We start from the raw sequence: 72,089 nt of genomic DNA on the forward strand, positions 1-72,089 counted from the left end.
AACAGCTAAATTTCTAATTAAAAAAACATGGCAATCGTACGAACCATGAAATCGTACTAAGCAAATAAGCCTCTCCAACTGACATAAGTCTCTTTCAAAACAGAGAGACCTAAATAGAAATGAATAACATGATATGTCGCACAGAAGTAGCATCGAAACTTCTGTGACAAACTATCCACATTGGCATATTACTGGCCACTGTCAGTACAGAGCTGTTTTCTCCAAGCTATTACAAAACGTAATAAAAAAAAATTATTAATTAAAAAAAAAAACACACACACTTTATATATGGTAATATATTGACATTCTTAGCTACCATTCAAGAAGTAATATTTAGTCAGTAGCAAGTATACTGTATATATAGCCTTATATAGCAATTTGAAAATCAAAGCCATCAAAGAAAGAAATTAATCATTTGTGTCCAGCACCATCTGTGTCCAGCAGGATTGGTCGAGAGATACCTTGCAATGTTTGGGCTTGGGCAAAAGAATGTGACTGTAAAGTTCATTTTCCAATCAGCAGCCTGATGGTTCTTGACAACAGGGGTATGTGTCGTCTTTTTCTTCTGTTAGCTCCCCATTTACCCACTGATCTGTTTAGATTCCTCCACAAAAGAAAGAACAGAGACGACAATTTTGTAGTTTGTAATATCACAAGAATCCAAAGGAAAAATATATCAAACAGTATGCTGAAAAAATCCTTTGCTGTCATCTGTGCACAGGTATGCAACATTATGGTTTATGCTTTACTAGCATAACATGTTAGTACTGTATATTTCACTTATATTTCATGAAATTTAATACAACCGTGACTGCTCGTCACAGTTGACTGTCTGCGCTCTGATGTCCCGTTCACTGTAACTGTCCCTCTAAACCTCCAATTTGCGCTCCCAGTGTGCGCATAATTCTGGATGACTTGTGAGGTGTGCGCCAGGCAGCGCGGTCAACTCTGCTCTTAAACCAATCCCTGCGACAAACGAAAGGGTCTTAGGTGCGATTACACCAGTGGTGCGCACAGGAGGACCGGTGTGTGTGTAGGTTTGTGTTTCTCTGTGTTTCACACTGTCACATTGTGCTATTATGTTTTTTTAAAAAGTACTGTTTTACTAATTTTTGTAAAATATGGCAATATAAGCAGAATATTAAAATAGAACTGGTGGAATGACTGTAATGAAGTATTCAATGATGTTGCCAGTTTAAAGTGATGATCACTGTGGTGCATCGGTTAGAATGCATGAGGCTTGCTTATCATCAACAGTTTCTTCATTTCACACTTGCTTCATATAGGCAACAGGTGGATAGAGATGTGGTTTCTACAGAAAGATACAACAATAGCACTATTCTTAGTAAATTTCAATCAGTCATCCATCATTTAAATGCACAGTACTGTATGATTAATATGATCCATACACTTCAATAGTTATTAAATTTCGTCTGTAATGGATAACAGTATTTATACATTGGCAGCAATATACTCCAAGGAGTAAAACTATCGTCAACTATATGTTTAGGCCACAAACTGTGTCACACGTTGCATGAAATATAAACGATAGCAGCAAATAACCATTCGTAAAGACTGACGTAATATAAAGATGTAGATATTAAACAATATTCAGAATGCAAATGTAATATTTGCTACAATAACAGCATACATGTCAAACTAACGGTAAATGGAAAGTGCTGTGTCATCCTAGAATCACGGAGGTCACAGAGTAGTAACTTAGTAAACGGTAAATAACGTGAATAATATTACAACCCACTCTTTTCGTCTCAGTAAATTTATAACATGTCAACATTTATCTACTCACTGTTTGTTTCATGCACAAATCCACCAAAGCAACAACTAGCAACACTACACTCGTCCTACCCGTCACTTCGCTCAACTAAATAGTCCTCTAACGTGTTAGTCTTTGAGGTCGTATGTTATAGCAGTCCGTTAGCGACCTCTACTGGACTGGTTCATGCAATCCTTTGTAACAATGACATATATTATTATAAACATTTTTTTTTTTTTTTTAAATCTTGAAGGCGAAACTAAACTAGCTGTGGACTGTGAGAAAGACCACAAGGCTTTGGGGTGCAGTTTGGGACAGGGCACAAGGTTTCCACTAACATGCCTTTTGGGGACTGATGGAGCAATTGGACCCAGAAATGTTGACTTGCGATGTCAGACTTAATCTCCTAGATATAAAGGACTGGGTCTTAGTGCTTCAACTTAACGATGCAGGGGCATTGCTAGTGGGAGGAAAAGGGTAGCGGAGTGCAAAGGGTACAGAGATCTGTGGGGCCCACTTCATATTCAATGCAAATATTACAATAACATTATAAATTCTATTGAAATTCTATTGGTGAATTCTGTTCCTCCATCATACAGGATGTTTGCATGTTCATATAGCTCTTGCTTTTTTTCTCTGCAAACAGCTCATGAGGGAGATGTCTGCCTATTAAATTGTACTGTCTATCAAAATGGAGAGAAGTTTTTTCCGAGCTGTAAATATCACTGCAACTGTAAGGATGGACAGATTGGATGTGTGCCACGCTGTAACCTGGATGTAATGCTTCCAGGGCCTGATTGCCCCTTTCCACAAAAGATCCAAGTTCCAGGAGAATGTTGTGAAAAATGGGTCTGTGATCCTCAGACTGAGATCAGTGCACTCGGTGGATTTGCAATGGCTGGTGAGTAGCACAGTTAGACAAGTCACCCATATATATACACACTTAGAAACAAAGACGGCTGAGTAACGCGAGAATCAACGAGATCGGGTGCATAATCTAAGATGGCGGCTCACTGCTGCTAGACATTCAGTAAACAACTTTTTCTCATTTCTTTTTTTTTTTTTTTTTTGTATTTTGTATTTTTTTTTCTCTCTCTCCCGTTTTCAATACCGGTCTATATCGTATTTGCAACCCGTTTCAAAACCGGACCATAACGTTTTTGCAACCTGGATTACCTTGAGGAATTCATCGACACGCACTATAACAAACTTTACAGCACCATGAATAAGGATAACGCAGATGACAACAAAAAAAGTAAAGGCAACCTCACTCTGAACTACAAGAGACCTCGTCCCAGTTCACTTTCCAGCACAGGTACAACACCATCCACATCACCAAAACCACCGTGCTGTACTGAGGTAAGCAACATTTTACTCTCCATTGAAAATAAACTTTCCGGACTTGATGCAAGGATCGCGCTTATAGAAGTAATACACAAGGATTTTCAAGAACTACGGCACAGTCTAGAATTTAGTCAAGAACAGATAGACACTCTCACCAAGGAAAATAACTTTTTAAAGGACTCCGTTCACACTCTTACAGCCGAACTCACCTCCGTTGTTTCACAAAACAAAGCTATGAAAGAAAGCATTCTGGACTTACAATCACGTAGCATGAGGGACAATTTAGTTTTTACAGGCATCCCGGAACAATCCCCAGACGATCCCGAAAAATCAGTAAAGGACTTCATGATTAAACAACTCAAACTACCAGCCAATACTGTACAGAACATCACTTTTCACCGCGTGCATCGGATCAGATCTCAAAACAATAACAATCGCCCACGTCCAATCATCGCAAAATTCGAACATTATAAACAAAAAGAACGTCTCAAGGTTACGTATGTAACCTCAGTTCCCTGAGAATAGGGAACGAGACACTGCGTCCTCTAGAGGGCGCTTTGGGCAACGCTGCAGCGTGACTCGTGTCTGAAGAATACATAGAAAAACTACATGAAATGGCCGGCGACAGCGTATGACGTCACCGCGGCGCGCACGTCGCTGCCGCTGCGTCACTACCGGGCGACCATAACATAAAAGAGGCGCCCGTGCCACGCAATACATCTTCAATGTCTGAAGCTATCGTCCAAAGTATGGCGAAAAAGTCTAGAGGAAGCAGTGTCTCGTTCCCTATTCTCAGGGAACTGAGGTTACATACGTAACCTTGAGACGTTCCCTTTCGAAGGGAACTCTCACTGCGTCCTCTAGAGGGCGCTTTGGGGAACGGATATACCCACGCTACCATGCTGAGGGGAGTGCATGCTATTCCAGCGAGCACTAAGCAACAATTCTGAGAGGAATTGCCCCTACTAGGACGTGGTGATGGCTGTCAAAACGTTATCCCCCACGGCCAGAGGCCTGAACTGTTACCCACTTACCTGGACTGGGTTAGAACCCAGGGCACAGCTCTAGGCTTGGAATTAGAGTAATTCCTTCTGAGGGAAACGGCTAAGTTTCGAAGTAAACTTAGACTTGTCAGAACGAGGAACTACCGCAACATCGGGCCTAGTTCCCTCAGGAACTGGCTCCCATATGAGGGCAGTAAACCTGTCCTGGGTCCGTTCAAAGGGCCACTAGTAGTGGCACGCCTTGATAGTGGATGGTCAGCAGACATCAGCAGTGATATCTAAAGAGTTGAACCCAGGGAACCGGGGTTGTAAGCCAACTCCAATAAATGGGAACGAGGCAAGACGCGTAACCCATACCATAAAGGGTTTTTAAGGAGGAACCCAAAACTTGGTGGGAACCTACCAACACGTGGATTTATTAGAAGTGCCCCATGTGTATGTGCACTTACCACTCTTGTGGATTTTAAGAAAGACACCCAGGCATAGCGTGGGACGCTTACCGAGATGATCGGGTTTAAGGAGAGTGTTTTCCCAGGGGGTTTCACTATCAGCTCCATGCCGTCTGAAGAGATGAAAAAAAAGGGAATAACCCTCACGGTGAGGGGATTGCCATGCTACACCCTACTCTGGACAGAGGCTCACAAGCTATCTGTCAACAGAGATAAAACATGGAGCTGAGACCATCCTGTAGTAGTGGACGATAGTAGAGGACAAATTCCTAACCCTGATCCACAGGGAGGATCGTTCTCCAGAAGGGGCACTTCTCTCAGGGAACCCTTAATAAAAATGGGGGGGGCGTGCACAGCCCGGTCCACATGACCTTATAAAGGTCTGGCAATCTCACGAAGGTGGGTTGGCGCTCAAGGGGACCCTTCCAAAGAAGGGGAGCTGCGTAGCCCAACAGGAGTGAATGCTCTCACTGTTATCCTTCGTAGAGGGGAGCATTCATCCAGAATCCAAGGCTGAAGAGTAAAACCTGAAGTATGAAGGCCAAACTCCTTACCCTAACGCACAGGGAAGAAACTCGGCCACCAAGAAGTGGTGCTTCTGATTCAGTGAACCCTTAGGAAAAGGGGGGCACGCCAACATCCTTGTAGAAGGTAGTCACTCTCAGAGTCTACCCAGGGTAGATTCCCTCCCCAGGAAGGGAGGAAAACTTTCCACCCTGAGATGGTGCTCTGAAGGGAACCCTAAACTTAGGGGAGCTATAAGGTCAGTTCCAAAAACCCTGCGCACAGGGAGGAACGTGAGTTCTTAAGCTCTAAGAGACCCTTTCCTCAGAAAGGGGAGCACTGTTTGGTTTGCCTTAAAGAATTCTGGGTAGCTCCGGAATTAAATATAAGGACAGCTTCCTAACCCTGAGGTCAGGGGGAAAAACCATCCTATGGTTTAACACTTCGTAAAACCTTTCCTCGGAAAGGGAAGTGAAATGAGGCCTGAGGAGCGAGAATCGACCCTAAGGTGCCAGCTTTCTGAGGTGTTTTAACACCGAAAGATGCTCAAGCCCTTCCACAGAGAGGGAGGCATCCGTCAACCTGGGTGTAGATTCTACATCAAGCATTACCCTGGCCCTCAGGCTAGAATGAAGCTTGAGATGAGTCACAGAGTGACGCCACCAGGTGGTGCTCAATTTAAACCTTTTTCCGCAGAAAAGGGAGCATCCTTTAGTTGCTCGAGTCTGCAGCATACACTACCCCCGCCCTCAGGCGTATTGTAAAAAAGGGGAGTGGCCTGCCAGCACTCCTATTCAAGTGAACTCCTATCTCAACAGCTCTGTCTCCATGGAAACCAGATGCTAAAAGAGGAAGTTTCCTCTGGGTTACCTAAACAGGGTCCAACAGAATCCTGTAGTTCACTTAGGAGAGGACACGAAGGGGATTCTCGTACACAGGCTATCTGCAACAGAGTTAAACATGCTAGGGCAATCCTAAAATGAATTTTTAAGACGCTTACCTGGGTGAAGGGAAAAACTCCCACGTTTAACCACTGAAAGGGGGGAAACCTGTTCTGTAGGCTGTCCCTTCTGGATCGAAGTGTTGGAAGACAAGCACCACCATACGACCGGAGGGAGGGGTGCTTCGTTGAATTATAAATATTCCTTCCTAAGGAATAAACACAACACACAAAAACAGATCCAGAATAACATCTTGTAAGTCATGAGGACAAACTCCTAACCCTGAAGGCCAGGGAGGAACGCCCGTCCTGGCGAGGGGGCGCTCATTGGGGACCCTTTCCTCGGAAAGGGGAGAGCCCAGCTCGTGCGTGAGGCCTGAAGAGTGAGAATCAGCCTGGACAAGAAGGACAGGCCCTAAACCCAGATGAACCGGGAGGAAACCTGGCTCTGTTAGCGAGAAACGGTACTCTGAATAAACCCTTCCCGCGGAAAGGGGGGTACTACCTCGGTCGAACTGACCCTGCCTTCGTTTTTTTTTTTTAAACTAACAGGGGGATCGACAGACCCCCGTCCAGGTGGATTTATGTTCCTGCCTTAACGGGACATAAATTCCCCGGAGCAGGTTAGAGGGATTCTCAGAACAGGCCTGCAAAGGACAGCGTTAAACATGCCAAGGGCAATCCTAAGAAAGAAACTTAGGGAGCTTACCTTGAAGAGGACATAAGTCCTATGTCTAACATATGCTGTAAGGGTGGTTTACCGCACAGCCTGTGGCGTGGAGAGGATGAACACTGCCGTAACCATAATCCGTAGGATCAGAGGGGGAGCATCCACCGTAGACTTGTCATTTTTCTCTGAGAAGCAAAAACACAACACACAGGCCTGAGACAGTATGAAGTTCCTTTTTCTTTTGTTAAAAAGAAAAATGGATCGTACTCACCCAAAGTGACCTGCATTTAACTCTAACTTAAACAAACCCTGTTTAAGGAGTTAAAATCTGGCCTGGGCCTTCATGGAATGAAGGACTTAAAGGCAGTGATCTACCTAGTCCATAGCCACATAAATCCAGAAAGGCCAATGAGCCTGGAAAACTAACAGATCAGTGAAAGACCTCTGGTTAGTCCTTTTGAAAACAGCCTCCAAAGGGGAGCATTCAGAAAACCAACACACAGACATCCTCAGGTATCTGTGTGTAGGAAGGACCAACCAAGGTGAAAAACTGACCGAAAGCTTCCAATACCCTAAAGGGGGGAGCATTAACACACAGCTAGCCTCAGACAGCTGCAGTTAGTAAGACTGTTCTGCCATAATCATGGCTGAACTAGTCTCAGGAAATCCCCCATTTTTTTTTTTTTTTTTTGGCGGTAAATTAACTCCACAATCGCGACGCGCAGCACATATTCGGCTCCCGTGGGAACTAAACATAACTCCGCTTAGGCGCCAAATTCCCTCAGGAATAAGGCAAGCAAGGAGCCACTGATGACGCCGCGAATGCGTTTGTTAATGCCACGAGAGGCAGACACAATCATGCAAAATGAGGAACAGAGAAACTCACCTCCCTCCTTTGCGAATGCGTTTTCGCCATAAGCCCATTAGTTCCCTCGGGAGCTGAACGTGCTGAAATTTACCACACTCACGTAGCTGAGAGTCGTGCAAGTGGGTATGAGAGCGTGCCTCTCGTAAAACCAAGCAATGAATGCACCGATTGCATTCTACTCTCTCAAGAGCTAATGTTGCTTGCCTTATCCCCTCATAGTTCGGGTAGTGTGAAAGTGTGGGTATCAAATTACCACACACGTCACACGCAGGTCTCCAATGAGAGAATAGATGCACTCCTAGACAAAGAGATAGCTGAAGACAGCGAAGATGTATTGCGTTGCACGGGCGCCTCTTTTATGTTATGGTCGCCCGGTAGTGACGCAGCGGCAGCGACGTGCGCGCCGCGGTGACATCATACGCTGTCGCCGGCCATTTCATGTAGTTTTTCTATGTATTCTTCAGACACGAGTCACGCTGCAGCGTTCCCCAAAGCGCCCCTTAGAGGACGCAGTGAGAGTTCCCTTCGAATAGGAACTGGTTCAGAGGCAAGGAAAACAACTCAAAGGCACAAACTACGGACTTAATGATCAATACCAAAAGGACATACTGGAACGTCGCAAACACCTCTTCCCAATCAGAAAACAAATGATGAATGAAGGAAAAAAGGCAATCATCTCTGTGGACAGACTTTACATAAATGGACAGTTATATCGCGACAGAGGCATTACCTCCCTGGCTTTTCTGATTTTTTTTCTCTCCTTTTTTTTTCTCTTATCCCCATTCCAGAATTAGCAAATAACTTATGAACGTGAATTCACAAATAATCCATCCTTACCTTACTCCCCAATACCCCCCGAACCTATTTACCTTGTCATACACTATGTCTTTATTTAATGGTTTCTGTTTTGCTGTTGTTGTTGTTGTTGTTTTGCTACATACACACTGTCATTTGGGTTTTTTCAATTACATTAGCCTGTCAACAACATCAAAATGTTATGCACACACATGTACACATGGTCATGATTCCATAAATATATACACACACAGCTGCACACACCACTCATACATCTTTACAGTAATATACATTTCACTTTCATAACATGTCTTCTATCAATTTTCTAAACTGGAATATCCGTGGAATTGGCTCTCATGCAAAGAAGGTCAAAGTCTTGAATCATTTAAATAAACTACAAGCTGACATATGCCTTTTACAAGAAACACATCTATCAGAGTCAGATCAAGATAAAATTAAATCATCCGAATGCAATCAGTTATTCTCAGCTCACTACAATACAAAACAAAGAGGAGTATGCATTTTGATAAATAAGAAAATCCCATTTGTTCATAATACCACTGTTATAGACCCAGAGGGACGATTTATTATCATAAACATCTCAATCAATAATAGCCCAGTTACAATTGGCAATCTATATGGCCCAAACACAGACGACCCATCATTTTTTCAAAACTTCTTTTCCACCATTTCAAATCTTTCTAACTCTCCAGTCATAATAGCAGGGGATTTCAATACAGTTCTTAACCCAGCAATAGACCGCTCTAATAATTCAAGTAATAGACGCATTTGGCAATCAGCAGAAACCATAAAACAGTTCATGAGTGATTTTGGTCTTGGCGATAGTTGGCGTTTACAAAATCCAAATGCTAAAGAATATTCGTTTTTCTCACCAGTCCATCACTCATATTCCCGTATTGATTTTTTTCTCACTAGTAATTCTCTCATATCAAATATTTCGGAATCAAAGATCCATCCTATTGTTATTAGTGACCATGCCCCAGTAACATTAAAATGGAATAGAACTGCGCCTCATAACCCTATTACCAGATGGCGGTTTAACATATCTCTCCTGAAAGATCCAGATTTTGACAGCTATTTTAAAAGGGAGTGGGCATTCTTTCTAGAAATGAATGACATCTCTGAATCATCTCCCTCTCTTTTGTGGGAAACAGGAAAAGCAGTACTTAGAGGAAAAATTATTTCATATTCCGTTTACAAAAAAAAAAAAAAGGAAAAGAACAAGAAGCAGAATTGGAACAAAAAATCAAACAACTTCAAAATATCAATATAAATAATCCAACAGAAGAAACACAAAACAAATTAAGACAATACAAATTAAAACTAAATGCAATAATTAACAAACACACTCAATTCCTGATTCATAGGCTTAGACAAGAAGAATTTCATCATAGTAACAAATCTGGTAAATATTTGGCAAATCAACTTAAACGAAACAAGGAAAAAGCAACCATTTCAGTTATTACAGACTCAGCAGGGAAATCGTCTCAGGTTACGTATGTAACCCTGGTTCCCTGAGGGAACGAGACACTGCGTCATCAACGCTCTGGGGAATGCCATTGGCGAACCCGGCTCTGAATCAGTCTTCAACCAATAGGATGACGGGAGTGACGTCACCGGGGGCGGTGACGTAGGCGACCAGGAAGTATATAAGCATGTGCGTTTCAAACCGGCTTCAGCTTCCAGGAATGAAGCGATGCGCGGTAGGAATGCGGGAATTATGGCCCATGACGCAGTGTCTCGTTCCCTCAGGGAACCAGGGTTACATACGTAACCTTTCGGGAACTCTACACTGCGTCATCAACGCTCTGGGGAACGATATGCCCACGTCTCCAGAATTCCAAATTCCTGCCCAGTGGTGTTTGTCTGGGAAGAAAAAAGGGAAGCGCTGCTTCTGGTGGATCAAGCCAGGAAAAGCTCTCTGCCTGGGGTTACCAGGGCAAGAGAGGCAGTACACCTCTGTCCGGGGGACCAGCCCGGAATCAGAGGGCAGTGCTCGTTGATACTTACCTGCAGGAGCACTGACGGTTCTCCGCCTGGGAAACTGCCAGGACAGGAGAAGTATTACACCTCCGTCCGGGAATAGTGCCGGAGCGAGAGGGAAGTGGCATATACCTCGGCCCTCGGGCTCGCGAGGAAAGTGGTCGCTCTGTCTGGGGACACCAGCAAAAGAGGGACCAGAAGAACTCCGCCTGGAAAACTGCCAGGACGTGAGTGGGATGACATCTCTGCCTGGGGAGCACCCAGCGCGAGAGGGAACATAACAAGTACCTCGGCCCTCAGGCACTCGAGGAGAGTAGTCCAAACTCTGTCTGGGGAACAGCCAGCACGAGAGGGACTAAATTAGCTCCGCCTGGAAAACTGCCAGGACGCGAGCGGGATTACATCTCTGCCTGGGAGTACCCAGCGAAGAGGGATATGATCCGCCTCGGCCCTCGGGCTCACGAGGAAAGTGTCTACCTCCGTCTGGGGACCAGCCAGACGTAGAGGGACAGGTAGCGTCTGGGGAGTATGCCAGAACGCTAGGTTGCTTCGCCTGGGAAGAGTGCCAGGACGCAAGCGGGATTACATCTCTGCCTGGGACGTACCCAGCGAAGAGGGATTGAGTAAACCTCGGCTCTTGAGCCCACGAGGTTAGGTCATACACCCTAGTCTGGTCACCAGCCAGAGACGGGTCCTCCTTGGCCCTCGGGCACACAAGGAGAGGGCAATCCTTTGTCGGGGCGCACCCGGATCAAGAGGGATGCAATTAGTGCCTGGAAACTCTGGCCAGAGCACGGGAAATAGCTCCGCCTGGAAACAGCCAGGACGCGAGTAGAATTACATCTCTGCCTGGGGAGTGCCCAGCGCAAGAGGAATCATAGCAAGAACCTCGGCCCTCAGGCGCTCGAGGAAAGTAGTCCAAACTCTGTCTGGGGAACAGCCAGCACGAGAGGGACTGAATTAGCTCCGCCTGGAAAACTGCCAGGACGCGAGTGGGATTACATCTCTGCCTGGGAGTACCCAGCGAAGAGGGATATGATCTGCCTCGGCCCTCGGGCTCACGAGGAGAGTGTCTACCTCAGTCTGGGGACCAGCCAGACGTAGAGGGGCAGGTAGCGCCTGGGGAGTATGCCAGGACGCTCGGTTGCTTCGCCTGGGAAATTTGCCAGGACGCAAGCGGAATAACATCTCTGCCTGGGGAGCACCCAGCGAAGAGGGAGAGTTATCCACCTCGGCCCTCAGGCCCCGAGGTGATAGGCCTCCGTCTGGTGACCAGCCAGACTAAAAAGCATCCTCGGCCCTCAGGCACACGAGGAAGGGTAATCCCTTTGTCGGGGCGCACCCGGACAACAGGGACCCGAGAAGTGTCTGGAAACTCTGGCCAGAACACTAAATTAACTCCGCCTGGAAAACTGCCAGGACGCGAGTGGAATTACATCTCTGCCTGGGGAGCACCCAGCGCAAGAGGGAACATCTACCTTGGCCCTCGGGCTCACGAGGGATAGCGCCTTCGCTGTCAGCTCAGGACAGCCGAGCTCGTAGCTCTTAGGTCTAGTTCATAGAACTTTACAAAGGTCAAAGGGGTGGACCAACCCGCCGCACTGCAGATGTCCTGAATGGGGACACCTGCTAGCAGAGCTTTGGAGGCAGCCATGCCTCGAGTTGAGTGAGCCTTGACGCCCATCGGTGATGGGAGGCCAGAGGACTCATAAGCAGTAGTTATTGCATCTACAATCCATCTACTGATAGTATGCTTAGTTGCCGGGAGCCCCCTCTTAGGGGGACCGTAACAAACTAGCAATTGCTCTGACTTTCGCCACAGGGCTGTGGACGTATGTGTCCAGTGCTCGCACTGGACACATGCAGTTATACTTCCGATGGTCGTTCTCCACGAATGGAGGAGGATAAAAGGCCTGTAGGGTGACTGGCTGTGGTACTGCTGTTGGGACCTTCGGTACGTACCCTGGTCTAGGGTAGAGGAACGCTTTGGCCAAACCGGGCGCAAAGTCGATATATGAAGGGGCCACTGAGAGGGCCTGAAGGTCTCCTACTCTCCTCAGAGAAGTAAGAGCCAACAGCAGCGCCGTCTTAATTGTAAGGAAGCGATCTGAAATCTCCTCAATGGGCTCAAATGGAGGCCGAGAGAGGGCTTCAAGGACCACAGCGAGATTCCAAGAAGGAGTTCTGGGTATTACCCGAGGCCTTATCCTGAGTGCACCACGAAGGAAACGTATGACCAAGGGGTTCTCGCCCACTGACACGCCACCAAGAGGGGTGTGGAAGGCCGATAATGCCGCCACGTAAACCTTCAGGGTGGAGTGGGCTAGCCCTGTGGAGAGGCGAGACCACAAAAACTCCAGCACTGTACCAATCGGGCAGTGAACTGGGTCAGCGTGTCGCTCTTCACACCATGACGTGAAAACCTTCCACTTAAGGCCATAAAGTTTCCTTGTAGAGGGAGCTCTAGAGTGAAGGAGGGTCTCAACAACCTCAGCTGAGAGACCACTGTCTATGCGGTGTGCCCCCTCAGAGGCCACACCCACAGTTTCTACTTCTCTGGGTGGGGGTGGCAGATTGCGCCCCCAGCCTGAGAAAGAAGGTCCTTCCTGACCGGAATCTCCCACGGAGAGCCGTCGAGGAGGGAAATAATGTCCGAGAACCATACTCGGGCCGGCCAGTAAGGGGCTACTAGTAGTAGACTGACTCCGTACCGGCGCACTCTTTCTAGAACTCCTGGGAGCAGAGCGATCGGGGGAAAGCGTACAGACGAAGCCTCGGCCAGGTCTGTACCATAGCGTCCAGCCCCAGCGGAGCTGGAGGCACTAGAGAGAACCAGAGGGGACCTTGCGATATCTGATGAGTCGCAAAGAGGTCCACCTGAGCCTGGTCGAACGCTCTCCATATCTGCCTCACCCTACGGGGTGAAGTCCATACCCCGGGCCTCAGCCGGGCGTCTGCTCTTGATCAGGTGCACTGTTGGAGGAAAGCATATGACCCAGGGGACTCTAACCACTGACAAGCACCGAAAAGGGGTGTGGAAGGCCAATAATTCCACCACGAACACCTTTTGGGTGGAGTGGGTCAACCCTGCGGGAAGCGAGACTGCAGCGACTTCAGTACTGTACCAACTGGGCAGTAAGCTGAGTCATATTTGGTGCTGGTTACACCACGCAGTAAACCACTTTCCCTTAAGGCCATAGGACTTCCTCATAGAGGGAGCTCTGGAGTAAAAAGGATGGTCTCAGCAACCTCGGTTGAGAGACCGGTCTCCATGAGATGTGCCCCCTCAGGGGTCACCCTCAAAAACTCCAGGGAGTAGAACGATCGGGGGGAAGGGCGTACAGACGAGGCCTCGGCCATGTCTGTGCCATAGCATCCAGTCCCGCAGGAGCTGGAAGCAGTAGAGAGCACCAGAGGGGTCATTGCGATGTCTCATGAGTCGCAAATGAGTCCTCTGAATCTGGCCAGACACTCTCTAACTCTGCTTCACTCATTATGGGTGAAGCATACATCCCCGGGCCTTGGCCCCTGCCTCGACAGGACGTCTGCTCTCATAAAACACCAAGATTTCCTCCACATGTCCAGGGCACGTAGGCATTGCCGCGTGACCTTGAACTTGCGGAATGAATTTCCCCCTCGGGGGAAAATCCCTTGGTCTTGAGCCACCACTGTAGCGGCCTCATGTGCAGCAGGCCAAAAGGTATCACGTTGGCTGCTGCTGCCATAAGATCTAACAGTACTTGAAACTGTTTGACAGTGACTGACAGGCCTAGCTTGACCGCATTTGCTGCAGTAAGGATCGACTCGATCCGAGCAGGAGACAACCGTGCCTGCATCGTGGTCGAATCCCATACGACACCTAGATAAGTGGTTCTCTGTAATGGAGACAGCACACTTTCCTTGGCGTTGAGTCTCAACCCCAGTTCTTTCATGTGAGCGAGAGCAGCACCTCGATGCTGCCCGGCTTATAGTGGTCGAGTATATGGATGCTCTGGAATCATGGAGGAGCCAGAGCCGCATCCACACCCTCTGTGAGAGTTCGGGGGGGGGGGGGGGGGATCTATCGTGACAAATTCGTCCTCGGACCTGATTTATGACGTAACCGCCAGTCTGAACTTCAGTTACTCTGACTGAAAGATTCAACTGTCTGAGATCTAGGAAGGGCCGTAGCCCCCCATCCTTCATGAAGAGGGACCACCTCGATGGTCCCTGTCCAGAGCCTGCTCGGAGCCCACCTCGGTGGAAGCCCCGCGTTGAAGGAGGGTTCTTTAGATATAGTAACCCTTCTTCACAGTATGCAGGACCCACGTAGATACTGTCGGCAGTCGTAATAACGCTGCCAGAAGTTCTACTGAGGGTACCAGCCTCTCGAGACTGGCCTCTATTTTGCCCTGAGCTTACAGCTCGTTGCCCTGTAACGGTGAACCGGCAGGAGACACCTGCATTGCAGATGCAAGTGCGGGCGATTGAGGGAACGGAACGTCGGTGACGCTCTCCTTATCCACCTCCTCAGAGGAGGATAAACGGAGCACTGAGGGCCATTTGCTGGAGGAAGTACCGCCTAGCGGGCTTCCAAACCAGCAATTGGCTGCCAGTTGTCCCTCCATCGATAACCAGACCCTGCTCTGGGCAGTAGTAATAAAAACGCCCCATATGCAGGTCCCACGTAGATATATTCAGCAGTAGTTTTCATGCTGCTCGAAATCCTACTAAGGGAATCAGTCTCAGACTGGTTCTGGTACTACCTAGAGTTTTTAATTCAGAGCTCTGTAGCAGCTCACTGGCAGGAAGCATCTGAATTAATTCCTCTGAGGACCCCCATGGGGGTAGCGAACTCTCTAGCTCTGCTACGTTTTCCGGGCGGAACGACTAGAGAATAATGTTCGCGGGAGATTGCCGCGCCTTGCTACACTGGCAGGGTTGGCTGACAGATCTCACTGTCTTAGCCAAGGACCTCTCAGACTGAAGCACGACCCTCAGATCGGGCTTTAGTTCGAAGCCCCCGGTCAGGAGTGTTGCTAACCCCGTCCTCTAGGTATTACCGGAGGAATAAAGGACTGCAACGCTCCATTAAGAGCCTTTTATGTAAGGAGCTGATACACGACCGGTTACTGCTCCCGTACAGCATCCGGCACGTGTACTTTTGCACATCAGGCTTGTATTATATACATGTGGCCTGGAAAGCAAAGACGGAGCTTCCAGTGATGATGCCAGACTGGGTGACAGATAGCTGGTAAGCGTCTGTTCAACCCCCGGCACCATCTTATACCCGTGCTCATTCAGCCCGCATTATTAATAGCAAACTATTCAAAAAAATGGGTGAAGAGCGGGTAAAACTGGATTTTTCCGATCTAAACAGTGATTTTCTTTTTAACTGTGTAGATTGGGAAAAAACAAAAAGGCTCCTTTTTGGAAGTGCAGACTTAGTCCGAAGAAAACAAATAGTTTGCTTTCCTACGGCTCATCGCTTTATTCAGTACTTCCAAAGCTCCTAACATTGAGGCAATCGGGGGGCGGTTAAATACTTTTGACAACGTTCTCCACATCAACCTCCTCGGAGGAAGACAAGAGAAACGTTGAGACCTCTTTCTGGTAGGAAGAACCGCAACGCGGGCTTCCTCACCCAGTAGAAGATCATCCGATCTGCTATGCGAGGGAGGAGATAGGGGATTACCCGTCTCCATCCCTTTAACAGATCGAGCTGCGTAATCGCTCGAGTGCGGCTGCCGCTCCGCCCATTTTTTTGCGGAAGCGGGGCCAGACCCGCGAAGAACGCTGGTGAACACTCTCTCCTCAAAGAGAGTGTTCCGAGAATGGAGTACGTGCAGTGGAAAGCGCGCTTTCACACTGCAAACAGCCAGCCCCCTCAAGGGCTGACTGAGCGTGCTCCGCACCCACACAGCCACACACAGACTGCGTGTATCCCCACCAACAGACGCTTCTCTGCTTGGCAGGGAGGGACACGCTGTCTGTGAAGCTGCTAAACCGCTGAATTACTTTCCCCCTTTTTTTTTTTTTTTTTTTGGTTGGTAACATATCCACTCAAATAAAAGTTGTGCAAACTGGCACAGAAAAACAGTGGAATGAAACAGACAGACAGACACAGAGCGCTTCGCTGAATGACAAAAGCTGAAGCCGGTTTGAAACGCACATGCTTATATACTTCCTGGTCGCCTACGTCACCGCCCCCGGTGACGTCACTCCCGTCATCCTATTGGTTGAAGACTGATTCAGAGCCGGGTTCGCCAATGGCATTCCCCAGAGCGTTGATGACGCAGTGTAGAGTTCCCGAAAGGGAACTACCAACTCACCTGATGAAATCAATCATATCTTTCAAAATTTCTACAGCAAATTATACTCAGCAGAAAAAGACCCAAATCAGAATGACATCAACTCTTTTCTTAATAGTATCAACCTGCCACAACTGAATGAACACCAAAAAAACAGCCTTGAATCACCCATAACACAACATGAACTTTATACAGCATTACAACATATGCCTAATAATAAAGCACCAGGTCCTGATGGATTCCCTGCTGAATTTTACAAACACTTTTGGTCCACTTTATCACCACTCTTTTTCAGAATGTTAAAGAGTCACAACAAAAATTAAAACTACCAACAAGTATGAATACAGCTACAATTTCACTTCTCCTCAAACCAAATAAAGATCCCAAATTACCATCAAGCTATCGTCCCATCTCTCTGATCAATGCTGACATTAAAATCATCACCAAAGTATTAACCTACAGAATCGAAAAGGTCATGTCATCTATAATACATCCAGATCAAACCGGTTTCATTAAAGGAAGATTAGCATCCACCAATACACGCAGACTATTCAACTTAATGCATTATTCTTCAAGTCATAAAGAAAAAACCATCATAGTCACTTTGGAGGCAGAGAAGGCTTTTTATAGGGTAAACTGGAAGTTCTTGTTTTCCACATTAGAGAGGTTTGGTTTTGGGGAGTCATTCATTAATTGGATCAAAATTTTATATACTTCACCTTCAGCCACTGTTATCACCAATGGACTAACATCACGTAGCTTCACACTACACCGGGGTACTAGACAAGGATGCCCACTCTTCCCCTCATTATTCACCATTTTTATTGAACCTCTGGCAGCAGCCATCCGTCAAAACAGTAACATTAAAGGAATTCAAACATTAAACATACAGCACAAAGTCAGCCTTTACGCAGATGACACTACTATATTTACAAGATCCTCCATCATCATTACAAGAAACAATTAAGCTTATTGATTCATTCTCTCATATTTCTGAATACTCAGTGAACTGGAATAAATCATCTATTCTTTCTTTAAATCATAAAAGTTTGGATGTGACATCCCAAACATCACCTATCCCTCTCTGCACCAACCACATCACATATTTAGGTATTAATATTTCCCCTAGGCTGTCAGACCTAGTTAGTCTTAATTTCACCCCATTACTCAACAAAATAAATGACGATCTTCAACGCTGGATGAACTCACCACTATCCATTATGGGCAGAATATCAGCAATTAAAATGACTATACTCCCTAAACTAAACTACTTATTCTCAATGATTCCAATACAACCCACCCTCATCTGGTTTAAATCTCTGGACTCAATCATTACCAAATTTTACTGGAAAAATAAGACCCCAAGAGTTAAATTGACTACTCTACAGAAACCAAAAAACACAAGGAGGATTGGAAGCACCACATTTCTACCACTACTTTCTGGCTAATCAGTTTCAATATATATATAAATGGATTCACACAAACACATCAGATTACACATGGCTAGATATTGAGCAAACAATTTGTAAAGACATTAGCACTACAGATTTACCGTTTTTGAGTCAGACAATCAAAAAACACTCCTGTTTTAAATCACCAACTATTGCAACTGCTCTGACAGCCTGGTGGAAATTTCACCAGTTTACAAATACTCCACTTGCATCATCTAAATTCACCCCCATTTGGAATAACCCAGATTTTACAATTAATAAAAAGCCACTTAACATGCGCACATGGGCTGAGAAGGGCATCACACAACTTCAACACATCTTTCATAGTAATAATCTGGCTTCCTTTTCATACTTGGTCCAGAGATACGGCATCAGGAGTAATAGTTTTCTGGAATATCTTCAACTCAAATCATCTATCCAATCAAAAATCAATATTCGGACTGTTAATCTTGAACTTTCACTATCGATTTTGGAATTAATTAATATATCATCCTCAAAAAAGCTTCTCTCCAAAATATATAAAATAATAATAAAATCAGACAACACAATAAGTTTACCAAATACGAAATGGGAATCAGACCTATCTATCACTCCTGATGCCGATTTCTGGACACAGATTTGCAAAAATATCTATTTCATGACAAAAAATCCCAACTTGCAATTTATACAGTACAAGGTACTTCACAGATCTCACCTAACCGGACAAAAATTGTTTAAAATGGGATTCACCTCAGAAACATGTTCACATTGCACCCAAAACAACCCAGACACATATATACACGCCCTATGGTATTGTACTCCAATTAAAATTTTTTGGGAAAATGTCATTAAATCACTATCCATCACTATGGGATGTCACATCCCAATTTCTCCATCACTCTGTTTACTAGGCGATATATCTGTAATCAGTTTAAATAACATAAACAGTCAGTTACTCCTAGTGGCACTAGCTATCGCCAAGAAAACTATCCTCATGAACTGGAAATCTAGAAATTCCATACACATCGCATCCTGGAAAAATCTATTAATTGATTATATTTCAATAGAAAATCTATCTAGTTCATTTTACAGTAATACAGAAGAATTACACCCCTTTTGGTCATCTCTCCTTACCATCCAACAGTCATAAATCTGCTGACCTTCTTTGTCTGAGACCTACCACTACAAAGCATCATCACCTTTTTGTGTTAATTTGAATATTAATATTTGAGTGTTTTTGGGAAGGGTGGAGGACAACAGCAAGGTTAACCTATTTATAGTTATATGTATATGTGTGCAGGTATGTGTGTATGAATATGTATGTATGTATGTGTATACATATGCCCCCCCCCATTATTATTATTATTATTATTATTATTATTATTATTATTATTATTTGTGTGTGTATATGTGTATATATATAATTTTATTTTATTTATTTATTTTTTTTATTCTTGGCCTCTGGTCTCTGGAGGGCTACAGCATACAGGTCCATAACTGATGTGGTGAAGTTGAAATATGGGTGGGTGCGTGGGTGGGGGCTGGGGGCATGTGTCCCTCCACCTTTTCAACCTGAGCTTGCGCCTCAGGGACCTCTTTCCCTGGCTGGTTCTGGCCTGCATCTCTCACTATTTTAATGCATCACTTATTAGCTGAAATACATACACACCTATTAAAATGCTCAACTTAGAATTTATGTAAAAATGTGTAAATATATACACATACATAGGGTAGGTGGGCTGTGTGGGTGGGTCAGGTCTTTGGCCTGGGCTGCCTTAATGTCTCACCTTTTTAATGCATCACAAACCAGCTGAAACATAGAATCCTCTACACATCTACACACTTAATTAGAAAAGGGGGAAAAAAAATAAAATAAATAAAAATTAATGTATAGAAAATTACAAACATATAAGGAAGGTGAGGCATGTAGATGCTGACTAAGGATGGCTGGGGATTTGAGGGATGGGTGGGGGGGGCCTTTGGGCCCTGTTGCATTCTTCTCCAGCACTAATGATGAGACGTGGCATGTGGTGGCCATGGAGGGATCAGAGGCAAGCCTAAAAATTACTATTATTGTTATAATTATTATTATTAGTAGTAGTAGTATTATTTATTCTTTTTTTTCTTTTTCTTTTTTGTTATAATTCAATACAATTGTTAATTTTACTTGCCTTCCTCATTGTCCTCCACCCTTTCCAAATCTCTCTAAATCTTCAACTTGTTATTATTATTATTATTATTATTATTATTATTGACATTATTATTATTATTATTATTATTATTATTATTATTATAGGTATTATGGTTATTATTATTGCTAATAATATGTGATATCTCTAATGGCTTCTTTTTTTATTTTATTTTTTATATTGTTATTACTATTATTATTATTATATTTGTTAATAATCTGGTAGATATTATTTCAATTATGTGCTACCTCTCCCACCCCAAGATGCAATAACTGGCTCACATGCGCATACATTTGCATACACACATGATCATAATGTTCACAGACACATGAATACATACACTGTTATATGAATACACTTGTAATATTAGATATCAGTATATATGTTGAAATTGCTTCTTTATCTAAATATTGTCATTTTCCTTACTTGTTTTGTTTTTTGTTTGTTTGTTTGCTTTTTTGTTTTTGTTATGTGTTATATGCTTGGTATAATATTGTCACATTCACTACTAGCATAAAAAAAAAAAAAAAAAAAAAAAAAAAAACCTTGTATATAATACTACACACAAAAAAAGAAACAAAGACAAATTTATTTTTATTGTAGCAATAATTCACCTAGAAATGAAAATTGTCATTATTTACATACTATTTTGGTTCTCCCATGAAACAAAAAGGGCTATGCGATGTCTGAAGTCATATGATCGCTTTGTGTATTAAAAAAATGTATGACTTTAACCTTCTTTAATCCTGATAGTCTTTTCCTCTGCCGTAGCACTGATTGGCACTTGTGTTTAGTTCAAAAATAGGACATTTAGTCACCATTGGTTATTGCATGCCACTAATCGTAATGCAACAAGTTTGAAAAAAAATTTGTTAGTATGTAGTGCACAAGTTGTATGCACTACTTGAATATAATTTTGTTATACTACTGTTTTGTTCTTTTTGGAGTTTGGCAGTATAAATCACAACCCCCTTTTCTTTTAAGGTGGGAGGGTATGCAAATTCCACTTGGCAACTTTAATGGCTTTTTCTGAATATGTCAGAAGTGTTTACAACTCTAAAGAGAGACCCTGAAATCCTTTTTGTTTGACACACCATCTCAAATAAGAACTATTGCTTTTTACATTATGATAATTTGTACTTCTCAGACACATTTAATTTTCGTCTACTTTGTCATGACAGCCTACAGGCAAGAAGATACAGTGGGCTTTGACTCCAGAGTGAACTGTATTGAGCATACCACAGAATGGAGTGCCTGCTCAAAAAGCTGTGGTATGGGAATGTCCACCAGAGTGACTAATAAAAATCAGCACTGTCAGATGATCAAGCAGAGCAGACTTTGTATGATGAGACCCTGTGAAAACATGAACACGCAGAGAACCTGTCACGGATTGGCCAGGTTCTACTCCCTCACTCACTCAACGATCACAGTCACCTGATTACTAATCAGACGCACCTGAATCCAATCACCAGCACCACATATAAGCACACCACACACCTCACTCAGTGTCCGGGCTCGTTTGCACGAAGCGGACTCATTGTGTTTCTCTGTCGAGTTCACAAACCTCTAAGACATACTTACCTCGCTATTTACCTGTTGAAACTTACCTGTTGTCTCATCTGTTCCAGTACGAAGTCTGTTCTCTGTTCCAGTCAGCGGTGGTCAGCCATAAGCCTGTCTGGCTATCACCAACGGTGTGTGTGTGTGTGTGGGTCGGAGTCCTCCTCCCGTCGTTCCTGGAAAGGAAAGGATCTGTCTTCAGTATTCATCTCTAGTCATCGAATATCATACCTGGACTGTTTATACTTACCTGGTTCTGCACATCATCTTATCCACAACGCTCTGCTGATAATAAACATTGTTATACTTATCACTCACCTCTCTTGTTTGGTCTGCTTCCGTAACAGTTAGCCCGGACCAACACAGTATCAGCATGAGCAATCGGGACCCGTTTCAAGAGCTGGTGGATTCGCTCAGGAAGGTGTTGTTGGCTAGTCATGCCACCACTCCAACTTCAGCTCATCCCACCGCACCACCGGCACCCAGCACTTCTTCGGCTCCCGTGAACGTCCCTTCCAGTCCCATGGCCCGACCAGCGCCCTACTCTGGCGGGGCGGAGGAGTGCAGCGGATTCCTGTTACAATGTTCATTGATATTCACAATGCAACCTGCTCTCTATCCCACAGATTCTTCAAAAATAGCCTTCATCACGTCTCTGCTTACCGGACCAGCTCTCAAATGGGCGGACACGTTATATCAACAGGCCGGGCCGGCAACCCATTCGATCCAGGCTTTCGTCGCTCATTTTAAAGAGGTTTTCGGACGTTCTGATGCAGAAGTATCCGCAGGAGAGCAATTGTATCATCTAAAGCAGGGAAGTATGACGACACAAGATTACTCCCTGCGTTTCCGCACTTTGGCCGCTGCCAGCGGATGGAATGAGCGATCGTTACTGACCACGTACCGGCTCGGCCTAGAACCCAATCTCCGGATGCAGTTAGCTGCTTTGGACGATTCCATGGGATTGGAGAAGTTCATTCAGCAGTCACTTCGTTGTTCAGATCGTCTAAAATCCTACCAAGACCAGTCCGCCACTACTGCACTCCTCCGACCAGTTACATCCACCAGCCCTCCAGAACCAGAACCAATGATCCTGGAATCAGGAAAAATCTCTGCAGCTGAGCGACAGAGAAGGCTGACCCGGGGTCTTTGCATGTACTGTGGGGCTGCGGGACACGTACGACTCAACTGTCCTCTGCGTCCTATACGATCTTTGGTGAGTGTAATATGTTCTGAATTGGATAACATGCATCCTCTGACTACCAATGTTCAGTTAACCACCCACACTTCCTGTGTTACAGTCGCAGCCCTCATCGACTCCGGGTCAGCGGGAAACTTCATCTCTAACACCCTCTGTCGCCAGCTCCAGCTACGCACCCAAGCCTCAACCACCATCTACCAGATTCAACCGATAACTAACCGGATCAGCTCACGGACCCGTATTCACCGGAAAAGTGAACCCATCATCCTACAGATTGGAGTTTTGCACCGTGAGGAGATTCAGTTTCTGGTTCTGGAGGGAGCTACTATGGACATCATCTTGGGGCGCCCGTGGCTGGTGAAGCATGATCCCATCCTCTCTTGGGGCACAGGAGAGGTGATAAAATGGGGAAAAGAATGTACCAACCAATGTTTCCCAGATCTTCCACGTCCTAGACACAAGATACTACCTGTCAACGTCACCTCCGTCGAAAGTCCTGTTGAGAAGCAGTCAGTCCAGATTCCTGCCATTTACTCGTCGTTTCAAGACGTCTTCTGCCCCAAGAGAGCTTCCCAGCTACCTCCACATCGGCCATGGGACTGTGCCATTGACCTAGTTCCGGATGCTCCAATGCCCAGAGGTAAGATCTACCCGCTGTCGCTTCCGGAGACCAAGGCAATGGAGGAGTACATACAGGAGGCTCTCGATCAGGGTTACATCCGACCATCAACATCACCCGCAGCATCCAGTTTTTTCTTCGTGGCAAAGAAGGATGGAGGGCTGCGGCCATGCATCGATTACCGCATACTCAATCAAGGCACCATCAAGTTCCGGTATCCCCTTCCTCTCGTCCCTGCGGCCCTCGAACAACTACGCACTGCCAGGGTGTTTACGAAGTTGGACTTCCGCAGCGCGTACAACCTCGTGAGGATACGTGAGGGGGACGAGTGGAAGACTGCCTTCGTGACCCCTACTGGCCACTACGAGTATTTGGTCATGCCCTATGGTTTGGTCAACGCCCCCTCCGTATTTCAGAACTTCATTCACGAGGTACTCCGGGAGTTTCTGCACCACTTTGTCGTTGTCTACATAGACGATATCCTGATTTACTCCCGGAGTGAGGCCGAACATCGCCTCCACGTTGCGGAGGTCCTTCAAAGATTACGGGATCATCACCTGTATCTCAAGGCGGAAAAATGTTCATTTCACCTACCAGCAGTACACTTCCTTGGATACGTCATCGACCAGAAGGGGGTTCGTATGGACGAGAGGAAGGTATCTGCAGTTGTATCCTGGCCAGAACCCACCACTATCAAAGAGCTTCAACGTTTCTTAGGTTTCGCCAATTTCTACCGCCGGTTTATCAAGAACTACAGCATCATCACTGCTCCACTTACCAGTCTACTCAAAGGAAAACCACGAACCCTACTCTGGAACCCTGACTCGGCCGCAGCCTTCCATAACCTCAAGGAAGCATTTACACAGGCACCTCTTCTAACCCATCCTGACCCTGATCTCCCTTTCGTGGTAGAGGTAGACGCTTCTACTACCGGCGTGGGAGGTATTCTGTCACAACATCATGGTACTCCTCCATTGCTTCATCCCTGTGCCTACTATTCCCGGAAGCTCAGCCCTGCGGAGAGGAACTATGACATCGGCAACCGCGAGCTCCTTGCCATCAAGCTCGCTCTGGAGGAGTGGCGACATTGGTTAGAGGGATCCAACCACACGTTCCAGGTGATAACAGATCACAAGAACCTACAGTACCTCCGAGACGCCAAACGGCTCTGTCCCCGTCAGGCAAGATGGTCCCTGTTCTTTTCCCGATTCAACTTCACCATAACCTACCGGCCAGGATCCAAGAATACCCGAGCTGATGCTCTGTCTCGCATCCATGATTCTCACGACTTGCCTGACACACCCACGACCATAATCCCCGAAAACATCATCGTTCAACCCATTGAATGGACCAACCCGCCAGCTGTCGCCACTCCGGAACCCAGATCTCCGCCGGGCTGTCCACCTGGTCGCAGATTCATCCCTAGGACCCAGCGGGTAGATCTAATCCATTCAACACATACCTCTCTGGGCACTGGACATCCAGGGGCCAACAACACTCTCTCGCTGCTGACGGACCGCTTCTGGTGGCCGCACATGGCAAGGGATGTGAGGAGGTATGTCCAGGGATGTAAGGAGTGTGCAATGTCCAAGAGTCCACGTCATCTGCCTGCTGGGAAACTCCATCCCTTGCCTGTGCCGAACCGCCCCTGGTCACACCTGGGAGTTGACTTCATGACAGATCTCCCCTCATCTGACGGTAACACCTGCATCTTTGTTATAGTTGATCGATTTTCAAAATTCTGCCGACTGATACCTCTGAAAGGTCTTCCCACAGCCCTAGAGTCTGCCGAACTGCTCTTCAACAAAGTCTTTAGGTACTATGGCATTCCGGAAGACATTGTCTCAGACAGGGGTCCACAGTTTATTTCACGGGTGTGGAAGTCTTTTCTCAAACTCCTAGGTGTGACCGTTAGCCTCTCCTCTGGATACCACCCTGAGACCAACGGGCAGACGGAGAGGAAAATCCAGGAGGTGGGGCGGTTCCTCCGGACATTCTGTCATGGTCACCAGGACTCCTGGAACCAGTTCCTGGGTTGGGCAGAATACGCCCAAAATTCACTGCGGCAACCCACCACAGGACTCACGCCATTCCAGTGTGTGCTCGGCTTCCAACCACCTCTCTTCCCCTGGAATGGCGAACCATCACAGGTGCCCGCAGTGGATTACTGGTTCCGGGAGAGCGAGAGAGTCTGGGACGAGGCTCACCATCATCTTCAAAGGGCAGTGCGCAGAACCAAATCCACTGCTGATAAGAAGAGGATTCCCGGTCCCACATACACTCCTGGGCAGAAAGTCTGGCTCTCCACAAGAGACATCCGTCTGCGCCTGCCCTCGAAGAAATTGAGTCCCAGGTTTGTTGGCCCCTTCACCATCGTGGAACAGGTCAACCCCGTCACCTACAGACTCCAATTACCACCACAGTACCGTATCCACCCCACATTTCACGTCTCTTTACTAAAACCCTTTCACCCACCTGTAATTCCCTCCACAGAACCTGGTCAGGAAGAGGAACTCCCTCCCCCCTTGGTCCTGGAAGAGGGATCCATCTACTCGGTCTGAGAAATCCTTCTGTCCCGACGTCGTGGTGGTAGTCTGGAGTATCTCGTCGACTGGGAAGGCTACGGACCAGAGGAGAGGTTGTGGGTACCCAGAGTTGACATTCTAGATCCAGCCCTCATGGAGGAATTCCATCGTAACCATCCTGAATGTCCAGCCCCTCGAGGACGAGGTAGACCACCACGACGTCGGAGGCCTCGGCCCTCAGGAGCGGGCCCTGGGGAGGGGGGTAATGTCACGGATTGGCCAGGTTCTACTCCCTCACTCACTCAACGATCACAGTCACCTGATTACTAATCAGACGCACCTGAATCCAATCACCAGCACCACATATAAGCACACCACACACCTCACTCAGTGTCCGGGCTCGTTTGCACGAAGCGGACTCATTGTGTTTCTCTGTCGAGTTCACAAACCTCTAAGACATACTTACCTCGCTATTTACCTGTTGAAACTTACCTGTTGTCTCATCTGTTCCAGTACGAAGTCTGTTCTCTGTTCCAGTCAGCGGTGGTCAGCCATAAGCCTGTCTGGCTATCACCAACGGTGTGTGTGTGTGTGTGGGTCGGAGTCCTCCTCCCGTCGTTCCTGGAAAGGAAAGGATCTGTCTTCAGTATTCATCTCTAGTCATCGAATATCATACCTGGACTGTTTATACTTACCTGGTTCTGCACATCATCTTATCCACAACGCTCTGCTGATAATAAACATTGTTATACTTATCACTCACCTCTCTTGTTTGGTCTGCTTCCGTAACAGAACCACAACAGTATGTCAGCACTTGGATTTTTCCATAACACTGCTTACCAGCTTCAATACTGTCAATTACATGTTTGGTTCATGCTTCAAAATACTAACTAGATAAAAAAATAAGTAGTTTTGATAGCTTACGGTTTGAAGTTCTAAGATTTATGTAGGTTTAAGTTTGAAGTAGATAGAAAAAAAAGATTGCTACTTCAGTTTTATCACTACTTTAAAAATGTTGAAATTGTGACATCTGTATATACATAATAGTAGCATTTGTTGCACTGCCTTATGTTATGCTGATTTTACTTTAGAATTATCATTAGAAAATTTAGAAAGAAATACAAACAAACTCAAAAGTAAAACTGGACATATTTAAAGTATTAGGTTGATGGTGGGGCGGTGACAACAGACATAGGATTTATGGCAAACATCATTTTTAGTTTTTGATCTGAATGTGGGGTGTATTATGACTTGGTTATATTATGCTCAAAATTAACCATCCAATTTTTGCCTACAGTAAAAACTTTGTAATATAATGTTGCTATTGTATCTGTAGAGGGACGGCAGGTGTGCAACAACAAGGAGAAGCAGTCAAGTCTACTTCAGCTTCAAGAATTGCTCCAGTGTAGAGGCCTACAAACCCCGGTTTTGTGGGCTGTGCAGAGATGGACGGTGCTGCACCCCTCACAGCACTAAAACAGTTCAGGTGATGTTTCAGTGTTCTGAGGGCAAGATCATCAGGAGACCAGTGATGTTCATTAATACCTGTGTCTGTCATTACCACTGCCCATGTGGCAATACCAGTTAACCAGTTCTACCAGAAAGACTCGGGAGAATTTATACTATACCGATTACGTTTATGTAGAAGCTCAGCAAGCAATCCGGTTCTTTGGCGTAGGCCCCGTTCGTAACTCGCATTCCGAGGGTACGGAAACAGCGAGTCCCGCCTGAAGACGAAGGCGGGGGCGCCGCTAACCCCCCCGCGGAGTCAGGAAAGGGGCCAACTGGTGATGATGAGGATTGAGGAAGACAATCTGAGATCTTCGTGAAGAGGATAGCCTGATTGATGGATGTGGTAAATAGAGGGATGACCCAGCTTGGTAGAATAGAGGAGTTGGAGGAGAGATTCCATCTTGGTGGAGGTGGGGAGGATGGAGGTGCTGGAGCAACAGCATCTGCGAACTCAGACATGGTAAGCGCTACCCTTTAAAGCTACAGTAATGATATGATTGGAAGATGAGGTGGTAATTAGTGACGCGAACGATTGAGTCTTCCTGCCAGAACTTGCGCTAGCTTCATTTCTACCAGAAAGACTCGGGAGAATTTATACTATACCGATTACGTTTATGTAGAAGCTCAGCAAGCAATCCGGTTCTTTGGCGTAGGCCCCGTTCGTAACTCGCATTCCGAGGGTACGGAAACAGCGAGTCCCGCCTGAAGACGAAGGCGGGGGCGCCGCTAACCCCCAAAGATAGGTGGACTTAAGGATCCACCAGAACGGGGTCCACCCCCAAAGGACGGTTTTAAAATTACCTTACGGTCGTGAATCCTGGGGTTCCTGGCTTAGATGGAGAAAGAAAGAGAAACAAATTAGATTTAGATGAGTGCCATTCATGGTTAACTTAAATGAACCACTAGCTGTTTTTTTTTTTTGTTTTTTTTGAAAATGAACATATGCTCCTGGTATCCTTGATTGCGACGTGAAACAGGGGCATCCTTTGATAGAACGCATGGGCCACGGGCATCTTTTGATAGAACACATGGGCCACAGGCCATCTTTTGATAGAACGCTTGGGCCACAGGCCATCTTTTGATAGAACACATGGGCCACAGGCCATCTTTTGATAGAACGCTTGGCCACAGGCCATCTTTTGATAGAACGCTTGGGCCACAGGCCATCTTTTGATAGAACACATGGGCCACAGGCCATCTTTTGATAGAACACATGGGCCACAGGCCATCTTTTGATAGAACACATGGGCCACAGGCCATCTTTTGATAGAACACATGGGCCACAGGCCATCTTTTGATAGAACGCTTGGGCCACAGGCCATCTTTTGATAGAACGCTTGGGCCACAGGCCATTTTTTGATAGAACACATGGGCCACAGGCCATCTTTTGATAGAACGCATGATTGAATACACAGCCCTCTTTTGGTAGAACGCATGATTGAATACACAGGCCATCTTTTGGTAGAACGCATGAATAAATACACAGGCCGTCTTTGGATAGAACGCATGATTGAATACGCAGGCCGTCTTTTGGTAGAACGCATGAATAAATACACAGGCCGTCTTTGTATAGAACGCATGATTGAATACGCAGGCCGTCTTTTGGTAGAACGCATGAATAAATACACAGGCCATCTTTGGATAGAACGCATGATTGAATACACAGGCCATCTTCTGATAGAACGCATGGGCCACGGGCCGTCTTGATAGCTTTGGTATTTATAATTACGATAGCGCATGAAGGCAGCATAAGCTGCAGCCACTTGAACCTATAGCGTGTACAGCTGTTTGACAGACGTATAACCCGCAGGCCATCTTGCTTTAGTAGCTAGCCATGCAATTCGTGAAAGTGCCAACCGCTTTGGCAAAACACCACCACCAGTAGAAAAAAAATAGGATTTACCTAGATCGAGGCTGGAGAGCTTGCTGGGCTTCGAGGATGGAGGTACGGGAGCGATGGCATCGGTGAGCACCGCGGGTTCGTGTCGGCGCTCGGCCGCTCGGCTCTCTCCGGCTCGGGTTGGCGCGTGTAGCGCGAGCGCGCTGGCGATCAGAGCCTCATGCCGCCGCTTGAGCAGCTCGAGCTCACAGATTCGCCAGACTGGGCTCTAGCCGCTGCTTCTGTCTACCGCCGCCAGCGAGACGACGGTACATTGTTACGACTCCTGCACCGCAAACACATCCGCAGAGGAGGAGAACCGCACAGTTCACGTTAAACTATGCCGACAGTCGTTTTTAATGAAGTAACCATGGTTTCCGTGATAAATCCTGTCAGTTTGAGAGAGTTAACAGCTCCGCTCCTTGCAACTGCGGCTGGAATCCAGTTTCACGGCTGTGTGCTGGAGCAACAGCATCTGCGAACTCAGACATGGTAAGCGCTACCCTTTAAAGCTACAGTAATGATATGATTGGAAGATGAGGTGGTAATTAGTGACGCGAACGATTGAGTCTTCCTGCCAGAACTTGCGCTAGCTTCATTTCTCTGCCAGTACCAGCTACAGTGACCTTCAGCTCTAATAACTACATTTTAATTAGAGGAAAGTATGACCTATGAATAAATATGTTAAGTTAATTGGGTATGAAAGTGTCTAAGATTTGTAGAAATTATACAGCTATAGAAATTCTCATTCTGCAGCTGGCACTTAAAAAAGTATGAATGTCACTGCATTAGATACAAAATATAAAGCCAATGGAAATGTTACAAACACACAATTTTACTGTTATTTTAAGACAAAAAGTATTTGGACACTTTCTGGTTGTCATATGAGAACATGTTAATAGTTAAAAGGGTAGGTTCACCCACAAATGAAAATTATATCATTATTTACTCACCCTCATGTCATTCCAAAACCATAAGACTATTGTTCATCTTACAAATACAAATTACCTAAACCTTTAATCTTTAATGTTATGAACTACATCTGAGGTTTCTATGATATTTACATCCTACTTCGTTTGATAACATGGTCATCTAATACTAAGAGAAGTATGCATTTTATTAGTGGCTTAAATATCCATATAATATTTGGGTCCACCACACAATTCAGCATTTCTGAGTATTCTGACTGAAAATACTTTATAGGTTCTTTAGAGCTGGCCTATTTACGTTGAACTTAGGCAAATCACAATGCTACCTAGCTACCTTGGTTCAGCAAGTCTTGGTTTAGTGGTTAACATTATTTCACTGTCTCAAGAATTTTTCTCCTGGAAGGTTTGTGTAATGGTGACCTTTCCCAGGCCCTTGTGACCTGAAGAGAGCAGTGTGTCTTGTGTGATAGGTCAGTCACATAACTGAGTGGAATTATTTCTTTCTTTATCCTATCCAGTGGTACATCTTATATGTATTTCCTAATAAAAATGTACTTTTTAATAAATCTTGATACAAACAATATTTTTCAATCCAATGACAAGACATTAATTGAATTGACCCAAGAATAAAAAACATCCAGATAAAAGGTGAACTATCTTGGGGTTGGAAACAGTCTTATGTCTTATGGTTTCATCTTTTGCTCCATGAATGTGCACTGTGGACAATTCCAGATAAACAACATCTATAAAAGTACATTTCAATTTCGGCCTAGTTAGTGTATGTGGAAATTTCCATTTCCATTTCATTGCAACTATCTTGGTAGCTCAGGTGAATGTAAGCTAAAATCCATGCCAACAATCCAATTTATAAAACCAGTCTTTTACTTAAAAAAGTGTTTCATGTCACATCAGGGTCTAAGCAGACATACACACGTTTCCTTGTGGCAGCAAGTTAGAGTACTGCCAGATATTTGCCAATCTAAACTGTTTCTGTGTAACATTTTATAAATTAGGCCCTTGGGGTTTAGGCAGTTGAATGTTAGAGAGATCATTTAAAATCAGAATGGGGACAAAGTAACAGCAGAGTTCAATAAAGTGGACCATTTTTCTTTACCATTTTCCAAAAATTAGGAACACCATCTATATGTCTATCAATACATGCACTGAATCAAGAGAGTCTTATGTTTTGTACATGCTTTATTGAATTGATGATTGGTAAGATGTTTAAATTAAGATTACCCTAAAATAAACCTTTGATAACAATAAGACTTGGAGTAAGAAAAGTTTAAATTGTTACACCGTAGTCTAATAAATACTTTAATAAATGTATTGTTCCATATTTTTCTTTGTTTTCTTGTTGTTGTGTTGGGTTTGTATTAGTGGTGGGCCGTTATCGGCGTTAACGTGCTGCGTTAACGTAAAAAAATATCGCCGTTAATCTATTCTCAAATTTGGGTTGGGAGCTGGGTCTAAACTACGCAAGCTATGATGACTTTCACCTTAATAGTTTAACGCGGATGTATACCGAAGACTGTAGAATATGGTCGCGCGTTTAAGTCTCCTCCGCCAAAACACAGACAGGATCGCGTCGTCCTCCATTCATAAAAACCGAATCTACTATAGCGAAATGCCACGTAAATTCGTCGTTTTTTGGATTCATAAATCAAATGTTGGTCAGTCACTTAATTCAAATCGCGATATGGACTAGTGTATGTGAAAACTGAAATGCAAAAAGACCGTTTTAATATGAATCCGATATGTTCCGTTTGCCTAGCTGTATGATGGAGACGAGCTTTTACTACACGCATACTGAAACACACGTGACGCTCCCGGTAATTTTTGGCATTTTCATCTCACATGAACAGATAAACTCAATCTCCCAAACTGCTGTGAGTGTCACTTTTACCGTTTCATTTGAGAAAACTAGCATCATATCATACTGTATGACACAGAAACTTCACGGCAACCTGTCAAAATAAAAGTACGGTGTAACATGTAATGGGTTGGGTAGGTGTTGACGTTAAAAAAAACACAATCTAATAGGTAGAAAAAATTATTTCATTGTTAGTTAGTTAGTAAACACAAGTACATCTAATTGAGCATAATTTATTTTCATCAACAAATTATCATAGAACAGCTTTATGAGCTTTATGATCCATTCTCAAAGACTTTAAGTCATTATTTGGGTAGCACACATATTCTGAATGCCTTCATCAGAATTCAAATTAGCCATTTTAATCTAGATTAATCTAGATTAATTCCAAGATTTAATCTAGATTAATCTAGATTAAAAAAATTAATCTATGCCCACCCCTAGTTTGTATACAGCACACAAGGTGTATGTGCATGCGTTTTTAGTGCATCTCTGTGGCAGAATTACAGCATCACATACTAGTATGGCGTGTTTACTACATCGTTTTGAGTTGGTTTCAGTGGTTTTGTGTATATGCAGATATTTCTTAAGACAACGCCGTGTTGAGAACAAGGGGAAAAAAAAGAAAGAAAGAAAGAGAAAGCTCTGGCTTTGTGTGGATGAGCCCTAAAACTGCAACTCACAGATATCAAACATGCTATATATGTGAGCAATTCTAAAACATTAATTTAAAAGAGTTTGAATTAATACAGAAGCAAAAAATTCTAAAAGGAAAATCATGAGATGGAAAAAACTATACATGTTCATATATTTCTCAAATGATTATATGTAAAACGTATTGGATTAAAAGAGTCCAAACAAATTAACTGAACTCTTTTTTTCTTATTTTGTAAATGTGTCCCAACTGCCAGTGTTGGGATGGTTACTTTGGAAATGTAATAGGTTACAGATTACAAGTTACACAATTTTAAATATAATGTAAGTATTTCAATTACTTTATTACAGTTTTTCTCAATTGCTTAAACACATTTCTTGAAATTATGCCTCTTATTTGCGAAACTCTAAACACAAATCCACAACTCCTAACTCAATTCCCCAAACTTCTTATATTGAGGTCAAAATGAAGCTCTCCACTCAAAACAACACAATCTTGCTGAAAAACCAAACTTTGCTCTCAGACATGACACACAAATCCTCAAAAACACACACACTACAACACAGTTTTACACACTGATGAGATAAATTCAAAACAATACAACCAAAACAATCCAAATAAAAAACTTTTCACATGATGAAAACAACAAATCTATGCCTTTGCAAGTGTTTTATTCCTTAATTTAATGTACTGTAGAGTACAGTACAAAACAGCAAACAACAACAAAATATAATTTTTCTGCCCAGAATCCTGTCTTTGGTCTGGGACAGGCCAAAGAACCTCTTCAGCATCACAGGCTAAATTAGCCCTGGCCAGGCAGCAGGGGTAAAATCCTCTTGCATGCCTGATCCAACCCTGGCACTCATCAACTAAAATATATGAGACTGCTTGTTTTCTCGCCCTTGCCCTTCCTCTGTCTCTTCCACGTTGTCGTTGTCATCCACCTTCTTCTCCTCCTCTTCCTCTTTCACCTCCTACTCTTCCTCTTCAAAATTATACATTACTGTATGTGAGATACTGATTGAAAAAGACTGGATAGGATTCACAGTTACACTTGTACTGTACTAGTGGTCTGAGAAAAAAAATAAAAATGCATTACAGTGTCATTGTGAAACAGCAAAGAAAAAGAAATATGGGCACAAAGGTAAAAATAAATATTAGAAAGTCTACTGTCAGATTTTGTAACTCCTGCGTTGTCCTCTGTCTATATACAGTATGCTTTCCAATTGAAGGTTCAAGAGATGTACCTTTGAGCTATTTCAGAGAACTGCTTTATCATTGGTTGATATACATTATCTTCATTAGTGAAAGTCAAGATTCACTTGAATAATTCATGGCAAATTTACAAAAAGTCTAATAGAAATGTGTAGAATATATGATTGACAGTTTATAACAACTAGATCAAAAATTTTGCATTTAGGTAATGACTTATACGATGAGCTAATGACTTGATGTTTTGAGGGGTCAAACTATTGCACAGAGAACTATATCATACATTTTGAGCAACATGACAATAGCAACTGATAATGTGGGAAACCGCAGACAAATGTATCTAATCAGTTGTATGAATGTACCAAAGCAATCACAACTTGATCAGAAGAATGAGAAGCTTTTTATGATGTGCACAAGAGACTAGATGATGTGGATGTTGAACAAGTAGTTTTGACAATTTCATTTCTGATCTGAGAAATGCACCAAAGTGACTGAGAAAAACTGTAAGCTGACTTTGGCTTCTTTTAGGTTCTGATTTGTGTGTGCTAAATTTTGACTCCTAGTGTTTCCACTTGGATAATTGTGTGCTAATTGAGCTCAAACTTCACAGATTGAGTGAACAATGTTGAATGCTTGTGCTTTCTAAATGACCACATGGTGTAAGCACTGAGAAATGTAGGGGTTTGTGTGTAGAGTTTTGCAGTAACAGTTCACCAAATATAACTCATGTGTCAAAGCAGGGAATAGTGTTTATTGTTTAGGGAAATGGGTGTGCTTTTTCAAAAATGGCGTTATAGTTTTGAAATTTTAGTTCAAAAGACTGGTTATAGTGTTTTAGCAATTGAGAAAAACTGTAAAGCAATGTAACTGCTTACATTTGAATAATTCTAAAAATTCCCTCAGATGCAACATTTTTTTTTTAATAGGTCAGATTCAGCAATTTTGCCGTAGCCAGGGGGTGAACAAAAGGGAGAAAAGGATACAAAATTATAAAGACACAGAAAAATAAAAATAAATAAAGCAAATAAATACATACAAAATGATTATCTAATTATATAAAAACATGGAAATGTTTACAGACATTATTACACTTAACAGCTTTCTTGTTCATCAGTTTGTAAATAGATTTTAGGAATTGCTTTACTTCTGATTTCAGAAACAATGGTTTATAATTGCCAAATTTGCATTTATGTATACTAAAATTTGCCAACAAAAGTAACAGATTAATCAAATAATATTCCTTATGGAATGAAATGTCGTAAGTGAAAAAACCAAACAAAATATTTTCAAAACAAAGTTATTGCTGGGCATGATATGTTCTCTAACAAATGAGAAGAAATCTGACAAAAAATTGGTTGAGTAAGGACAACTCCAAAATAAATGAAATAAATGTTTCTGTGTGTACACCACAAAATGTACAAAGTGTATCAATATCCCAGTTAAATCTGTTTACAAGGAAATAGTTAGTGGGGTAATATTTATAAATTAGTTTGAAAGAAATTTATTTTACTTTATTTGTGATTAAATATTTGAGGTATGTCATGTATCTGGTCTGTCTTCTCATCATGAACTCTTGCACTACACATTCTGCACTGCAATCCCCATAAGCCACTGCACCAATCACTGCACACAGCTGTTCCTCGTTTTCCACTGAACTGATTGCTGCACACACCTGTTTCACATTTTCCCACATGCATTTAAGCCAAAGACACACACAGCCACCTTGCGAAGTCTTATCATTCCCTATGGTTGTTATTCTAAACGTTTTCCATGTTTCCATGTTCCCTGGCCTTGTTGTTTCCTTAGTTTATTCCTGGTTTGTTTTGTTTGTCTTATTTGTTTTCTTTGTCACTTTGGACTGCCCTTCTGGATTTCGACCCCCCCGCCTGTGTTACGGATTACTCTCTGGATTGTCTTTGAGGTTACTGTTTGCCGATATTTTGACCCTGTCTGTTTGACCACGTCTGTTAAATAAATGCTGCGAATGGATCTGAACGTCTCTGACTCCTCCTTGTGACAGAAGACTTCGCCAAACCAGGATCCAGCGGCTTTGTTTCACCCCCAGCATCATCATGGACCCAGTCGACCAACTTCTGCTTCTCCGACAAGGAGATCGCCCCATCGAGGAATATGTTCTCCGTTTCTGTGAGTTGTTGAATAACACACCATTTTTTGATGAAGTTTACTTCAAGGACTTGTTTCGGATGGGACTGAATGAACCTGCTAAATCTATGCTGCCTGGAGGGGAATTCAGATGCCCACTAAGGGACGTTATTCAGTATGCGTTGTTGCTATGTGGCTCTCCTTTAACTGTGGGTGTTTTGGAGGAGTCACAGCGCAAGATGACCGCCCTTCCAGAGTCTCCGCTGGTCCCGCCCGGCCTTCCGGAGTCTCCGCTGGTTCCGCCCGGCCTTCCGGAGTCTCCGCTGGTTCCGCCCGGCCTTCCAGAGTCTCCGCTGGTTCCGCCCGGCCTTCCAGAGTCTCCGCTGGTTCCGCCCGGCCTTCCGGAGTCTCCGCTGGTTCCGCCCGGCCTTCCGGAGTCTCCGCTGGTCCTGCCCGGCCTTCCGGAGTCTCCGCTGGTTCCGCCCGGCCTTCCGGAGTCTCCGCTGGTTCCGCCCGGCCTTCCGGAGTCTCCGCTGGTTCCGCCCGGCCTTCCAGAGTCTCCGCTGGTTCCGCCCGGCCTTCCAGAGTCTCCGCTGGTTCCGCCCGGCCTTCCAGAGTCTCCGCTGGTTCCGCCCGGCCTTCCAGAGTCTCCGCTGGTTCCGCCCGGCCTTCCAGAGTCTCCGCTGGTCCTGCCCGGCCTTCCTGAACCTCCGCTGGTTCCGCCCAGCCTTCCTGATCCTCCGCTGGTCCTGTCCAGCCTTCCTGAACCTCCGCTGGTTCCGCCCAGCCTTCCTGATCCTCCGCTGGTCCTGTCCAGCCTTCCTGAACCTCCGCTGGTTCCGCCCAGCCTTCCTGATCCTCCACTGGTCCTGTCCAGTTGTCCTGAGATTCCTGTCTGCCCGGTTCTGGTCAAGGAGGCCATGCATGGACTGTGTGTCCCACCCACCCTCCCTGCTGCTCCAGTTCTGCCACCTCTGTCTCCTGACAGTCCCTCTGCTCACCCACATCCCACCTTCGGTGCAGAGGACTTGCCGTGGGACTGCCAGTCTCCATCGGTGTCCAGACTGAAGGACCCCTCACCATCACCTCCAGTCTCAGAGTCCTGGACTCCACCTCGGCCCTCCGACCCTGCGGCTCCACCCCGGCTCTGTGCTCCCTAGTCTCCGTTGTCGGTCGTCGGCCCACCAGCTCCTCCGGGCTCCATCGTCTCTCCGGCTCCGCCCCGGTCAGTCGTCGCCCCACCTTCACCTCTGGACTCTACTCCTCCGGCTGCGCCTCGTCACTCCGTCCTGCCGGCTCTGTGGACCTCCTCCCTCCCGTGGGCACAGCCTCGATCCTCTGTCACTCCGGCTCCGCTGCGTACCTCCGGACCTCCATCTCCGCCGGGGTCGCCAGAGCCTTGGGTTCCGCCGTGGCCCTCCGGATCCTCTGTGTCGCCCAGGACCATCGACTCTCCGGTTCCGCCTCGGGCTCCACCGGCTCCACCTCCGTCGGTCGGCCCCATGCAGGAGCCAACCCTTCCTCCATCATGGCTTCTCCCTCCGTCGGCTCCGCATCAGTTCGTGGTTCCAGTACCCCTACATGGACCTGGTCCTCCATCCCTCCCCCTGTTCCGCCTCCGCTCCACCACCCTCCAGGTTGTATTATGTGGTTAGAGCGTCTGGAAGCCGCTCCTTGGGGAGGGGCTCTGTCATGTATCTGGTCTGTCTTCTCATCATGAACTCTTGCACTACACATTCTGGACTGCAATCCCCATAAGCCACTGCACCAATCACTGCACACAGCTGTTCCTCGTTTTCCACTGAACTGATTGCTGCACACACCTGTTTCACATTTTCCCACATGCATTTAAGCCAAAGACACACACAGCCACCTTGCGAAGTCTTATCATTCCCTATGGTTGTTATTCTAAACGTTTTCCATGTTTCCATGTTCCCTGGCCTTGTTGTTTCCTTAGTTTATTCCTGGTTTGTTTTGTTTGTCTTATTTGTTTTCTTTGTCACTTTGGACTGCCCTTCTGGATTTCGACCCCCCGCCTGTGTTACGGATTACTCTCTGGATTGTCTTTGAGGTTACTGTTTGCCGATATTTTGACCCTGTCTGTTTGACCACGTCTGTTAAATAAATGCTGCGAATGGATCTGAACGTCTCTGACTCCTCCTTGTGACAAGGTAGTTCTCAGATTTTATGCCATATCAAACCATCAACACAGCTATTCCAGAAAGTTACAATAGGAGGTCTAGAGACAACATCCCTTTGAAAATGGGCCCGAACCTGTCAATTATTGTGTTTAACAGAGGAAGAAGAGAAACAAACTCGACCAACAGCAGTGTTAACAGGATCTAAGGATTTCAGAGAAGCTTGTGGACCTGCTCTGCAGCGTCTTTTTAAAAATTTAAATTCAGCACATGACAAATAATAATTTTTCATTTTTCATCGACCTCTAGACTTTTCATTAATCTAGAGGTCATGCTGTGACGTATAGATCTCCTGTTGGTCACACGGCGTCACGTGATCGGGTCAGAGTTTACCAAGCTTGAACTTGGAATCATGAGGTGCGTTCCGATCGACAGGGTCCCTACGCAGTGTTCACTGCTCCCTACTCCCTTAGCACGGTATATCTGTTGAAGTGGACTTCGCTGACAATAATCGCTCATTTGGAATGCCCTGGAACGTCATCAAAGCAAATCAACGGCAGGTCACGCAGATTATGATTTAACATAAATAAATATTGTAATTTATTTTACTTTCAAATTTAAATACATATAAAATACATATAAACGTATGTATCTAAAAAAAAATATAGTCCAAATGTATGTTTAGACCGTTAACACATTAACAGATTTTTGTGGTCTTATCTCACGCACTTTTTTTCCCCCACACACAGCCTATATTTAACTATCCTGTGGTAAAAAAAAACTAAAATAAAATTATTTTATTTAACAATTCTTGAACGTAAATCAGCCTAAATAAGCAGCACCATGCGCATGCATTATGTGCAGATCAAAGCATGCGTACGCGTCGTGATACTCTTTATAATGGTACTAGAGTGACGTGCAGCAGAAGAATTGTTCAACTGTTAAACATGGAATATTTTGTCGATGTTCTTGGTACCTTTTTGGACCTTGAACGTGGTAGGACCCTTGCTGACTCTAATGGGTCAGAGAGCTCTCTGATTTTATCAAAATATCTTAATTTATGTTCCAAAAACGAACAAAGGCCTTACGGGTTTGGAACAACATGAGGGAAGAGTAATTAATGACAGAATTTTCATTTCTGGGAGCCCTTAAACAGGTTTAACCAGTAGTACTAAGCACTGATTACTCTCAGACTTTCCAAAACCTTAATCACTTAAATTACGATTATAATAATTAATGTTTTAAAGCACAGAACTAGTGCATTTTTTAATGCACTGTAACACATTTTTTTTTGTATCACTCGCCATGGTGGCAACTCTCAGACAGGTTATAGCCTAAAGCTTTCATTGACATGACAAAATGGATTGAGATAATTGGCAGATGTGGTGCACTGCAAGTTCAAACAAGATAACCAGTCAAAAACATCAGAATAATACTGTTTTACTAATTGGCCTTTAAATTAAAGGAGGCATCGTGCACTTAAAAAATAGACAAAGCAACAAAATAATATTAAAGCTGCAAGCAGCGATGAACGGGCCCTCGCACACGGGCTCACCGCCGACCGGTGGCTTTAGGAACACAGCAAATGGTGGGTAGTATTCTTTTAATACAGTAAAAATAGGAGAAATATGTCAAAGTCACTTAAATGTGCCAAATTTCCTGCTGCCAGCTGGTGGCGCTATGCCTATAACTGATTATTGGCATGTAGATGTGTTCAGGCCACCACTTTCATCAAACATATGAAGTTTGGTGCAGATTGACCTTGGTATGTTTTTAGTTAGTGAAAGTATGATATATCCTGCTGCCAACAGGTGGCACTATGATAATATCTGAATATTGGCCTTTAGGTGTCTTCAGGCCAGGACTCTTACCAAGCCTGTGAAGTTTGAGGCAGATTGGACATTTTATGGCTGAGTTATAACAACTTCTATGTCCATGGCGAAACATCAAATTTTGTCACGCCGCCACAGACACGCCCTTTAACGAAAACTCAAGATCTTCGCAATTTAACATCTCTAAGGCCTCTAGATCAGACTGACCAAATATAATGTTGATATCATTAAATCTCTAGGAGGAGTTTGATACAAGTCATTTCCTGTTGCCAACAGGTGACGCTGTGATTATATTAAAATATTGGCCTTCAGATGTGTTCAGGCCAGGATTCTTATCGAATATGTGAAGTTTGAGGCAAATCGGACATTTTATGTTTTTTTTTTTATTTTTTTTTTATGGTTTATAGTTATAACAAGTTTTATATCCATGGCGAGACCTCGAAATTTGTCAGGCCACCACGGACACGCCCTTTACCGAAAACTCAAGATCTTCACAATTTAACATCGCTAAGGCCTTTATATTAGACTGACCGATTTTGGTGTTGATCTGAATAAATCTCTAGGAGGAGTTGGTTGTAGAGTACAGCATGACACTTCCTGTTGCCTGCAGGTGGCGCTATGACTATAACTGAATATGGGCATGTAGATGTCATCAGGTCAGGAGTGTTATCACACATGTGAAGTTTGGGGCAGATCGGGCATTTTATGCCTGAGTTATAGCAACTTCCTTTTTCATGGCGAAGCATCGAAATTTGCCAGGCCGCCACGGACACGCCCTCCCATGAAAACTCTAGATCTTCGCAATTTAACGTCACAAAGGGCTTTAGATTAGACTCACCAAATTTGCCGTTGATCCGAATAAATCTCTAGGAGGAGTTCGTTCAAGTATGACGCCTGAAAATGGCAAAAATTACACAAATTTTGCTAAGAAAATTAAAAATAACCGACTTCCTGTTGGGTGTCAAATTTTGCTCCAAGAGGCTTTTTTGTAGGTATTGGTGAGCTACATGTGTGTACCGATTTTCGTGCATGTACGTGAATCACAACTGAAAGCGCACACCGCGGAACGTGTAAAGGTGGCGCTATCGAGCCATTTTGCCACACCCACTTCTGCAACCCATATCAGACGTAAATTTTCGCCAGGTCTGATGTGTGTGCGAAGTTTCATGAGTTTTCGGGTATGTCTACGCCCTCAAAAATGCGATTCATTTTGGAGAAGAATAATAATAATAATTAAAGCTGCAAGCAGCGATGAACGGGCCCTCGCAAACGGGCTCACCACCGACCGGTGGCTTTAGGAACACAGCAAACGGTGGGCAGTATGCTTTTAATACAGTAAATGTAGGAAAAATAGATCAAAGTCACTTAAATGTGCCAAACTTCCTGCTGCCAGCTGGTGGCGCTATGCCTATAACTGATTATTGGCATGTAGATGTGTTCAGGCCAGCACTTTGATCAAACATATGAAGTTTGGTGCAGATTGACCTTGGTATGTGTGAGTTAGTGCAAGATATGATATATCCTGCTGCCAATAGGTGGCGCTATAATAATATCTGTATATTGGCCTTTAGATGTCTTCAGGCCAGGACTTTTACCAAACATGTGAAGTTTGAGGCAGATCGGACATTTTATGGCTGAGTTATAACAACTTTTATGTCCATGGCGAAACATCAAACTTTGTCAGGCCGCCATGGACACGCCCTTTAACGAAAACTCAAGATCTTCACAATTGAACATCTCTAAGGCCTCGAGATCAGACTGACCAAATATAATGTTGATATCATTAAATCTCTAGGAGGAGTTTGGTACAAGTCATTTCCTATTGCCAACAGGTGGCGCTGTGATTATAATAGAATATAGGCCTTCAGATTGGTTCAGGCCAGGACTCTTATCGAACATGTGAAGTTTGAGGCAAATCGGACATTTTATGGCTGAGTTATAACAAGTTTTATATCCATGGCGATACCACGAAATTTGCCAGGTCGCCACGGACACACCCTTCAACGAAAACTCAAGATCTTCGCAATTTAACATCATTAAGGCCTTTATATTAGACTGACCGATTTTGGTGTTGATCTGATTAAATCTTTTGGAGGAGTTTGTTGCAGAGTACAGCATGACACTTCCTGGTGCCAGCAGGTGGCGCTATGAGTAAAACTGAATATGGACATGTAGATGTCATCAGGTCAGGAGTGTTATCACACATGTGAAGTTTGGGGCAGATCGGGCATTTTATGCCTGAGTTATAGCAACTTCCTTTTTCATGGCGAAGCATCGAAATTTGCCAGGCCGCCACGGACACGCCCTCCGATGAAAACTCTAGATCTTCGCAATTTAACGTCACAAAGGGCTTTAGATTAGACTCACCAAATTTGCCGTTGATCCGAATAAATCTCTAGGAGGAGTTCGTTCAAGTATGACGCCTGAAAATGGCAAAAATTACACAAATTTTGCTAAGAAAATTAAAAATAACCGACTTCCTGTTGGGTGTCAAATTTTGCTCCAAGAGGCTTTTTTGTAGGTATTGGTGAGCTAGATGTGTGTACCGATTTTCGTGCATGTACGTGAATCACAACTGAAAGCGCACACCGCGGAACGTGTAAAGGTGGCGCTATCGAGCCATTTTGCCACACCCACTTCTGCAACCCATATCAGACGTAAATTTTCGCCAGGTCTGATGTGTGTGCGAAGTTTCATGAGTTTTCGGGTATGTCTAAGCCCTCAAAAATGCGATTCATTTTGGAGAAGAATAATAATAATAATTAAAGCTGCAAGCAGCGATGAACGGGCCCTCGCACACGGGCTCACCGCCGACCGGTGGCTTTAGGAACACAGCAAATGGTGGGTAGTATGCTTTTAATACAGTAAAAATAGGAGAAATATGTCAAAGTCACTTAAATGTGCCAAATTTCCTGCTGCCAGCTGGTGGCGCTATGCCTATAACTGATTATTGGCATGTAGATGTGTTCAGGCCACCACTTTCATCAAACATATGAAGTTTGGTGCAGATTGACCTTGGTATGTTGGAGTTAGTGAAAGACATGATATATCTTGCTGCCAACAGGTGGCGCTATGATAATATCTGAATATTGGCCTTTAGGTGTCTTCAGGCCAGGACTCTTACCAAACCTGTGAAGTTTGAGGCAGATCGGACATTTTATGGCTGAGTTATAACAACTTCTATGTCCATGGCGAAACATCAAACTTTGTCACGCCGCCACAGACACGCCCTTTAACGAAAACTCAAGATCTTCGCAATTTAACATCTCTAAGGCCTCTAGATCAGACTGACCAAATATAATGTTGATATCATTAAATCTCTAGGAGGAGTTTGATACAAGTCATTTCCTGTTGCCAACAGGTGGCGCTGTGATTATAATAGAATATTGGCCTTCAAATGTGTTCAGGCCAGGACTCTTATCTAATATGTGAAGTTTGAGGCAAATCGGACATTTTATGGCTGAGTTATAACAAGTTTTATATCCATGGCGAGACCTCGAAATTTGTCAGGCCGCCACGGACACGCCCTTTACCGAAAACTCAAGATCTTCACAATTTAACATCGCTACGGCCTTTATATTAGACTGACCGATTTTGGTGTTGATCTGAATAAATCTCTAGGAGGAGTTGGTTGTAGAGTACAGCATGACACTTCCTGTTGCCTGCAGGTGGCGCTATGACTATAACTGAATATGGGCATGTAGATGTCTTCAGGTCAGGAGTGTTATCACACATGTGAAGTTTGGGACAGATAGTACATTGTATGCCTGAGTTATAGCAACTTCCTTTTTCATGGCGAAACATCGAAATTTGCGAGGCCGCCACGGACACGCCCTCCGATGAAAACTCTAGATCTTCACAATTTAACGTCACAAAGGGCTTTAGACTAGACTCTGCAAATTTGGTGTTGATCCGAATAAATCTGTAGGAGGAGTTCGTTCAAGTACGACACCTGAAAAAGGCAAAAATGACACAAATTTTGTTGAGAATATTAATATTAACCGACTTCCTGTTGGGTTCCGGATTTTGCTCCAAGAGGCTTTTTTGTAGGTATTGGTGTGTTACATGTGTGTACCGATTTCCGTGCATGTACGTGAATCACAGCTGAAAGCGCACACCGCGGAACGTGTAAAGGTGGCGCTGTCGAGCCATTTTGCCACACCCACTTCTGAAACCCATATCAGACGTAAATTTTCGCCAGGTCTGATGTGTGTGCGAAGTTTCATGAGTTTTCGGGTATGTCTAAGCCCTCAAAAATGCGATTCATTTTGGAGAATAATAATAATAATAATAATAATAATAATAATAATAATAAACGAAGCAGATCCAATAGGGTCCTCACACCATCGGTGCTCGGGCCCTAATTAAAGCTGCAAGCAGCGATGGTAGGGCCCTCGCACTCGGGCTCACCGCCGATCGGTGGCGAATGGTGGGCACTATGCTATTAACACAGTAAATGTAGGAGGAATATGTCAAAGTCATTGATATGTGCCAATCTTCCTGCTGCCAGCTGGTGGCGCTATGTGTATAACTGAATATTGGCATGCGGATGTGTTCAGGCCAGCGATTGTATCAAACATATGAAGTTTGGTGCAGCTTGAACATGGCATGCTTGAGTGTAATACATGACATATCCTGCTGCCAACAGGTGGCGCAATTACGGAATATTGGGTTTTAGATGTCTTCAGGCCAGGACTATTGCCAAACATGTCAAGTTTGGTGCAAATTGTACATTGCATGTTTAAGTTAGTGTAAAACAAGTAATTTGCTGTTGCCAGCTGGTGGCGCTATGACTATAACTGAATATTGGCATGTAAATGTATTCAGGCCAGGACTCTTATCAAACAAATTAAGTTTGGGGCTGATTGGACATTGCATGCCTGAGTTACAGTAACTTCCTGTTTCATTGCATTAAGAGTATGCTTTAGCACTTAGCTAAATGTTGGAAACATGTTTCTAGCATGTTGCTACCCTATTTAACACTTGTTGATATTTTTAAAATGTTGCTTGGCATCCACAACAGTATTAAACATGTGACTTCCTGTTGCCAGCAGGTGGCACTATCACTATAACTGAATATGGGCATGGGCTTGTGTTCAGACCAGGACTCTTATCAAACATATTAAGCTTGGGTCAGATTGGACATTGTATGCATGAGTTACACTTATTTTTCTTTGTATTAATATCATGCTTTAGCTCTCAGCTAAGTGTTGCTAGCATGTTTTAACATGATTCTAGCATGATGCTAGCCTATTTAAAACTTGCTGACGCTTTTTATTATGTTGCTAGGAGTCCGTAACACCATTAAACGTCACTTCCTGTTGTCAGCAGGTGGCGCTGTGACTATAACTGAATATGGGCATGTATATCTCTTTAGGCCAGGACTCTTATCAAACGTGAAGTTTGGGGCTGACTGGACATTGCATGTCTGAGTTACAGTAACTTCCTGTTTTATGTCTTTAACAACATGCTTTAGCACTAAGTCAGTGTTGCTAGCATGTTTGAGTACGTTTTAAACTAGTTTAGCACTCAATGGCTTTTTTAGTGTGTTGCTAATAGTGTGTCACAGTGTTAAACATGTCACTTCCTGTTGACAGTAGGTGGCGCTATAACTATAACTGAATATTGGCATGTAGATATCTTCAGGCCAGGACTGTTATCAAACATGTGAAGTTTGGGGCTGATTGGACATTGCATGCCTGAGTTACAGTAACTTCCTGTTTCATTGCATTAAGAGTATGCTTTAGCACTTAGCTAAATGTTGCTAACATGTTATAGCATGTTTCTAGCATGTTGCTACCCTGTTTAACAGTTGTGGAATTTTTTTAAAATGTTGCTAGGCATCCACAACAGTATTAAACATGTGGCTTCCTGTTACCAGCTGGTGGCGCTATGACTATAACTGAATACGGGCATGGGCGTGTGTTTAGGCCAGGATTCTTATCAAACATGTTAAGTTTGGGGCTGATTGGACATTGTATGCCTGAGTTAGAGTAACTTCCTGTTTCATTGTATTATTAGCATGCTTTAGCATATTAGCTAAGTGTTGCTAGCATGCTTTATTATTTTTGTAGCATGTTGAATATTAAGTTTGGGTCAGATTCAACATTATATACATGAGTTACAGCAATTTCCTTTTGTATTTGTATTAATAGCATGCTTTAGCTCTTAGCTAAGTGTTGCTAGCATGTTTTAGCATGTTTGTAGCATGTTGCTAGCCTATTTAAGACTTGTTAACGCTTTTCAATATGTTTCTAGGAGTCCGTAACAGTGTTAAACATGTCACTTCCTGTTGTCAGCAGGTGGCGCTATGACTATAACTGAATATGGGCACTGACGTGTGTTCAGGACCGGACTGTCATCAAACATGTGAAGTTTGAGGCAGATCGGACATCGTATGCCTGAGTTATAGCAACTTCCTTTTTCATGGCGAAACATCAAAGTTTGTCCGGCCGCCACGGACACGCCCTTCGACGAAAACTCTAAAGCTTCGCAATTTAACATCGCAAAGGCCTTATGATGACACTCAGCAAATTTGAAGATGATCGGATAAAAACTGTAGGAGGAGTTCGTTAAAGTATGAGGCCTGAAAATGGCAAAAACTGCACAAAAATCGTACAGGAAATTCAATATAACGGACTTCCTGTTGGGTTTCGGATGTTGCACCAGGAGACTTTTTTGTAGGTATTGGTGTGTTACATATGTGTACCGAGTTTCGTACATGTACGTGAAATGTAGCTCGAGGGGCACTCCGTTGAAATTTTATAGGTGGCGCTATCGAGCCATTTTGCCACACCCACTTTTGAAAACCATATCAGATGTAAATTTTTGCCAGGTCTGATGCGTGTGCAAAGTTTCGTGAGTTTTCGGGCATGTTTAGGCCCTCAAAAAGACTTTTCATTTTGGAGAAGAAGAAGAAGAAGAAGAAGAAGAATAAACGGAGCAATTCCAATAGGGTCCTCACACTGTAGTGCTCGGGCCCTAATAATTAAAGCTGCAAGCAGCGATGAACGGGCCCTCGCACACGGGCTCACTGCCGACCGGTGGCTTTAGGAACACGGCAAACGGTGGGCAGTATGCTTTTAATACAGTAAATGTAGGAAAAATAGATCAAAGTCACTTAAATGTGCCAAACTTCCTGCTGCCAGCTGGTGGCGCTATGCCTATACCTGATTATTGGCATGTAGATGTGTTCAGGCCAGCACTTTCATCAAACATATGAAGTTTGGTGCAGATTGACCTTGGTATGTGTGAGTTAGTGCAAGATATGATATATCCTGCTGCCAATAGGTGGCCCTATAATAATATCTGTATATTGGCCTTTAGATGTCTTCAGGCCAGGACTCTTACCAAACATGTGAAGTTTGAGGCAGATCGGACATTTTATGGCTGAGTTATAACAACTTTTATGTCCATGGCGAAACATCAAACTTTGTCAGGCCGCCATGGACACGCCCTTTAACGAAAACTCAAGATCTTCACAATTTAACATCTCTAAGGCCTCGAGATCAGACTGACCAAATATAATGTTGATATCATTAAATCTCTAGGAGGAGTTTGGTACAAGTCATTTCCTGTTGCCAACAGGTGGCGCTGTGATTATAATAGAATATAGGCCTTCAGATTGGTTCAGGCCAGGACTCTTATCGAACATGTGAAGTTTGAGGCAAATCGGACATTTTATGGCTGAGTTATAACAAGATTTATATCCATGGCGAGACCACGAAATTTGCCAGGCCGCCACGGACACGCCCTTCAACGAAAACTCAAGATCTTCGCAATTTAACATCGCTAAAGCCTTTTTATTAGACTGACCGATTTTGGTGTTGATTTAATTAAATCTCCAGGAGGAATTTGTTGCAGAGTACAGCATGACACTTCCTGGTGCCTGCAGGTGACGCTATGAGTAAAACTGAATATGGGCATGTAGATGTCTTCAAGTCAGGAGTGTTATCACACATGTGAAGTTTGGGGCAGATCGGGCATTTTATGCCTGAGTTATAGCAACTTCCTTTTTCATGGCGAAACATCGAAATTTGCGAGGCCGCCACGGACACGCCCTCCGATGAAAACTCTAGATCTTCACAATTTAACGTCACAAAGGGCTTTAAACTAGACTCTGCAAATTTGGCGTTGATCCGAATAAATCTCTAGGAGGAGTTCGTTCAAGTACGACGCCTGAAAATGGCAAAAATGACACAAATTTTGTTGAGAATATTAATATTAACCGACTTCCTGTTGGGTTCCGGATTTTGCTCCAAGAGGCTTTTTTGTAGGTATTGGTGTGTTACATGTGTGTACCGATTTCCGTGCATGTACGTGAATCACAGCTGAAAGCGCACACCGCTGAACGTCTAAAGGTGGCGCTGTCGAGCCATTTTGCCACACCCACTTCTGAAACCCATATCAGACGTAAATTTTCGCCAGGTTTGATGTGTGTGCAAAGTTTCATTAGTTTTCGGGTATGTCTAAGCCCTCAAAAATGCGATTCATTTTGGAGAATAATAATAATAATAATAATAATAATAATAAACGGAGCAGATTCAATAGGGTCCTCACACCATCGGTGCTCGGGCCCTAATAATAATAATAATAATAATAAACGAAGCAGATCCAATAGGGTCCTCACACCATCGGTGCTCTGGCCCTAATTAAAGCTGCAAGCAGCGATGGTAGGGCCCTCGCACTCGGGCTCACCGCCGATCGGTGGCGAATGGTGGGCACTATGCTATTAACACAGAAAATGTAGGAGGAATATGTCAAAGTCATTGATATGTGCCAATCTTCCTTCTGCCAGCTGGTGGCGCTATGCCTATAACTGAATATTGGCATGCAGATGTGTTCAGGCCAGTGCTTTTATCAACTGTAGTGCTTTTATCGCACTGTAGTGCTCGGGCCCTAATAATAATAATTAAAGCTGCAAGCAGCGATGAACGGGCCCTCGCATCTGGGCTCACCGCCGACCGGTGGCTTCAGGAAATCAGCAAACGGTGGGCAGTATGCTTTTAATACAGTAAATGTAGAAAAAATATGTCATAAGTTCTTTAAATGTGCCAAACTTGCCGCTGCCAGATGGTGGCGCTATGCCTGTAACTAATTATTGGCATGTAGATGTGTTCAGGCCAGCACTATTATCAAACATATGAAGTTTGGTGCAGATTGACCTTGGTATGTTTGAGTTAGTGAAAGATATGATATATCCTGCTGCCAACAAGTGGCGCTATGATAATATCTGAATATTAGTCTTTAGGTGTCTTCAGGCCAGGACTCTTACCAAACCTGTGAATTTTGTGGCAGATCAGACATTTTATGGCTAAGTTATAACAACTTCTATGTCTATGCAGAAACATCAAACTTTGTCAGGCCACCACGGACATGCCCTTTAATGAAAACTCAAGATCTTCACAATTTAACATCTCTAAGGCCTCAAGATCAGACTGACCAAATATAATGTTGATTTAATTAAATGCAATCAATGCAAGGACTTCAGATAATGCCAACTGTGAAACAATATGCAAAATTTTCCCTATACTCTGATGATGATTATAAGAACATGATTCATGATGATAACAAAATGTTATTATTGCTTGCTTTACGTCCACCACTTCTGCTTAAATGTCATTGTTACCTATCTGTACAAGTTTTGTGTGGATATTGCTTTGCTGGTGACTCCTCCTGTTACAAGACATCACTCTTAAGCGCTACATAACTAAGAATCAATAAGGAAAACGGTGCCCAGTTGGCACATGCATTCACAGTAACCCTCTGCTAGTTTGGATTTTAAGTTTACAGAATTGAAAGGGTTAGACTTTAAAATCAACACACAGACACATACACACAAAATATAAAATATTGCCATTCAGTTTCATTTGTTAGAATTAACTATATTAGTTAACATGACCAATAAATAAATAGCATTTATTAATGTTAATTAATATTAAGCTAAAAAAAGTATTCATATATAGTTTATGTACTGTGAATTAACATGAACATGAACACAGTTCATGGGGGTGTACAGCAATACACAATAAAGTGCTCTATAAAGGCTTCATTCTTTCAAAATATCTTTAAAAACAAGTTGAGTATTGAAATGGGGCGATATATATATATATATATATAACTCATCTTAAAATGGTATAATTTTCAGATGTTTTGAACAGATAACAGCAAAGCTTGTTTTGTTGTCCAAGTTTGTCTTGAAATTGTTAATTTAAATTTTATATTCAATAAATAACACTATGAAAATAAATGTCTATCAATGAAGATAAATCGCTAATGCTAAAAGTTGCATTTTTCTTAATCTTTTGCTATGTGACTGAATAGGACAAGTTCATGGTATAGTTCAGTAAAAAAAATAAAAAATAAAAAAACAACAACTGCAAAATACAAACAATGAATGACTTAGTGACCCTTTATATTTTCTCAAAATATCAGACTCTCAAAGATCAGACGTATTTATTTTCGATTACACTATATATATATGTGCATTTCTCAAAGATGGTCTATAGCAAGATAGCATGTTTCACTCTCTATCTCTATCTCCCTCTCTCCCTTTCACCCCTCCCCCCTTTAGCCACTCTAACTGTCATTCTGCAGTGACTGAACACAGTCAGTCAGGCAGAGTGAGGTTTCTGAGTTCTTTTTTTAATTTTCTTTAATTCATAGAAGCTTGAATAGTTTTGATATTACCAGCACTTGCTCAGAATGATTAGATCTCTGTGTGAAAAAAGTTTTAAAGAGTTTGGATGCTGCACTTTAAAGATATAAAAATATTTTTTACTATATCTTTAAAAAATCACCACGTCCACACCGTTCAAGATATCATAAATCCGCTCGCAATTTAACATCTTCAGAATCTTCTGTTCATGTTAAAAATGTTTGGTGTGAATAGCTGGTTGTTCTTAAAAGGAGTGTGAAATTGTTTACAGCCTGATTTTTCCAAAAATCCACATTCAAATTAAAATAGCCGGCTTCCTGTTGGTCTTAGCTAATGAGTTTGATTTAGAAAGTTGTCCAGATTGATGAGTTTAATATATGTACAGAGTTTGGTGACTGTAGGAAAAACTAACCCCCCAACTTTTGTCAAAAGATGGCGCTATAGAGTGCCTGCTCCACGCCCATTTATGACCTTTTGCCAGTGTCTAACTATCATTAATATTGATGTGTGTGTTGAGTTTCATGAAATTCTAAGCATGTTATCTGCCTTGAAAAGACAGGAATCTAATTTTAAAGTTTGACATGTTGCCATGGCAACAGCATTCGATTTATCATCGACCCCTTTACATATTCTTATCGGCCGTGTTTTGACATGATTTTGATGAAGTTTAAAGAAAATCGAGTAAAATTAAGAGGCTGATTTCAAAGCATTTTGAAAATGACACACTTCCTGCTCCCAGTTGGTGGCGCTATAACTTTGACTCATAATAGTCACATTTATGGAATCGGCATCATACAACGAACAAACTGGTGAAGTTTCATCAGAATCAGGCAATGTGTGCAACAGTTATTAGACACTTCCTGTTTCTCATTTCTCGCCATAACTTTGTCGCCTTGCCACGGCCAAACCGTTCGAGATATCAAAAATCTCCTCGCAATTTAGCGTCCCCAATGTCTTGAGATCATGCTGGCCGAGTTTGGTGACAATCCAATGGAATTCCAGGGAGGAGTACGTTAAATTCCAGAGCATGCGCTTTTTAAACAGCCCTAAATATCTCACTTCCTGTTGCATGAAGCCTATGACATAGAGTACAAAAGTTGTTTGGCTCAGTGAGATCTATATGTGTACCGAGTTTCATATCAGTACGTGCAAGTATGTGTGCGCAGTACATCAAGTTTTCAAACTGTGTTCCAGGGGGCGCTGTAGAGGCCCTGAACCACGCCCGGGTCCCAGCCTCTGTGGCGTCCTGAGGGCCGCAGATTCCGACGTGTGTGCAAATTTTCAAGAGTTTTTGAGTATGTTAAGGCCCCCAAAAGTGCCCGGAAGGTGTAAAAAAAAAAAAAAAAAAAAAAAAAATTAAAGCTGCAAGCAGCGATGAACGGGCCCTCGCACACGGGCTCACCGCCGACCGGTGGCTTTAGGAACACAGCAAATGGTGGGTAGTATGCTTTTAATACAGTAAAAATACGAGAAATATGTCAAAGTCACTTAAATGTGCCAAATTCCCTGCTGCCAGCTGGTGGCGCTATGCCTATAACTGATTATTGGCATGTAGATGTGTTCAGGCCAGCACTTTTATCAAACATATGAAGTTTGGTGCAGATTGACCTTGGTATGTTTGAGTTAGTGAAAGATATGATATATCCTGCTGCCAACAGGTGGCGCTATGATAATATCTGAATATTGGCCTTTAGGTGTCTTCAGGCCAGGACTCTTACCAAACCTGTGAAGTTTGAGGCAGATCGGACATTTTATGGCTTAGTTATAACAACTTCTATGTCCATGGCGAAATATCAAACTTTGTCACGCAGCCACAGACACGCCCTTTAACGAAAACTCAAGATCTTCGCAATTTAACATCTCTAAGACCTCTAGATCAGACTGACCAAATATAATGTTAATATTATTAAATCTCTAGGAGGAGTTTGATACAAGTCATTTCCTGTTGCCAACAGGTGGCGCTGTGATTATAATAGAATATTGGCCTTCAGATGTGTTCAGGCCAGGACTTTAATCGAACATGTGAAGTTTGAGGCAAATCGGACATTTTATGGCTGAGTTATAACAAGTTTTATATCCATGGCAAGACCTCGAAATGTGTCAGGCCGCCACGGACACGCCCTTCAACGAAAACTCAAGATCTTCGCAATTTAACATCACTAAAGCCTTTTTATTAGACTGACCGATTTTGGTGTTGATCTGTATAAATCTCTAGGAGGAGTTTGTTGTAGAGTACAGCATGACACTTCCTGTTTCCAGCAGGTGGCGCTATGACCATAACTGAATATGGGCATGTAGATGTCTTCAGGTCAGGAGTGTTATCACACATGTGAAGTTTGGGACAGATCGGACATTGTATGCCTGAGTTATAGCAACTTCCTTTTTCATGGCGAAACATCGAAATTTGCGAGGCCGCCACGGACACGCCCTCCGATGAAAACTCTAGATCTTCACAATTTACCGTCACAAAGGGCTTTAGATTAGACTCAGCAAATTTGGCGTTAATCCGAATAAATCTCTAGGAGGAGTTCGTTCAAGTACGAGGCCTGAAAATGGCAAAAATGACACAAAATTTGCTGAGAAAATTAAAAATAACCGACTTCCTGTTGGGTGTCAAATTTTGCTCCAAGAGGCTTTTTTGTAGGTATTGGTGTGTTACATGTGTGTACCGATTTTCGTGCATGTACGTGAATCACAGCTGAATGCGCACACCGCGGAACGCGTAAAGGTGGCGCTGTCGAGCCATTTTGCCACACCCACTTCTGCAACCCATATCAGACGTAAATTTTCGCCAGGTCTGATGTGTGTGCGAAGTTTCATGAGTTTTCGGGTATGTCTAAGCCCTCAAAAATGCGATTCATTTTGGAGAATAATAATAATAATAATAATTAAAGCTGCAAGCAGCGATGAACGGGCCCTCGCACCCGGGCTCACCGCCGACCGGTGGCTTTAGGAAAACAGCAAACGGTGGGCAGTATGCTTTTAATACAGTAAATATAGGAGAAATATGTCATAAATCACTTAAATGTGCCAAATTTCCCGCTGCCAGCTGGTGGCGCTATGCCTATAACTGATTATTGGCATGTAGATGTGTTCAGGCCAGCACTATTATCAAACATATGAAGTTTGGTGCAGATAGATTTTGGTATGTTTGAGTTAGTGAAAGATATGATATATATTGCTGCCAACAGGTGGCGCTATGATAATATCTGAATATTGGCCTTTAGGAGTCTTCAGGCCAGGACTCTTACCAAACCTGTGAAGTTTGAGGCAGATCGGACATTTTATGGCTGAGTTATGACAACTTCTATATCCATGGCGAAACATCAAACTTTGTCAGGCCGCCACAGACACGCCCTTTAACGAAAACTCAAGATCTTCACAATTTAACATCTCCAAGGCCTCTAGATCAGACTGACCAAATTTAATGTTGATATCATTAAATCTGTAGGAGGAGTTTGCTACAAGTCATTTCCTGTTACCAACAGGTGGCGCTGTGATTATAACAGAATATTGGCTTTCAGATGTTTTCAGGCCAGGACTTTAATCGAACATGTGAAGTTTGAGGCAAATCGGACATTTTATGGCTGAGTTATAACAAGTTTTATATCCATGGCGAGACCTCGAAATTTGTCAGGCCGCCACGGACACGCCCTTCAACGAAAACTCAAGATCTTCACAATTTAACATCGCTAAAGCCTTTATATTAGACTGAGCAATTTTGATGTTGATCTGATTAAATCTCTTGGAGGAGTTTGTTGCAGAGTACTGCATGACACTTCCTGTTGCCAGCAGGTGGCGCTATGAGTAAAACTGAATATGGGCATCTAGATGTCATCAGGTCAGGAGTGTTATCACACATGTGAAGTTTGTGACAGATCGGACATTGTATGCCTGAGTTACAGCAACTTCCTTTTTCATGGCGAAACATCGAAATTTGCGAGGCCGCCATGGACACGCCCTCTGATGAAAACTCTAGATCTTCACAATTTAACGTCACAAAGGGCTTTAGACTAGACTCTGCAAATTTGGCGTTGATCCGAATAAATCTCTAGGAGGAGTTCGTTCAAGTACGACGCCTGAAAATGGCAAAAATGACACATATTTTGTTGAGATTATTAATAATAACCGACTTCCTGTTGGGTTCCGGATTTTGCTCCAAGAGGCTTTTTTGTAGGTATTGGTGTGTTACATGTGTGTACCGATTTCCGTGCATGTACGTGAATCACAGCTGAAAGCGCACACCGCTGAACGTCTAAAGGTGGCGCTGTCGAGCCACTTTGCCACACCCACTTCTGAAACCCATATCAGACGTAAATTTTTGCCAGGTTTGATGTGTGTGCAAAGTTTTGTGAGATTTCGGGCATGTTTAGGTCCTCTAAAATGCGATTCATTTTGGAGAATAATAATAATAATAATAATAATAATAATAATAATTAAAGCTGCAAGCAGCGATGGTAGGGCCCTCGCACTCGGGCTCACCGCCGATCGGTGGCGAATGGTGGGCACTATGCTATTAACACAGTAAATGTAGGAGGAATATGTCAAAGTCATTGATATGTGCCAATCTTCCTGCTGCCAGCTGGTGGCGCTATGCCTATAACTGAATATTGGCATGCAGATGTGTTCAGGCCAGTGCTTTCATGAAACATATGAAGTTTGGTGAAGCTTGAACATGGCATGCTTGAGTGTAAGTCATGACATATCCTGCTGCCAACAGGTGGCGCTATTACGAAATATTGGCTTTTAGATGTCTTCAGGCCAGGACTATTGGCAAACATGTCAAGTTTGGTGCAAATTGTACATTGCATGCTTATGTTAGTGTAAAACAAGTAATTTGCTGTTGCCAGCTGGTGGCGCTATGACTATAACTAAATACTGGCATGTAAATGTATTCAGGCCAGGACTCTTATCAAACATATTAAGTTTGGGACTGATTGGACATTGCATGCCTGAGTTACAGTAACTTCCTGTTTCATTGCATTAAGAGTATGCTTTAGCACTTAGCTAAATGTTGCTAACATGTTTCTAGCACGTTGCTACCATATTTAACACTTGTTGATATTTTTAAAATGTTGCTTGGCATCCACAACAGTATTAAACATGGGACTTCCTGTTGCCAGCAGGTGGCACTATGACTATAACTGAATATGGGCATTGGCTTGTGTTCAGACCAGCACTCTTATCAAACATATTAAGCTTGGGTCAGATTGGACATTGTATGCATGAGTTACACTTATTTTTCTTTGTATTAATATCATGCTTTAGCTCTTAGCTAAGTGTTGCTAGCATGTTTTAACATGATTCTAGCATGATGCTAGCCTATTTAAAACTCGTTAAAGCTTTTTAATATGTTGCTAGGAGTCCGTAACACCATTAAACATCACTTCCTGTTGTCAGCAGGTGGCGCTGTGACTATAACTGAATATGGGCATGTATATATCTTCAGGCCAAGAGTCTTATCAAACATGTGAAGTTTGGGGCTGATTGGACATTGCATGCCTGAGTTACAGTAACTTCCTGTTTTATGTCTTTAACAACATGCTTTAGCACTAAGTAAGTGTTGCTAGCATGTTTGAGTACGTTTTAAACTAGTTTAGCACTCAATGGCTTTTTTAGTGTGTTGCTAATAGTGTGTCACAGTGTTAAACATGTCACTTCCTGTTGACAGTAGGTGGCGATATAACTATAACTGAATATTGGCATGTAGACATCTTCAGGTCACGACTGTTATCAAACATGTGAAGTTTGGGGCTGATTGGACATTGCATGCCTGAGTTACAGTATCTTCCTGTTTCATTGCATTAAGAGCATGCTTTAGCACTTAGCTAAATGTTGCTAACATGTTATAGCATGTTTCTAGCATGTTTCTACCCTTTTTAACAGTTGTTGATTTTTTTTAAATGTTGCTAGTCATCCACAACAGTATTAAACATATGGCTTCCTGTTACCAGCTGGTGGCGCTATGACTATAACTGAATACAGGCATGGGCGTGTGTTTAGGCCAGGATTCTTATCAAACATGTTAAGTTTGGGGCTGATTGGACATGGTATGCCTGAGTTAGAGTAACTTCCTGTTTTATTGTTTTATTAGCATGCTTTAGCATATTAGCTAAGTGTTGCTAGCATGCTTTATTATTTTTGTAGCATGTTGAATATTAAGTTTGGGTCAGATTCAACAGTATATACATGAGTTACAGCATTTTCCTTTTGTATTTTTATTAATAGCATGCTTTAGCTCTTAGCTAAGTGTTGCTAGCATGTTTTAGCATGTTTGTAGCATGTTGCTAGCCTATTTACGACTTGTTAACGCTTTTCAATATGTTGCTAAGAGTCCGTAACAGTGTTAAACATGTCATTTCCTGTTGTCAGCAGGTGGCGCTATGACTATAACTGAATTTGGGCACTGACATGTGTTCAGGACCGGACTGTCATCAAACATGTGAAGTTTGAGGCAGATCGGACATCGTATGCCTGAGTTATAGCAACTTCCTTTTTCATGGCGAAACATCAAAGTTTGTCAGGCCGCCACGGACACGCCCATCGACGAAAACTCTAAAGCTTCGCAATTTAACATCGCGAAGGCCTTATGATGACACTCAGCAAATTTGAAGATGATCGGATAAAAACTGTAGGAGGAGTTCGTTAAAGTACGAGGCCTGAAAATGGCAAAAACTGCACAAAAATCGTACAGGAAATTCAATATAACGGACTTCCTGTTGGGTTTCGGATGTTGCACCAGGAGACTTTTTTGTAGGTATTGGTGTGTTACATATGTGTACCGAGTTTCGTACATGTACGTGAAACGTAGCTCGAGGCGCACTCCGTTGAAATTTTATAGGTGGCGCTATCGAGCCATTTTGCCACACCCACTTTTGAAAACCATATCAGATGTAAATTTTCGCCAGGTCTGATGCGTGTGCAAAGTTTCGTGAGTTTTCGGGCATGTTTAGGCCCTCAAAAAGACTTTTCATTTTGGAGAAGAAGAAGAATTAAAGCTGCGAGCAGCGATGAACAGGCCCTCGCACCCGGGCTCACCGCCGACCGGTGGCTTCAGGAAAACAGCAAACGGTGGGCAGTATGCTTTTAATACAGTAATTATAGAAAAAATATGTCATAAGTCATTTAAATGTGCCAAACTTGCCGCTGCCAGCTGGTGGCGCTATGCCTATAACTGATTATTGGCATGTAGATGTGTTCAGGCCAGCACTATTATCAAACATATGAAGTTTGGTGCAGATTGACCTTGGTATGTTTGAGTTAGTGAAATATATGAGATATCCTGCTGCCAACAGGTGGGGCTATGATAATATCTGAATATTGGTCTTTAGGTGTCTTCAGGCCAGGGGCCTCATTTATAAAGACTTGCGTAGAAACCATCCTTGATTTTATCTAAGAACTTTTCTGATTTGATCGTAAGAGCGATTCAGAGAAACGAACGTACCACGAAATCCATGCGTACGCCAGTCATTCGGTTATAAATCACAAATGATCGTGGAATTGTGTGCAGCTGAATGTTCCGCCGTCGAAACGCCCCTGCTTAATTAATTAACATAAAATGAGCTCATTCCTAAAGCAAAAACTCTGTGACAATGGCAAGTAAAAAGGAGCGCAAGAAATCAAATTATAGTGAGGCTGATCTATCTGCAATACCAGGCATTACCACAAGGAAACGGTCGTACGCCAAGCTGGAATCTGACGTGGAGATAAGTACTTTTCCACGTCAAAGACGGTTTTTATAAATCTGTACTTTGACGTGGATTTGATCGTACGAACACTCTAAGATCAAATCAGTGCGTAAGAAAGTTTTATAAATGAGGCCCCAGGACTCTTACCAAACCTGTGAATTTTGTGGCAGATCAGACATTTTCAGGCTAAGTTATAACCACTTCTATGTCTATGCAGAAACATCAAACTTTGTCAGGCCACCACGGACATGCCCTTTAATGAAAACTCAAGATCTTCACAATTTAACATCTCTAAGGCCTCAAGATCAGACTGACCAAATATAATGTTGATTTAATTAAATGCAATCAATGCAAGGACTTCAGATAGATGCCAACTGTGAACCAGTATGCTACAAATTCCCTATTTTCTGATGATGATAAGAACATGTAATTCATGATGATAGCAAAATGTTATTATTGCTTCCTTTACATCCACCACTTCTGCTTAAATGTCATTGTTACCTATCTGAACAATTTTTGTATAATATATTTTTGTATAAAATCAATTTTTGTCATAACTAAGAATCAATAAGGAAGACGGTGCCCAGTTGACACATGCATTCACAGTAACCATCTGCTAGTTTGGATTTTAAGTTTACAGAATTGAAAGGGTTACACTTTAAAATCAACACACAGACACATACACACAAAATATAAAATGTTGCCATCCAGTTTCATTTGTTAAAATTAACTATATCAGTTAACATGACCAATAAATAAATAGCATTTATTAATGTTAATTAATATTAAGCTAAAAAAAGTATTCATATAAAGTTTATGTACTGTGAATTAACATGAACATGAACACAGTTCATGTGGGTGTACAGCAATACACAATAAAGTGCTCTATAAACGCTTTCTTTCAAAATATCTTTAAAAATCAAGTTGAGTATTTTAACGGGGTGATATATATATATATATATATTAGGGCCGGGACTCGATTAAAAAAATTAATCTAATTAATTAGAGGCTTTGTAATTAATTAATCGAAATTAATCGCATTTTAATCGCATATAAATATTTGACCTGAGAACAGTGAGAAGTAAGTTTTTTCATATGGATTTTTAGTATACCATTGAATAATGACTGAATACATAAACTGAAGCAACAAAATATTGTTTATTTTTGTTCAACCAAGTCCAACAGACCAGTGCAATATTGCCATTAACTGTAACGAAAACATTTATTTCAGTGAAAAAATAAATCCGAAACTCTCTATTTTAACATTTTGAACAATAGGGCTTTACAATCTTTTGCTATTTTTTTTTTTATAAATTCTTGTGTTTTAATTTTTCTCATAATCAAATGAAAGCATAAACATTTATTTATTTTTAATCAAATGAAAAATAAACCTTTTTAATTTTTGGCAAACAAACAGAGGTTTGCTGTTAAAATCAATAAACAATAATAATCATAGTATTTTTTTCTACAATTAAGTGGTTAATCTTGTTGTTATATTTATTTTTTATCATATAAATAGTTTTTTGTCAATTATTTAAATAGGAATATTGTTCTGTTTCATGTTAAACCGTACTTTTATTTTGACAGGTTGCCGTGAAGTTTCTGTGTGTAAAGTATGATATGATGCTAGTTTTCTCAAATGAAACGGTAAAAGTGACACTGACAGTAGCTTTGGAGATTGGGTCTATCTGTTTATTTGAGATGCAAATGCCAAAAATTAACGGGAGCATCACGCCTGCAGTGTAAAAAAAACGCGTCTCTGCCATTCTAACATACAGAGGCAAACGGAACATGCAGGACTCGCAGGACATGGCAGGACATATCGCGATTTGAATTAAGTGACAGACCAACTTTTGATTTATCAATCCAAAAATCGACGAATTTACGTGGCATTCCGCGCTATAGTAAATTCGTATTTTATGAATGGAGTCCGCAATCCAGTCCGTGTTTTCTTGGAGGAGACATTGTAAACGCGCCCCCCTAAGATAATGGTAGGGGAAACACTGGGATATTTAGAAATATACTAGCCTTCATTTCAGAAATTCAGGTACCCTATAGGTAGGTAGACCTTCTGTAAAAGCATTGAGGTGATACATGAGGCTGGATGTGCTGCGGTGATATGCGCATTCCTTTGTCTGAACGCTAGTTGGTGCTCCAGTGTAATCGGTCCGCCGCTGAAACTCATCCAGTGAGAAACGTTCCGCGGTGCAAAATTAAGTGCGATTAAAATATGTTAAAAAAAATTAACGCGTTATTTTTGTGTAATTAATTAATCTAAATTAACGCGTTAAAGTCCCGGCCCTAATATATATATATATATATATATATATATATATATATATATATATATAACTGATCTTAAAATGATGGTTTTCAGATGTTTTGAAGAGATAACAGTAACGTTTGTTTTGTTGTCAAAGTTTGTATTAATTTTTTATTATTATTATTTTATATTCAATAAATAACACTATGTAAATATTGTCTATCAATGAAGATAAATTGATCATGCTAAAAAGTTGTATTTTTTTAATCTTTTGCTATGTGACTGAATAGGACAAGTTCATGGTACAGTTAAGTAAAAAATAAATAAAAAACAACAACTGCAAAATACGAACAATGAAAGACTTAGTGACCCTTTATATTTTCTCAAAATATCAGACTCTCAAAGATCAGACATATTTATGTAATTACACTACATATGTGCATTTTTTGTTCAAAGATGGTCTGTAGGATGGCTCTCTACTCTGTCACCCTCTCTGCCTCTCACCCCTCCCCCCTGCAATAATGAGCTTCTCTGTGCCTGACTGAACGCACACACATACTGTAGAGACATTCACCAGAGTGACAGCAGGTTTCTGAGTTATTTTTTTAATTTTCTTTAATTCATTGAAGCTTGTATAAAATTAATATTTCCAGCACTTGCTCAGAATGATTAGATCTCTGTGTGAAAAAAGTTTTAAAGAGTTTGGATGCTGCACTTTAAAGATATAAAAAATTAGGGTTATGTTTTTTACTACATCTTTAAAAAATCACCACGTCAACACCGTTCAAGATATCCAAAATCCGCTCGCAATTTAACATCTTCAGAATCTTCTCTTCATGTTAAAAAAGTTTGGTGTGAACAGCTGGTTGTTCTTAGGAGTAGTGTGAATTTGTTTACTACCTGATTTTTCAAAAAATCCACCTTCAAATCAAAATAGCCGGCTTTCTGTTGGTCTTAGCTAATGAGTTTGATTTAGAAAGTTGTCCAGATTGATGAGAACAATATATGTACAGAGTTTGGTGACTGTAGGAAAAACTAACCCCCCAACTTTTGTCAAAAGATGGCGCTATAGAGTGCCTGCTCCACGCCCATTTATGACCTTTTGCCAGTGTCTAACTATCATTAATATTGATGTGTGTGTTGAGTTTCATGAAATTCTAAGCATGTTATCTGCCTCGAAAAGACAGGAATGTAATTTTAAAGTTTGACACGTTGCCATGGCAACAGCATTTGATTTATCATCGACCCCTTTACATATTCTTATCGGCCGTGTTTTGACATGATTTTGCTGAAGTTTAAAGAAAATCGAGTAAAATTAAGAGGCTGATTTCAAAGCATTTTGAAAATGACACGTTTCCTGCTGCCAGTTGGTGGCGCTATAACTTTGACTCATAATAGTCACATTTATGGAATCGGCATCATACAAGGAACAAACTGGTGAAGTTTCATCAGAATCAGGCAATGTGTGCAACAGTTATTAGACACTTCCTGTTTCTCATTTCTCGCCATAACTTTGTCGCCTTGCCACGGCCAAACCGTTCGAGATATCAAAAATCTCCTCGCAATTTAGCGTCCCCAATGTCTTGAGATCATGCTGACCGAGTTTGGTGACAATCCCATGGAATTCCTGGGAGGAGTACGTTAAATTCCAGAGCATGCGCTTTTTAAACAGCCCTAAATATCTCACTTCCTGTTGCGTGGAGCCCATGACATAGAGTACAAAAGTTGTTCAGCTCGATGAGTTCTATATGTGTACCGAGTTTCATATGAGTACGTGCAAGTATGTGTGCGCAGTACATCAAGTTTTCAAACTGTGTTCCAGGGGGCGCTGTAGAGGCCCTGAACCACGCCCGGGTCCCAGCCTCTGTGGCGTCCGGACGACGGCAGATTCCGACGTGTGTGCAAATTTTCAAGAGTTTTTGAGTATGTTAAGGCCCCCAAAAGTGCCCCAACGGTTGAAAAAAATAAAAAATAAAAAAACAAATTAAAGCTGCAAGCAGCGATGAACGGGCCCTCGCACCCGGGCTCACCGCCGACCAGTGGCTTTAGGAAAACAGCAAACGGTGGGCAGTATGCTTTTAATACAGTAAAAATAGTAGAAATATGTCAAAGTCACTTAAATGTGCCAAATTTCCCGCTGCCAGCTGGTGGCGCTATGCCTATAACTGATTATTGGCATGTAGATGTGTTCAGGCCACCACTTTCATCAAACACATGAAGTTTGGTGCAGATTGACCTTGGTATGTTTGAGTTAGTGAAAGATATGATATATCCTGCTGCCAACAGGTGGCGTTATGATAATATCTGAATATTGGCCTTTAGGTGTCTTCAGGCCAGGACTCTTAACAAACCTGTGAAGTTTGAGGCAGATCGGACATTTTATGGCTGAGATATAACAACTTCTATGTCCATGGCGAAACATCAAACTTTGTCACGCCGCCACAGACACGCCCTTTACTGAAGACTCAAGATCTTCGCAATTTAACATCTCTAAGGCCTCTAGATCAGACTGACCAAATATAATGTTGATATCATTAAATCTCTAGGAGGAGTTTGATACAAGTCATTTCCTGTTGCCAACAGGTGGCGCTGTGATTATAATAGAATATTGGCCTTCAGATGTGTTCAGGCCAGGACTCTTATCGAATATGTGAAGTTTGAGGCAAATCGGACATTTTATGGCTGAGTTATAACAACTTCTATGTCCATGGCAAAACATCAAACTTTGTCAGGCCGCCACGGACACGCCCTTTACCGAAAACTCAAGATCTTCACAATTTAACATCACTAAGGCCTTTATATTAGACTGACCGATTTTGGAGTTGATCTGTATAAATCTCTAGGAGGAGTTGGTTGTAGAGTACAGCATGACACTTCCTGTTGCCTGCAGGTGGCGCTATGACTATAACTGAATATGGGCATGTAGATGTCTTCAGGTCAGGAGTGTTATCACACATGTGAAGTTTGGGACAGATCGGACATTTTATGCCTAAGTTATAGCAACTTCCTTTTTCATGGCGAAACATCGAAATTTGCGAGGCCGCCACGGACACGCCCTCCGATGAAAACTCTAGATCTTCACAATTTAACGTCACAAAGGGCTTTAGATTAGACTCACCAAATTTGGTGTTGATCGGAATAAATCTCTAGGAGGAGTTCGTTCAAGTATGACACCTGAAAATGGCAAAAATGACACAAATTTTGCTGAGAAAATTAATAATAACCGACTTCCTGTTGGGTTTCGGATTTTATCTCAAGAGGCTTTTTTGTAGGTATTGGTGTGCTACATGTGTGTACCGATTTTTGTGCATGTACGATAATCACAGCTGAATGCGCACACCGCGGAACGTGTAAAGGTGGCGCTATTGAGCCATTTTGCCACACCCACTTCTGCAACCCATATCAGACGTCCATTTTCGCCAGGTCTGATGTGTGTGCGAAGTTTCGTTAGTTTTCGGGTATGTCTAGGCCCTCAAAAATGCGATTCATTCCGGATAAGAAGAATAATAATAATAATTAAAGCTGCAAGCAGCGATGAACGGGCCCTCGCACACGGGCTCACCGCCGACCGGTGGCTTTAGGAACACAGCAAACGGTGGGCAGTATGCTTTTAATACAGTAAATGTAGGAAAAATAGATCAAAGTCACTTAAATGTGCCAAACTTCCTGCTGCCAGCTGGTGGCGCTATGCCTATAACTGATTATTGACATGTAGATGTGTTCAGGCCAGCACTTTGATCAAACATATGAAGTTTGGTGCAGATTGACCTTGGCATGTGTGAGTTAGTGCAAGATATGATATATCCTGCTGCCAATAGGTGGCGCTATAATAATATCTGTATATTGGCCTTTAGATGTCTTCAGGCCAGGACTTTTACCAAACATGTGAAGTTTGAGGCAGATCGGACATTTTATGGCTGAGTTATAACAACTTTTATGTCCATGGCGAAACATCAAAATTTGTCAGGCCGCCATGGACACGCCCTTTAACGAAAACTCAAGATCTTCACAATTTAACATCTCTAAGGCCTCGAGATCAGACTGACCAAATATAATGTTGATATCATTAAATCTCTAGGAGGAGTTTGGTACAAGTCATTTCCTATTGCCAACAGGTGGCGCTGTGATTATAATAGAATATAGGACTTCAGATTGGTTCAGGCCAGGACTCTTATCGAACATGTGAAGTTTGAGGCAAATCGGACATTTTATGGCTGAGTTATAACAAGTTTTATATCCATGGCGAGACCACGAAATTTGCCAGGCCGCCACGGACACACCCTTCAACGAAAACTCAAGATCTTCGCAATTTAACATCGCTAAAGCCTTTTTATTAGACTGACCGATTTTGGTGTTGATCTGATTAAATCTTTTGGAGGAGTTTGTTGCAGAGTACAGCATGACACTTCCTGGTGCCAGCAGGTGGCGCTATGAGTAAAACTGAATATGGGCATGTAGATGTCATCAGGTCAGGAGTGTTATCACACATGTGAAGTTTGGGGCAGATCGGGCATTATATGCCTGAGTTATAGCAACTTCCTTTTTCATGGCGAAGCATCGAAATTTGCCAGGCCGCCACGGACACGCCCTCCGATGAAAACTCTAGATCTTCGCAATTTAACATCACAAAGGGCTTTAGATTAGACTCACCAAATTTGCCGTTGATCCGAATAAATCTCTAGGAGGAGTTCGTTCAAGTATGACGCCTGAAAATGGCAAAAATTACACAAATTTTGCTAAGAAAATTAAAAATAACCGACTTCCTGTTGGGTGTCAAATTTTGCTCCAAGAGGCTTTTTTGTAGGTATTGGTGAGCTACATGTGTGTACCGATTTTCGTGCATGTACGTGAATCACAACTGAAAGCGCACACCGCGGAACGTGTAAAGGTGGCGCTATCGAGCCATTTTACCACACCCACTTCTGCAACCCATATCAGACGTAAATTTTCGCCAGGTCTGATGTGTGTGCGAAGTTTCATGAGTTTTCGGGTATGTCTAAGCCCTCAAAAATGCGATTCATTTTGGAGAATAATAATAATAATTAAAGCTGCAAGCAGCGATGAACGGGCCCTCGCACACGGGCTCACCGCCGACCGGTGGCTTTAGGAACACAGCTAATGGTGGGCAGTATGCTTTTAATACAGTAAAAATAGGAGAAATATGTGAAAGTCACTTAAAAGTGCCAAATTTCCTGCTGCCAGCTGGTGGCGCTATGCCTATAACTGATTATTGGCATGTAGATGTGTTCAGGCCAGCACTTTTATCAAACATATGAAGTTTGGTGCAGATTGGCCTTGGTATGTTTGAGTTTGTGAAAGATATGATATATCCTGCTGCCAACAGGTGGCGCTATGATAATATCTGAATATTGGCTTTTAGGTATCTTCAGGCCAGGACTCTTACCAAACCTGTGAAGTTTGAGGCAGATCAGACATTTTATGGCTGAGTTATAACAACTTCTATGTCCATGGCGAAACATCAAACTTTGTCACGCCGCCATAGACACGCCCTATAACGAAAACTCAAGATCTTCGCAATTTAACATCTCTAAGGCCTCTAGATCAGACTGACCAAATATAATGTTGATATCATTAAATCTCTAGGAGGAGTTTGCTACAAGTCATTTCCTGTTGCCAACAGGTGGCGCTGTGATTATAATAGAATATTGGCCTTCAGATGTTTTCAGGCCAGGACTCTTATCGAACATGTAAAATTTGAGGCAAATCGGACATTTTATGACTGAGTTATAACAAGTTTTATATCCTTGGTGAGACCTCGAAATTTGTCAGGCCGCCACGGAGACGCCCTTCAACGAAAACTCAAGATCTTCACAATTTAACATCATTAAGGCCTTTATATTAGACTGACCGATTTTGGTGTTGATCTGTATAAATCTCTAGGAGGAGTTGGTTGCAGAGTACAGCATGACACTTCCTGTTGCCTGCAGGTGGCGCTATGACTATAACTGAATATGGGCATGTAGATGTCTTCAGGTCAGGAGTGTTATCACACATGTGAAGTTTGGGACAGATCGGACATTTTATGCCTAAGTTATAGCAACTTCCTTTTTCATGGCGAAACATCGAAATTTGCTAGGCCGCCACGAACACGCCCTCCGATGAAAACTCTAGATCTTCACAATTTAACGTCACAAAGGGCTTTAGATTAGACTCACCAAATTTGGTGTTGATCGGAATAAATCTCTAGGAGGAGTTCGTTCAAGTATGACACCTGAAAATGGCAAAAATGACACAAATTTTGCTGAGAAAATTAATAATAACCGACTTCCTGTTGGGTTTCGGATTTTATCTCAAGAGGCTTTTTTGTAGGTATTGGTGTGTTACATCTGTGTACCGATTTTTGTGCATGTACGATAATCACAGCTGAATGCGCACACCGCGGAACGTGTAAAGGTGGCGCTGTCGAGCCATTTTGCCACACCCACTTCTGAAACCCATATCAGATGTCCATTTTCGCCAGGTTTGATGTGTGTGCAAAGTTTCGTTAGTTTTCGGGTATGTCTAGGCCCTCAAAAATGCGATTCATTCCGGATAAGAATAATAATAATAATAATAATAATTAAAGCTGCAAGCAGCGATGAACGGGCCCTCGCACACGGGCTCACCGCCGACCGGTGGCTTTAGGAACACAGCAAATGGTGGGTAGTATGCTTTTAATACAGTAAAAATAGGAGAAATATGTCAAAGTCACTTAAATGTGCCAAATTTCCTGCTGCCAGCTGGTGGCGCTATGCCTATAACTGATTATTGGCATGTAGATGTGTTCAGGCCACCACTTTCATCAAACATATGAAGTTTGGTGCAGATTGACCTTGGTATGTTTGAGTTAGTGAAAGATATGATATATCCTGCTGCCAACAGGTGGCGCTATGATAATATCTGAATATTGGCCTTTAGGTGTCTTCAGGCCAGGACTCTTACCAAACTTGTGAAGTTTGAGGCAGATCGGACATTTTATGCCTGAGTTATAACAACTTCTATGTCCATGGCGAAACATCAAACTTTGTCACGCCACCACGGACACGCCCTTTAACGAAAACTCAAGATCTTTGCAATTTAACATCTCTAAGGCCTCTAGATCAGACTGACCAAATATAATGTTGATATCATTAAATCTCTAGGAGGAGTTTGATACAAGTCATTTCCTGTTGCCAACAGGTGGCGCTGTGATTATAATAGAATATTGGCCTTCAGATGTGTTCAGGCCAGGACTCTTATCGAATATGTGAAGTTTGAGGCAAATCGGACATTTTATGGCTGAGTTATAACAAGTTTTATATCCATGGCGAGACCTCGAAATTTGTCAGGCCGCCACGGACACGCCCTTTACCGAAAACTCAAGATCTTCACAATTTAACATCACTAAGGCCTTTATATTAGACTGACCTATTTTGGTGTTGATCTGTATAAATCTCTAGGAGGAGTTGGTTGTAGAGTACAGCGTGACACTTCCTGTTGCCAGCAGGTGGCGCTATGACTATAACTGAATATGGATATGTAGATGTCATCAGGTCAGGAGTGTTATCACACATGTGAAGTTTGGGACAGATCGGACATTTTATGCCTAAGTTATAGCAACTTCCTTTTTCATGGCGAAACATCGAAATTTGCGAGGCCGCCACGGACACGCCCTTCGATGAAAACTCTAGATCTTCACAATTTAACGTCACAAAGGGCTTTAGATTAGACTCACCAAATTTGCTGTTGATCGGAGTAAATCTCTAGGAGGAGTTCGTTCAAGTACCACGCCTGAAAATGGCAAAAATGACACAAATTTTGCTAAGAAAATTAATAATAACCGACTTCCTGTTGGGTTTCGGATTTTGTCCCAGGAGGCTTTTTTGTAGGTATTGGTGAGCTACATGTGTGTACCGATTTTCATGCATGTACGTGAATCACAGCTGAAAGCGCACACCGCGGAACGTGTAAAGGTGGCGCTATCGAGCCGTTTTGCCACACCCATCTCTGAAACCCATATCAGACGTCCATTTTCGCCAGGTTTGATGTGTGTGCAAAGTTTCATGAGTTTTCGGGTATGTTTAGGCCCTCAAAAATGCGATTCATTCCGGAGAAGAAGAATAATAATAATAATTAAAGCTGCAAGCAGCGATGAACGGGCCCTCGCACACGGGCTCACCGCCGACCGGTGGCTTTAGGAACACAGCAAACGGTGGGCAGTATGCTTTTAATACAGTAAATGTAGGAAAAATAGATCAAAGTCACTTAAATGTGCCAAATTACCTGCTGCCAGCTGGTGGCGCTATGCATATAACTGATTATTGGCATGTAGATGTGTTCAGGCCACCACTTTCATCAAACATATGAAGTTTGGTGCAGATTGACCTTGGTATGTTTGAGTTAGTGAAAGATATGATATATCCTGCTGCCAACAGGTGGCACTATGATAATATCTGAATATTGGCCTTTAGGTGTCTTCAGGCCAGGACTCTTACCAAACCTGTGAAGTTTGAGGCAGATCGGACATTTTATGGCTGAGTTATAACAACTTATATGTCTATGGCGAAACATCAAACTTTGTCATGCCGCCACAGACACGCCCTTTAACGAAAACTCAAGATCTTCACAATTTAACATCTCTAAAGCCTCTAGATCAGAATGGCCAAATATAATGTTGACATCATTAAATCTCTAGGAGGAGTTTGATACAAGTCATTTCCTGTTGCCAACAGGTGGCGCTGTGATTATAATAGAATATTGGCCTTCAGATGTGTTCAGGCCAGGACTCTTATCGAATATGTGAAGTTTGAGGCAAATCGGACATTTTATGGCTGAGTTATAACAAGTTTTATATCCATGGCGAGACCTCAAAATTTGTCAGGCCGCCACGGACACGCCCTTTACCGAAAACTCAAGATCTTCACAATTTAACATCGCTACGGCCTTTATATTAGACTGACCGATTTTGGTGTTGATCTGAATAAATCTCTAGGAGGAGTTGGTTGTAGAGTACAGCATGACACTTCCTGTTGCCTGCAGGTGGCGCTATGACTATAACTGAATATGGGCATCTAGTTGTCTTCAGGTCAGGAGTGTTATCACACATGTGAAGTTTGGGACAGATAGGACATTGTATGCCTGAGTTATAGCAACTTCCTTTTTCATGGCGAAACATCGAAATTTGTGAGGCCACCACGGACACGCCCTCCGATGAAAACTCTAGATCTTCACAATTTAACGTCACAAAGGGCTTTAGACTAGACTCTGCAAATTTGGCGTTGATCCGAATAAATCTGTAGGAGGAGTTCGTTCAAGTACGACACCTGAAAAAGGCAAAAATGACACAAATTTTGCCGAGAATATTAATATTAACCGACTTCCTGTTGGGTTCCGGATTTTGTTCCAAGAGGCTTTTTTGTAGGTATTGGTGAGTTACATGTGTGTACCGATTTCGGTGCATGTACGTGAATCACAGCTGAAAGCGCACACCGCTGAACGTCTAAAGGTGGCGCTGTCGAGCCAATTTGCCACACCCACTTCTGAAACCCAAATCAGACGTAAATTTTCGCCAGGTTTGATGTGTGTGCAAAGTTTTGTGAGTTTTCGGGAATGTTTAGGTCCTCTAAAATGCGATTCACTTTGGAGAAGAATAATAATAATAATAATAATAATAATAAACGGAGCAGATTCAATAGGGTCCTCACACCATCGGTGCTCGGGCCCTAATAATAAACGAAGCAGATCCAATAGGGTCCTCACACCATCGGTGCTCGGGCCCTAATAATAATAATAAACGGAGCAGATCCAATAGGGTCCTCACACCATCGGTGCTCGGGCCCTAATAATAATAAACGAAGCAGATCCAATAGGGTCCTCACACCATCGGTGCTCGGGCCCTAATAATAATAATAAACGGAGCAGATTCAATAGGGTCCTCACACCATCGGTGCTCGGGCCCTAATAAGAATCCTTAGAAGAACAATAGGGCCTTCGCCCTTTTGGGCTCGGGCCCTAATAATAATAAACGGAGCAATTCCAATAGGGTCCTCGCACTGTAGTGCTCGGGCCCTAATAATAATAATAATAATTAAAGCTGCAAGCAGCGTTGACCGGGCCCTCGCCGTCTGGCAGTCGCCATCCCGATAGCATCAGGAAAACGGTGCCCAGTTGGCACATGCATTCACAATAACCCTTTGGACTAACCCTAACTGTCTCTCCTCCTGTCTGACTCTTTCTCTTACCACCCATCCCACCTCCTTACACTCAGCCACTTACCACACAAACACACACATAGAGTGCAGAGCAGAGTGAGCTCAGATTTGTTTTTTAATTTTCTTTCATTCGTGGAGTTTTGTATAATTATGAAATGAACTGTGTTTAATCAGAATGAATAGTTATTTGTATGAAAAAAGTTTCAAAGAGTTAGGATGCTGCACTTTAAATATATAATAAATCATTGAAAATTGAAAATGGAAAATGAAATTCTAGGCACGCTATCTGCCTCAAAAACACAGGAAACAAATATTTGAATGTATTTTGTATTTTTATTTATTTGCCATGGCAACAGCATTTGATGCATCAGGGACGCCTTTACAGACTCTCATCGGCCGTGTTTTTACATAATTCTGATGAAGTTTGAAGAAAATCGAGTACAAAAATATTGTTCGTTGTTTGTTCGTGTGTTAGTTCATTAACCAATGTTAACAAAAGAGACCCTATTTTAAATAGTTACCATGTTTTATGATCTACATCCATTTTTTAATATTATTTTAATGATCTATAAGCATCTGTGAAATAATTATAAACAAATATATTAAAATAAATACATATTAACTTAGTTGATGTATTTGTTTCTCATTCTAATTAAGTGAACTGAGCAGTATAGTGTCATACTTATAAGATTTTTTATTCTATCAGTGAGATTGTATATATGTATATAAATCATATAATTTTTCCTTAAAAGATTAAAAAAAGATTTTAATGCTCTTTAAGCACCTATACAAAATAATTATGTAAAAGTACACTGACAGTACAGTCTATATCAACTGATTCTATGGATTATTTTCATTCTTATACACTGAGAATGAGCTAAATAGCATTAGAGGTCAAACGATTCCTTATCTTATGAGGACCTCTAGTGTTCATCCCTGGTATTAGAGCTTTAATCTGACAAATTTATGTGACACTTTTAATGTTTTTGGGG

At 42.7% G+C, this 72,089-nt stretch overlaps 1 protein-coding gene across 1 annotated transcript; it reads left to right on the forward strand.

The window, feature by feature from the left end:
* Positions 1 to 843: 843 nt before the first annotated feature.
* On the forward strand, positions 844 to 27,754 carry LOC141343290 (CCN family member 3-like; the record flags this gene model as incomplete). Its single annotated transcript, XM_073847884.1, is given in 5 exon segments — positions 844 to 914; positions 916 to 1,037; positions 2,421 to 2,675; positions 21,443 to 21,659; positions 27,505 to 27,754. Coding segments are annotated over 5 exon segments (915 nt in total), but the record flags the coding sequence as incomplete, so codon positions are not given.
* Positions 27,755 to 72,089: the final 44,335 nt, after the last annotated feature.

The sequence above is a fragment of the Garra rufa genome, chromosome 9 (assembly GCF_049309525.1).
Source record: "Garra rufa chromosome 9, GarRuf1.0, whole genome shotgun sequence".
Taxonomy (NCBI): domain Eukaryota; kingdom Metazoa; phylum Chordata; class Actinopteri; order Cypriniformes; family Cyprinidae; genus Garra; species Garra rufa.